At 32.2% G+C, this 72,089-nt stretch overlaps 6 protein-coding genes, 1 long non-coding RNA gene and 1 other non-coding gene across 16 annotated transcripts in view; 7 read left to right on the top strand and 1 right to left on the bottom strand.

The window, feature by feature from the left end:
* LOC129292559 (probable LRR receptor-like serine/threonine-protein kinase At5g59680) overlaps positions 1–496 on the top strand; it is a 4,802-nt gene extending 4,306 nt beyond the window's left edge. For 2 of the 4 annotated variants that reach the window (XR_008588904.1, XM_054930124.1), the window contains exon 9: positions 137–496. The gene's annotated coding sequence lies outside the window, so the exon portion shown is untranslated. Of the gene's footprint in view, positions 1–131 lie in introns of all 4 variants that reach the window. The other 2 variants (XR_008588903.1, XM_054930123.1) reach the window with 1 other exon arrangement.
* A 1,083-nt stretch (positions 497–1,579) lies between these two features.
* On the top strand, positions 1,580–2,356 carry LOC129293661 (calmodulin-like protein 30). Its single transcript, XM_054931741.1, has one exon. It carries the CDS (start codon positions 1,642–1,644, stop codon positions 2,200–2,202), a length of 561 nt encoding a protein of 186 aa, XP_054787716.1. The 5' UTR covers positions 1,580–1,641; the 3' UTR covers positions 2,203–2,356.
* Positions 2,357–18,748: 16,392 nt separating this feature from the next.
* Positions 18,749–22,396, top strand: LOC129292032 (4-hydroxy-3-methylbut-2-enyl diphosphate reductase, chloroplastic). Its single transcript, XM_054929527.1, has 10 exons — positions 18,749–19,126; positions 19,518–19,714; positions 20,155–20,334; positions 20,453–20,584; positions 20,760–20,834; positions 20,923–21,028; positions 21,112–21,206; positions 21,501–21,686; positions 21,772–21,858; positions 22,139–22,396. The coding sequence occupies exons 1-10, from the start codon at positions 18,853–18,855 to the stop codon at positions 22,202–22,204; spliced, it is 1,398 nt and encodes a 465-aa protein (XP_054785502.1). The 5' UTR covers positions 18,749–18,852; the 3' UTR covers positions 22,205–22,396.
* Positions 22,397–26,263: 3,867 nt separating this feature from the next.
* On the top strand, positions 26,264–26,335 carry TRNAQ-CUG (transfer RNA glutamine (anticodon CUG)). Its single transcript has one exon. It is a non-coding gene; the product is annotated as a tRNA-Gln (tRNA).
* A 105-nt stretch (positions 26,336–26,440) lies between these two features.
* On the top strand, positions 26,441–29,224 carry LOC129293368 (pentatricopeptide repeat-containing protein At4g21065-like). Its single transcript, XM_054931290.1, has one exon. It carries the CDS (start codon positions 26,667–26,669, stop codon positions 29,049–29,051), a length of 2,385 nt encoding a protein of 794 aa, XP_054787265.1. The 5' UTR covers positions 26,441–26,666; the 3' UTR covers positions 29,052–29,224.
* A 2,185-nt stretch (positions 29,225–31,409) lies between these two features.
* LOC129293425 (UPF0496 protein At4g34320-like) lies at positions 31,410–33,858 on the bottom strand. Of its 5 annotated transcripts, XM_054931387.1 has the most exons (3): positions 33,209–33,733; positions 32,822–32,927; positions 31,410–32,744 (listed from the first exon to the last, which is right to left on the bottom strand). In XM_054931387.1, exon 3 carries the CDS (start codon positions 32,723–32,725, stop codon positions 31,601–31,603), a length of 1,125 nt encoding a protein of 374 aa, XP_054787362.1. In that variant the 5' UTR covers positions 32,726–32,744; positions 32,822–32,927; positions 33,209–33,733; the 3' UTR covers positions 31,410–31,600. The 5 variants fall into 5 exon arrangements, with proteins under 5 accessions (XP_054787362.1, XP_054787361.1, XP_054787358.1 ...); XM_054931386.1 differs by lacking the exons at positions 32,822–32,927; positions 33,209–33,733 and adding an exon at positions 33,781–33,858; XM_054931383.1 differs by lacking the exon at positions 32,822–32,927 and having other exon boundaries at positions 33,209–33,732.
* Positions 33,859–36,858: 3,000 nt separating this feature from the next.
* Positions 36,859–40,585, top strand: LOC129293622 (uncharacterized). Its single transcript, XM_054931683.1, has 7 exons — positions 36,859–37,015; positions 37,100–37,196; positions 38,161–38,299; positions 39,293–39,375; positions 39,514–39,648; positions 39,732–39,836; positions 40,210–40,585. Exons 1-7 carry the CDS (start codon positions 36,939–36,941, stop codon positions 40,336–40,338), a joined length of 765 nt encoding a protein of 254 aa, XP_054787658.1. The 5' UTR covers positions 36,859–36,938; the 3' UTR covers positions 40,339–40,585.
* A 3,874-nt stretch (positions 40,586–44,459) lies between these two features.
* On the top strand, positions 44,460–54,594 carry LOC129292061 (uncharacterized). 2 transcript variants are annotated; one of them, XR_008588854.1, is made up of 5 exons: positions 44,460–44,606; positions 44,744–44,925; positions 45,961–46,039; positions 46,131–46,245; positions 53,593–54,594. It is a non-coding gene; the product is annotated as an uncharacterized LOC129292061 (long non-coding RNA). The 2 variants fall into 2 exon arrangements; XR_008588853.1 differs by lacking the exon at positions 53,593–54,594 and having other exon boundaries at positions 46,131–46,764.
* Positions 54,595–72,089: the final 17,495 nt, after the last annotated feature.

Below are 72,089 nucleotides of genomic sequence, written 5' to 3'. Positions count from 1 at the left end.
GAACACAACCATTAACCATCACTTCTTCCTCCTTCTATCCTCTTTGTTATTGTTTTTTTTTTTGGTGAATTTTTTTACTCTTTTTCTCCCAAACTTTGCCTTCTAATAATAATGCCATTTGTATTTGTTAGGAAAGCTTCTGGAAATCACCAGTCAGAATCAGCTTTAATGTCATTTGCAAAATGATGATGGAGGAGTACTGGCAAATTTCCTTGGCAATTTAGTATGTGATTAGGGAGTCTTTTAGGCCTTCAATACATACAAATCGTTTCTGGTTTGGCATTAATTGCTGTGCAGGCTCCGTAACGTAAATCAAAAACTAGGTTCACTAAACACTGTATCAGCAAAAAGAGCATATTACGCCCGGTGATTCATTCTGCTTAATTTACCTGACTGTGAAAATGAGTAAGAGTTGCTTTGTTTATTACTTTATTTTGCCATACAGTTGTAAGTGCTACTGCATGTGGTAGTGGGTATATGAAAATTTAATTATTCTTCTTGGTCTCATTGTGTCTATCACTCGTTTTCATGAAAATTATGATTGAGCTTGAGCATATCAATATTTACGCAGACAAAATGTTAGTAAGACAAAGTATACATAATAATTGCTTGTATATAAAAATCAATAAATCAACTTAAAAACAAACTACTGTATGCATCAATAAAATGTTAGTAACAACTAATAATTACAATCTTTGTTATTACTTCTTAAATATTAACAAAAATGTCTTGGCCGAAAAGAAGCACTGGTAAGCACAACTTAATAATTGAATGCCTGACAAATCATTTTCCTCCAACTTAAAACTTGAAAGTGCTTATCAGTAAGGATAGGCAAAAACAGATGAGTGTATATATTACTTCTTAGCGAATACAAGGAATACACGGATTAGATTTCTCCCAACAGAGATTTGGATACAATAAAAGGTAAACTCCTCCCAACTCACACGTATATTTACCCTCTTTTATATACCTGAGTGTTAATTATTATTGCATTTAAGTGTCCGTACCGTGCCATTTGTAGTGTACGCATACGGTCGACATACGATGGCTATACGTATGAGATACGATGGCATTTACCACATATCTCTGCATATTACTCGCAGAAGATATGGCAAGACATTGACTTAGTGGAGGACGACGTGGACAACGGATAACCACTATTACTAAAAACTTCGCCTTTATTCTCTTTCTCTCCTCCGCCTAGGGAATTTATCCTTCATTAATTCAACGTGAAGACTCATTTTTGTTTTCTGCCACTGAGTGATAAAAAAAATACTTGTGTATATTAGAATGCAAATGGAACATCCCTTCCTCCCCTGAGAGGCAAATACGTGAATTTAATACACTCTTTACTCTTAGCTTTTTAAAAAAAGAATGTATTCTTTTCCCTATCACCTTCCCCATCCTGCTTTTTCTCTTCCAGCATCTTCAGTTTCGTGGTCATCTGTTTGTTATCAGGGAATAACTGATCCCCTAGGATTCCTCAGATTCCTGATCACCTTAGAAAGAACAATATCAAAAATCACTGCTTATTAGTGTCGGGCATTTCATTGTTATATAAGAGGCAGCATGCTATGAGCCTAATAATTATATCAACCATATAGCAGCAGTACGTATACTTAGCAGAAGAAGAAGATCATCATGTCGACCTCGGGCTTCCTTGATTTCCAATACAACCTCTCCAAGAGGAAGTACCTGAGAAAGCCATCTCGGCTGTTCTCCATGAAAGATCGAGTCAACTCGGGGTTGCAGAAGCCCTTGTTCCAGCCGAACGTGGAGGAGATGAAGAAAGTGTTCGACAAGTTTGACAGCAACAAGGACGGGAAGATCTCTCAGCAGGAGTACAAGGCGACGCTGAGAGCGCTGGGGATGGGGAATATGATCCACGAAGTGCCGTCGATCTTTGCGGTGGCGGATCTGGACGGCGACGGATTCATCAACTTCAAGGAGTTCATGGAGGCACAGAAGAAGGGAGGAGGGGTAAGGACCATGGACATACAGAGCGCATTTAGGACGTTTGACAGGAATGGAGATGGGAAGATAAGCGCAGAAGAGATTCAGGAGATGTTGAGGAGGCTGGGAGAGGGTTGCAGTATGGAGGAGTGCAGAAGAATGGTGAGAGCAGTGGATAGAGATGGAGATGGCATGGTTGATATGGACGAGTTCACAGCTATGATGACTCAGTCTCTCAGAAGCGCTTGAAGATCTCCTCCGTACCCTCAGCGAGGGAGAGGAGAGAAGAGTGAGTTCTATTAAAAAAAAAAAAAATTAGATCCTAATTCGAGATGTAAATGTTATGTTGCGTATCTATGTCTCCCGACTTTTTATATGCTTAATAATAATAATAATTTTACAATTTTATGAATAAAAAAATGTGTTAAGTAAATAAAACTTAGGTCCATATGTTTAAATATATTAGAACCAAGTGTCCAATCAAAGCTTAGCATATGTGATTTTTTGTCACACCCCAAACATTTAAAATGTGAGCGGCTGTAATATAAAAAAAGTAATATTTTATAAGCCTAAATCCATATAATATCTAATATATTAATTATAATTTTATCATGCAATCATCATTTATATTAAGCAATTGCTAATATAAGCAAAATATTTGAATTTACTGTAGAATTTCGATAGTCTCTCATATAAGTTAGACTTCCTGAAATCTTTACAATATGTCAAAAAGAATACTCAAATAGTATTTAGAGCTCTACTCTGACAGCACAAATGCACATGTAAACCAAAATACTTAAAATAAGGATCTTGCATATAGAATTTGTGGGGCAATTCTAATTCAAAAACAAAATACTTTAATATTTACATTTATTCACAAGGTAATCAGAGTAACAAAATGCTTCTTGTCTCAAAAAATTTCACAAGGTTTATTAAAAAGCATGTTCACTTCTACTATTTGAATATCAAAATTCTTTTAATAAATAATGTTCCCAAGTATTAATAATAATAAAAACAGTAATTATAAGAGCGTGCACATATAGATTAGAAATAAATAGATAGATATCATTGCCAATGGTAATAGTCAATTAACAATATAGTTTATCATCAGTCTTTTAACTTTGATAACAATAATAGTAAAGAGATGAAAAATCATAAATACAATATAAAATAAAAATATATTAGTATTATTTAAAATTTGATAGAGCACAATGGCGTCTTGCAATTCATGTAGCCGACCCCACCTAGTGGGATAAAGGCTTGTTGTTGTTATTGTTGTTGTTGTATTATTTAAAATTTATAAAAATACAATTTATCTTTTTGAAGTGAAAACATAACTTAAAAGCATATTCTTTATTAGGATTTCAATAGAATAAATATCAGGTATGAACACACAATTCACGTGGTTAAATAACATTCCAACACAACAAAAAACCACGAAAAGCAAGCATAAACATAAAGCCGATGAATAATAGCATGGATTATATCCACAAAACTACATCATCACTTCCACATATGTTGACCAACACACGAGACTAACATCTCTAATGTACCTTGCTAGCTATGTGTGCTATGGTGTCAAGGGCTAACAAAACTATTATTAGCAATCACCATTCTATATTTAGTCCTATAAAACATTTCTAGCATGCATAGAGTCTAAAAGTCTTTATAGTTCAAATTATCTTTTAATTTGTAAGGCATAAATGACACTTTCATCAATAATTTTTCCGATCCACGCTAATGCATATGTAATACTTTTAGAAAAAGTAAAATATAATGAGAATAACTGCATAAATAAATTCAAATAATAAATAAGATATTTATATATCACCAAATTCTTAAAATTCTTTTCTTACAACTTCAATCACGCTTCTCTTATTCTGGAATTCTTATTAAATATAATAAAATTTTAATAAACTTTCTACAAGTTGAATAAACTTGTCCATGCATCCTCATTTATGCCTCCAAAATCTCTATTTTCTTAGCCAAACTAATTGTGTTATTAGAATATGATCTTCTTATACATATAAATATATATTACAAACACCAACACTGAACAACTATATTTCTCAAATTATCCTTTGCCAAGAATCAATGTAAATAACATATATATATATATATATATATATCATGATTTTCGTATACAGCAACAAAGCTTAAGCTTTCAATTTAAAATTAGTTAAGTAAGCAGTCCTTCCCTTACATGTACAGCAACTCACACAGCGCACATACTAACAGCACGAGGAAAAAGATAAAGAAATCAAACTCAGTCAATCAGCACTGGTGGAACAGGGGAAGGGAGAAGGAGTCGATCGCTGGTTCAGAGGAGGGAAAGAACTAATGATTCATACCTCTAGCAGTCGCAGTGAACAATCAGCGGCCTTCATAGACCCTCACTGGCAAGGAAAAAAGAGAAGAAAAGATCAAAAAGAAAAGACAGATTAATGTGATCCTGTGTGACAACTTACTTAGTATCCAAGATGACATCCTAGGTGACATCTAAGATGGTATCCTACAAGGCAATTAAGTCCTAGATGATAGTATATGTGGCAACAAAGTTCTAAGTAACATGCCAGGTAACCAAGTTATCCTGAGCCAATTCATTCAAGTAGAGGAAAATTTGAGTAAAGATATTTATATTTAAGATGCTATAATAAATAGTGAAAACCCAAATCAATAAACTAAATGCCCAATGTATAAGCATGTACTTGGATGAGGCAAATTAGGACATAATCTTGTAGACATTTCTTTATTTGGTACATGTGATTCGAGAATGAATCCTCTTCAGGAGGGAGGGAATGATGGGGAATCAAGAGACAAGTCAAAATTCAATATTTAATACTTTTGATTTATTATAAGGTATTGAAGAACCAATGACTAGATCCAAAATTAAGAGGATGAAAGAAGTCCTAAATTTATTAATTAATGATGTTCTAAATGATCGAGAAGTCTTAAAGGTAAACAGAGTTTTAGAAGACTAAATAAAGACTCTTAACATATTGAGCCTAATCTAATATGTTTAGGCCCATAAATTCAATTAGTTTGGTTACTATTAATTTTTTCAATTTAAAAAAATTAGTTTATTTTATTTTAAATTTAAGTTTAGAAAAATTAATTCATTTTGTTTTAATTCAAATAAGTATAAAATATATTCATTAGGATATGATATATCTGTTTGGAATCTTAAATTAATTAGGATTGTTATTTAAGTTTTTAAAAGTCTATTTAAACAGTTCAACCTTTTATATTTTTAAAAAGATTTGAATGAACTTATGAATTGAATTTTTTTTAATTGTGAAGTTATTTTGATTAGAGTTATTTTCCATGAGATAATATTTCACATATTGGTTGGTTCTCCTATATCACAAAGGCAGAGAAGAATCCGACAGCAATGAGCAGTGGAGGACGAAGAACGGAAAACTGTTGGAGATCAGTGAAGGCTCTCGAAGCTCTCCGCCCTCAACTGATCGAAATGAAGAACAAAAAGGGAGGGAGAGAAGGAATATCACCAGCTCCGTGCATTTATTTTATTTTATTTTATTTATTTGTTATCTTTTTTCTTTCCCAAGGGCATAAAGCTACGATCACAAGGTTAAAAGAACATAAAAATGCACCTAATATACCCAGAGGGTTAACACCAAATGATAACTTACACTAAGTCACTAATCCACATTGTTAAATCCCCCAAAATTAATAAATTCATTTACTCTAATTTAATTAATATACTGCGTCGTTATATTTTATTATTAAAAATAGTCTGATAGGATTTTGGAATCTTTTCCGTGTGAATTTTCGTTACTAAGAAGATCCATGTGGTAGAATTTGTTTTATAACCTCATTTTACTCAATCTTTGACTCTTGAGTCAATTTTTTTCTTCTATTTATTAAGCATAATCTTTAAGTGTTTTTTTAATCTCTTTTATATGAAACTGAAAGTCCAGCCTTATAACCTTTTGATTTAATCTCTCTCATATGAGATTAGGTCTCCCTTCTTCTTCTTCTTCTTTTTTAAATGTACCCTTTAGATTTAAAATCGAATATTAAAATAACGTGCGGAGAGAGGGGATTTAATTACAAGGGTCATTGCCCTTTCAAAATTTTAAATCTCTTAATTTTATATAAATGTTATATAGATCTCTCTAAGATTTATTAAAAATGTAATATATATATACACTTTTTAATCTTGGGTCTCGGATAATTAAATCTTGACTCCATTACTTATGAATGCAAAGATTATATATCATGTTTAAGATGAGTTCCATGCTATATAACATCACATTCTTTATAAACTTCAACAGTCTCAGAAGAAATAACAATATCGCGCATCCCAATAGATCCAGTTGGAACTTGGAACCATTAATAATAAGAATGCAGATCAACTAATCACATACAGCAATGACTTTACTTGGGCAAAAACTACATAATTTTAATTCATTTGCTAATTTGTGGTCAAGTCTGTATGAGATTTTCAGATTTTACTCAATCCACTGTGTTATATATATATATATATATATATTTATATTAAATGAAGGGATAACTTCAGTTAAGTATCAGAAAAGTGACTTAATTACTAGTGAATCTAAAAAAAATATAAAATTTTAATTCAGTCTCAGAAGATGGAAGTGGAATAATTGTGATGATAAAAAGACTAAAATATCATTCACTTGTTAATTTTATCTGACATGTAGAATTATCAATTGTTAATTTTCTTATTTCACTTATTAATTTACTAATATAAGTTGTACATTAGTTTGTCAGACAAGTAACAATATCAATTGTTAATTTGCTTGCAATTTAACAACTAATATTGCTACTTATAATTGAACAATTGATATCAATTTTGTATAATTATGCTTGAGAAAAATAGATAGCAAATGTAATGCTCACTCAATGTGAGGAGCCTGTACAATGCTTATCATTATATATGCAACATACAGCAAAGTTAGTTACAACAATATAAACATGCGAGCCCTAGAAAAGAATTAGATACAATTACAATTACAAAGAATGCTATGTACACTATCATCATTAAATTTATTAGTCTTTAAGCCGTTTACTCTTCTTAGACTACTTCTTGAACTCCATAGTTGTGGGCTACTGTAATATAGGCTAAGTGGACTGAGGCGTATGTCTAACATTCCCCCTCAAACGAGAAGGTACCAACGGAAGCTCAAGTTTGTTACGTAAAGAAAGAAACTTGGATGAGGAAAGTGGCTTAGTTAACAGATCAATTAATTAATCCTCAAAAGGAACAACATGAATGGCAAGTGTCTTAGCAAGCCCCAAATCATAAACAAAATGAGCATCGATCTCAACGTGCTTGGTACGGGCATGAAAAATAGGATTTAAGGCTAAAGTAGAAGTACTAATATTATTACACTAAATTATAAACGGAGGTTATGAAATTAAGCCAAGTTCATTAAGTAAAGGTCTGAGCTAGAGTAGCTCGGAGGCTATATGAGCAAGTGAACGATACTCAGACTTAGTATTGGAACAAGCAACAACAGATTTCTTCTCAGAAGACTAAGAAACCAGGGAATTATTGAAGAACACAAAGTATCCACCAGTAGATCTATGATCATTAAGAAAACTTGCCTAATCGGCATTCAAATAAGCCACAAGATCAAGACAGCTTGTCCTTTTAATGTGTAGGCCAACATCAATGATTCCTTTAAGATATTAAAGAAGCCTCTTTATAGCATTCTAGTGAAAGAGTTGGAGCAGAAAGAAACTGACTGAGCATGCTAACCACAAATGACACATCATGCCAAGTATTTGCCAAGCATTGAAAAGAACCCACAATTTGATGATAGTCGGAGGCCATGGGTAAAGGTTCACTATCATAGTGAGAAATTGTGTTACTTGGAATCATTGGAGTCTTGCATGAAGAAGAGTTTCTCATGCTCCATTTACCAAGAATGTTGGAAATATACTTCCCTTAATTTAAGTAAAAACCAAGAGCATCATGAGTGATTTCGATCCCTAAAAAGTAATGTATGGGTCCCATATCCGTAAGCGAGAACATCTTATTAAGCTTAGAGGTGAATAAACTCATACCTTATATATTGTTTCCAATAACAAGGATGTCGTCAGCATAGATTAAAATGAGCAAAATCTAATCATGGTTTTGAAAAATGAATGAAGAAGTGTCACTTTTACTATTGTGAAACTACCATGATAGAATAGTAGACTGAAGTTGATCAAACCAAGCTTATGGTGCTTGTTTTAAATCATAGAGTTCCTTTCTTAATATGTAAACATGATGAGGCTTGTGAGAATCAATGAAGCCTTCTGGTTGAATCATGTAAATTGTCTCAATCAATACACCATTAAGGAAGGCATTGTTAATATCAAATTGCCATACACTCCAGTTCTTAAAAAGCAGCTAAAGTAAGTATCACTCAAATGGTAGACGGTTTAATCATTAGACTATATGTTTCACTATAGTCAATTCAAGGTTGCTCCAAATATCCTTTCGCAACAAGTCGTGCTTTATGCCAATCAATAATGTCATATGGCTTGAATTTGATCTTAAATACCTATCGACATCCCATGAGATTGTAATTTGGATGAAAGGGAACTAAATCCTAAGTACGATTGTGGATAGGAGCTAAATACTCATTTGACACAACCTTTTTTCTAATAAGTAAGTTGTAGTGCTTCACAAATAGAGGAAGGTTCTGTATATAAACGTTATGGGTCATATTGAGTGACAACCACATATGGCTGTTTTGGTTTGAAAATGCCACTCTTGCCATATGTTACCATAGGATGAGTATTAGTCACTAGAAAAGGCTAAGTGTCATTATTAAATTATACTCGACTAGTGCTAGAAAAAGGAGAAAGTGTATCTAATATAGTGTTAGAAGAAACTATGTGTGCTAGTGTTGGCATATAAAGCCCATTGTTAAATGAATTGGACTCAAGTAGAGACAAACATGAACTAGGATTATTCAAAGAGCATGAACTGTCAATATTGCCCATGTCACCAATCACATGTACCATCTTCTCTTTCAGTATGCTTAGAATAAAGCATAGGAGATTATAGACAAAAAGAATCATCATCATCATTATTGGTATACTATATAGCTATGTAGGGACACTTACAAAAGGAAAATCATCTTCATTAAACACAATGTATCGTGAGATAAGGATTTGACTTGAAGGACTCAAGCATTTTTACCCCTTATGTGAAGGACTGGGACCAAGAGAAGTACATTTTTCTAAGTGAAATTCCATCTTGTGTTTATTATATAGTCGAAGACAAGGAAAGCATGCACACCCAAAAAATTTAAATCCTCCATAATTTGGTTTAGAACCAGAAAGTACTTCAAAAGGTGATTTCTGCTTTAACACTGGTGTAGGAAGATGATTGATTATATAAATGAAATTTATGAAGGCCTCTCACCAGTAACAAAGAGGCATTGTAGCTTGTGCTAGCATTGTTAAACCCATTTCAATTATATGGAAATGCTTGTGTTCAACCATTCTATTTTGTTTAGAAGTATATGGGCAAGGATGTTGAAATAAAATGCCAGAGTCAGCTAGAGTTAAAGTGAAGCTATGAAATTTCCACCCTAATCACTCTAAAGAATTTTAATTTTTTGATTTAATTGATTTTCCACTAACTTTTGATACTGGAGGAAAGCTGATAATGCTTCCCCTTTAGACCGAAGTGGATATAACCACATAAAATGACTAAAATCATCCACTACGCTAATATAGTATTTAAACTTAGATTTAGAAGAAATAGGAGTAGGACCCTATAAATCTATGCAAACTAATTCTAAAGGAAGTTTAGTAGTTGACACAGATGAAAAAAAGGGTAATGTGTGCATTTTACCAAGTTGACATGTATCACAAAAATCAAGAGCAACAGTGCTATCAAAGTTGATATTACAATTTTTTAAAACTTCCTTAACATTTTTAAAAGAAGAATGGCCTAATCTCTCATGCCACGTTTCTAAAGCTGCTAATAAGGTAACAGGTTTATTATAATGAGCTGAGTTATAAAGTTGATAGACTTATGGTTTGCCATTGATCTTGTACAAACTATCATACCATGTACCTCTAAGTAGACCCTTGTCCATTTTCAACTCCTTCATAACACAATAAGTACCAAGAATTGAATTAGTATATCATTATACAGGACTAATTTAGAAACACTAAGTGTAACATTCTGAGTTTTAATTCCCTGATTAATTAAACCTGATTAGGGTAATTAAGTAAGTTGAAGTGGTGTGTGGCCATAGAGCTCTAATAATTATGTTTGATGCTATTTTCATCCCTAGTTATGGATCCGATATTAAGGTGGGCCACCTGGGCATCAAAAGGAGAAGAAAAGGAAGAGTTGAAGTTGCCATGCCACATGCTGCAGTGCGTAGATTGTTTGCCACGGGGCATAACCATTTATGAGCAAGGGAAGACCTCTCTATGCCATGTGCCGCAGTGTATTGTGCGTTCACCACGGCACATGGCCATTTTTTACACTTTATTAGACACAAAATGAGACAGAAAAAGAAAGAAAAGAAAAGAGAGAAAGAAGAGGTGCGCCAAAACTCTGCTAGGGTTTGCTTGGGGACTACTTTGAAAGTATTTTGAAGGTTACAAACACCCAAGGTAAGTATCATACTCATTAATCTTCCCTTTTCTTCCATATTTATGATTTTATGATTAGGGTTTAATAATGAAAGTGAAATTTCAGTCTATATAGGTTATGGATTCAAATTTGTTGACTCAAATGGAGTTAATGGGGGTAGATTAGATTATTTAAATCTATGTATGATGAGTTTTAGTATTTTTGATTGTTGGGTACCATTAATGTCCGAAAATATCATTTATTGTGGGTGGTTGGAAGTTTGTGATGTCATTAATGGCTCATTAATACTATTGGGGGTTAAAAGTAATTATTAAACCTAATAGTTAGGCTTCACCTCTTATAAAGTGAAGGTTAGGCAATTTAAAAGTAGAGATTGAGGGTTTAATTGTTTAAATTTGTTATGTTGATAGAATTCAACTTGGTTAATTGTAATTTTGGCTCTTAATCAGCTATTGGATAGAAATTCAAACTTGGAAGCCAATTGATTGAGAGGTAAACTTTTGACCTCTCATTGATTTGAGGTAACTGGGAAAAAACTCTACTTTGGATAATTGTATGTTAATTAATGGTTAATTGGTTGTTGAATATGAGATTATAAATGTTACATGCATGGAATTGATTGTTAAAGTAGAAACTATATGTTAGTTTCATTGAATGCATGAAAAAGCATTTCTTGGCTTGAAAATGCTTATACTTTTAAAAGATGAATGTGATGATGTGTAGAGGTATTTGTGTGTTAGCAATGAAATGTATCTAAAAAAAATGATGAGAATACATACTTGGGTAGCACAAGGTCATGAGCCCAACATGGTTGTTGTAATAGTGAGTAAATGAAAGTGAAAAAGTAAACTCAAGTGAGTAATGATTATGGCATGATCAGTGGCGAGAGTTCGCCTAAGGATTTAGGAGTAGAGAAAATCCATATGATAATTAGGCTAGCCTCCGGTGCACAAGGGCTATAGCCTTATCCCACTATTTGTTGAGGGACTGTCCCATAATTTGTCGAGAAACTAAAACCTAGCTATCTCTACCGATTCAATGAGAATAATAGCCTAAGGTATGAGACACCTCAAGGATTCAAGAATGGGGGAAGCTGTAGTCTGAGAGTGAGTCCTATGATCTTTGGCCGGGTCACACCTTACGATTGATGAGCCTAGGTAGTCTAATCACATGGATAAAGCTCTAATCAGTGTTATAGCCCACAGTTTCAATTTGAGAAAATAAGGAGGATAAAAGGTTGGTTGATCATTGTCTAAATAAATATATGATGTGTCACACGTGCTAAGTGGTGGCAGATTACAAGAGTATGAGTCATGTCACATATCTAAGAATATGGTGATAATGTACCTAGTTATGTGAGTAAAGAAGCTATAGAGTGATAAATGATAAATTGTGATATATGTAGACTTGTTTTACATATTTGATCTCCTTGTGCATGTATTTGTTTTATAATTGATATATAATTGCGTATGATAGGGTTAACCTTGCTTACTGAGTAGCTAGACTCATCATTTTTATTTAATACTTTTTAGGCTCGAGCTCTGGTATTGAAAGGGATAAGACTAAAGAGGCGGGAAATTAGCATATTCCTACTGTATGCCTCTAGTTTAACTTTAATTGTGTAATAGTATATGGCTTGCCAATTCTAGGATGCATATTACCTCACTTGCACTATTTTGGGTGTTGAAAATGTTAGAATTGTATTTTGAACCCTTACCCTTTGTGTATGTTGACATATATATTTATATGGCCAAAATACCAATGTAAGTGTAGAAATGAAGATTTGAGCATGTTTGAATGATTTGAGTTAAATTTAATGCTAATTTACCTCCCCTTTGTTTTTAGTAAATTAGGGTTGAGGAGTGAATTTTAGTTATAATGATATTTCGATGCTTGTCATGTGTTGTACTGGTAGTCCTAAGTCCATTAGACATGGTTCAGGTGTTAAGAAAAGCTTTTGGTACTTATTGAGGGTTTTGGACACCTACTTTATGTAAAAGTGTTAAAAAGTAGTTAAAATATGTTTGGTTGTCCAATTTCCTAGTATGACTTATTTTGAAAGTAAAACTCATGCCATTAATTAGTATAGGAAAAGAGCCTTTCATGGACACCTAGATCACGTCATTCGAACGTCAGATCGAGAATCAGGGCGAGTCAGAAGTTCCCCTGATTCTGCTGTCAAATGACAACAGAACTAGTGGAATTTTGTGTAACACGTTGCAGCACATGGCGCCTAATCCGCGGCATGTGCCACAGAGAGCAACACGCCGCAGTGCACAATGTGTCCACCATAGTGTATTACTCTGTATTTCAGTACATAATTTGTTTTCAATTATTTTCGACGTCTTTCACTCCTCTAAGGTATCCCATGCTTTCGAAACTTATTTTTACTCTAATATGAAAGATTTTGATTGATTTTAACTTATTTCTATTTAGAAAACTTGGAATCCCCTACTTTTGAATTAAAACTTGGTAATAACTTTTTGAGCTAATCCTCTGATTACCATGAGTTTCTTTTATTAATTGTGCTTAGTGGAGTGAGAACGTTATACAAAGCAGATTTTTATTTATAGTAAGAACCACAAGAATATCCTTTAATAGCAAATGATCAGGAGAACCACTATTAAAGTAACTAAAAGTATCACCTAAGATAGGTAAATTAGCACCATCTCTAATAGTTAAGTTACCTGCCATTACTTGAGTACCAAAAACTGAGTTGCCATTCAAGTGAGTGACATGATTTGAGGCCCCATTATCTAAGTACCAGGTTGGGTCCAGTATAATTTTTGGTGTCGCATAAAAAGTAAAAGCAGGAGGAGCAGCCCTCTCATTATAGACATAGGTTATATCAAATCGGTAGAAACAATCTTTAACAATATGACCTAGTCGATGATAAAGTTGGCATTTCACTTTGTTGTTGTTATTACTTTTGTAACATCCTCGACCTCGATTACCACCATGACCTCATCTAAAGGAATGCCAGGAACCACGAGAACCTATTTGCTGTGCATTACTCAAACAAGAGTGATCGGCTTAAAAACTTAAATTAACAAATGTTGAACTTCCAGTACTAGTATTATGAAGATGTTCGAGATGCTTCTCAAATGTCACGAGAGATGAATGCAAATCGACCTATGACAGATCAGGTTTATCAGTAAGATGAACAACAATAGGAGTATAATTAGCATCTAGACTAGCTAATGTCTGCATAATAATATCAGGCATAGGTAAAGGATGCCTTGCTAACACCATATGATCAGCTAGGAGCTTATTTTGCTGAGATATTCATCCATACGAAGAGACCCTTTTCGAGTACTTTAAAATTCATACTTTATCAGAGTAATACATGCATGAGTATTTAAGCGTGCCAGATCAGTGACAGCTTTCCAAATTTGTGTAGTAGTACGAAAATGCAAAACCTAGGTTAAAATATCAGTTCTTATAAACCCGAGCATCTAGCCATATATAAGATAGTCAGTAGCTTGCCAATCCTTAAAGGCAAGATTCATAGCAACATCATTACCATCGACAATAAACTTTAGAGGAGGATTCTTCATTCCTGTAACAAACCTCTCTAATTTGTGTCCTCTAAGAATTGAGAGGACAAAATGACTCTAAAAAAAATAATTGGATCAGTCTAACTTGATTGTTCCATCCTGATTAAGGCCATTGAGAAGCGGTGTCATCTTTAACTGGACAAAGGCAGTAGAAGGAATAGCGGTATTGATTTTAGGAATGGAAGAGGATGATGAAGAAAAGGAAGATATGGCAGAAGTAGTGAAAAGTGGAATGGTGAAGGAAAAGAGAGCAAGTAAGCTAGTAGTAGAAAGAACAGGAAAGGATGCTATGGATGCTGCTGCTTAGATACCAACTTGAGAAAAATAGATAGCAAATGTAATGCTCACTCAATGTAAGGAGCCTATACAATCCTCATCATTATATACGCAACATACAGCAGAGTTAGTTACAACAATATGGATATGTCAGCCCTAGAAAAGAATTAGAAACAAATACAATTACAAAGAATACTATGCACACTATCGTCACAAAATTTATTAGTCTTATTAGTCTTTGGGCTATTTACTCTTCTTAGACTGCTTCTTGAACTCTATAGCTGTAGGCTGTTGTAATATGGGCTGAGTGAACTGAGACATATGTCTAACAATTATTGACAAGTCAATTTATATAATTTACAACTCATATCGGTAAATTAACAAGAAAGTAAGACAATTAACAATTAATGAGTTTGCATCTTGGACAAAATTAATAAGTGAATGGTATTTTAGTCTTGTCACTATTGAAACTATTTCTACTTCAATTCTCTTGGACTGAATTAAAGTTTCAAATTTTTTTGAAACCCATTAATAATTAAATCATACCTTTGATCTTCAGTTGAAATTCTCCATTAAAAGATACCAAGATACCTTTAAAATGGTCTAATTACTACCTCGACATTGTTCTTTCTACAAGAGATATACATGTGTAACATATAACAGTCCTATCTAATTTAATTTAATAGTATGTCCTAAATTATACACTTCATTAAAAAACTAAAATACCTTTATAATAATTTTTTGAAAAAACATAGCTTTAGATCCTTATATTTTGCTCGTATTTTATTATTGGTTCCTATATTTTTTTGGTATTTTTTGTCCTTGTATTTTTATTTTTTATTGATTTAGGTTTCTCCATGAACAAAGTATGGAGACCTTGAAGGGATCTAAAATAATAAAAAATAAAAGTATAGGCACCAAAAATATTGAAAAAAATACAAGGACCAATAGCAAAATGTAAGTAAGTACAGGGCCATAAATTTATGTTTTCCTTAATTTTTTTGATTATAAAAGTAATATAATTAAGGAAAAGGTAAATTAAATAGTAAAAAGGAAAAATTACTAAAAAAGGATGACCAGTAAATTTATTGTGCTAAAGGACTTAGAATTTGTTTAAGAGCTAAGGTCCTTTAGAAGAATAAAAATTTATAATCAAATTACCAAAATGTCCTCACCATAATCACAGGCTTCTTCCTTGATAACCTTGACATCGCACACAACTCCTCCTCCTCCTCCTTTAACATAGACTGTAACCTAGCACATAGCTCCTCCTCTTCCTTTAGCATTGCTTGTGACCTTATGTATGGTTGTGGTGTTTTGAACTACATCTTATTCTTCTTTGCTTCCCTCTTTTTCTCATATTCTTCTTACAACCCTACTTCTAAATCCCTCCCAATCTTCCCTTTTCTTCTCAATTCATTCTTAAGAGATGTTGCCGATGGTAAAGTTCTTAGAGCTAACAGTGAAGCAAAAACATTGATTCGATTGTCGCTCTTCTTACTCAACTCCACTCACTTCTTATTTTATGGCACTTTAATTTGATTGTCTCTTTCATGTAGACTCTTTTATTATATGTAAGAAACTTTCGTATGTACACATTAAGTGCAAACAAATTAACACTGAAAGATCTTATGTGACATATTGACACAGAAGGGCCTTGTTTAACATATTGACATTAAAAGACCTTGTACTTTAATGCTTAATAAATTGTCATCGAAGGACCTTATGTGACATATTGACAATAAAGGACCTTAAATTTCTCTATTTTTTTAAGGGCATTTAAGCTATTTATCCCTAAAATTATTGACAGCGAAGGACCTAACTTCTCAAGGCCTTTTTAGCAATTAATTTTAGGGGAATCACATTGAGGGTCTTAAAAAAGATTATTACACTTGGGGTTTAAAAAATTTTGATATTGCACTGCAGGCCCAAGGGCCCTTGTTGCACTTTTCTTAAGACCAAAAGTACAATTTTGCCCTTATGAATTTAAAACACAACTTGCGTGACAATGTATAGCACAATGTCCACTATGTATAATATAATGTTCATATATTCTCAATTAAAAGTCTATGAGTATCCAATTTATCAATAGGCTTAATATAATGTATAAGTTAGGCAAATAATGTATAATATAATATCTATTATACACAACAAAATGTTTATATATTATCAACTAAAAGTTCATACGTGTCTAGTTTATTAATAGGCTGGGCTTAATAAAATATACAAGTTAGGCAGATAATATATAACACAATATCCACTATACATAATATAATATTCATATATTCTCAACTGAAAGTCCATACATATTCAGTTTATCAATTTGCTAGGCTTAACAAAAAGTTTCTTAGGTTTATGAATAATAAAAAGTCTGTATATAATATCACAAGGTTCATTTATTAACAACACAATATCCATCTATTTCACATGGTTTTGTGCTTAAGCTAAACATTTAAAAAAATTTTCAAATTTATGAACAACAGAAAGTTCGTATATAACATGAAAGTATCCATTTGTTAATAACATAATGTCCATCTATTTCATATGATCCGTATTGTTAAGTTGAACATTTGTAAAAGTTTCTCAGGTTTATGAACAATAAAAAATTCATATATAATATGACAAAGTCTATTTATTAACAATATAATGTTCCTATATTTTATATAGTTCATCTGGTTAAGTTGTAAATTTTTAAATAACATGATAAGTTTCACATATTAACAACACAAGGTCTTTTTACATAGCACACATAAACATCTACACAAGGTCCTTGTATATTAACAATATGTTAGCAAAATACATCATATTTTGATAATCTATAATTGAATGTCCAATATTAACAAGATAATGTTCATATTTTCACAATGCATAATTCAATCTTTTGATTTTCAAAAAGATCAAAAGTTGAACTTCTGGAAAATGATATTGCAGAGTAAAATGTAGAAGCCATCTTCCTTATAATCTAATTCATTGAGAGCTATAATTAACTAATTCACAACAGAATATTTATAAATAACATCAAAATGTCCATATATTTACAACATAAGGTTTGTCTATATGATATACATAAACATATGCATAAGTTTATTACAAAGTTTGTACAACATAAATTTATAAATAACAATATAAATTTCATAAATAACATCTACACCAGAATATGTATATCTGTTGCAAAAAAATCTGTATAAAAAAAATAAAAAGTTCATAAATAATAACTTGTTTTCATTAAATTAACAACTCTGTCCTACATGAAATTAACAAGTAACCCATTTGAAATTCACAACAAAAGGTCCATAAATAACAATTAAAATCCATTTATTAACAACTAAATGTCCATTTAAATACACAATCCTTAGTAAATGAAATATTTTACAGCAAAATAAAAAGAAGGGAAAGAAGCATGGTCTAGGAAGTGTAAGGAGATGGCGATACGATGTTCTTTAGAGAATCTAGTGTGAGGGTGCTGCAAAAGTATGATCACAATTAAATATATTATATTGGTGATAATTCTAATAGTGTAGAATAAGACACAATCCACTCTTATGCGATGGCTTGCAACGGCAACGAGTTTGCCATTAGCTACCCACAGTGGCAGCTACCCATGATTCATGGCTATATCAGTGACATAATGCAGGACATCATATTTGCCCTCCCATCTATTGCCACAAGCATCATTTTTATTGGGAAATCATTTAAAAAACAATAGAGAGTCAATATGAAATAGGAAGGGAAAGAAGGAAGTTTAAGGAAGAAGGAGAGATGGAAGAAAATGCAAAGTTGAGGAGTAACTTGAATGTGAGGGGTAATTGAGTCATTATAGTATTAAATATAATTGCAAATAAGGCCTTTAAACCTTTAAAAATATATCAAAATTATTTAAGTCTTATTTGCAATTATGTTTACTTTGAGGGCCCTTATTGTGATTGCCCCTTAATTTTATAATGAAGTTTTTTTAACAATTTTCTCACGTAAAAATCCATTTTCATTTTTAAATTATAAAATATTAATTAATTAAATGATATTGAGAATATTTCAAAAAAAAACTATCTTGTTATAAATCTAGCCAATAAAAATAGTGTTAAAAATAGGAAATATGTGTATTTTATTTTTGACAGAAAAGATATCAATTTATTTAATTACGATTAATAATTGTTTGCTTAGGAGTTAGAACTTACAAATATTCCTGTGATTCACTTACATTTAACGAAACGTGTCATGTCATGGCGATGGGCAAGACCAAACATAACGAAACATGATTTGGCCTTTAAAAAAGAAGAAGAAGAAGAAGAAGAAAAATGGAAAAACAAATTAACAAACTATTAAAAAATCAGAAAAAACGAGGAGCACGAGCTCTGTGCTTCGTGGCTACCACAAGAATGGGCGAACAAAGCTTGGTCTTCTGGCTAACACTGCAATTTGTGCTCAGCCCTCATCTTACTCTCTTTCTGACATTTCTAACCATCTACCATGGCGATCTCCCCACACCTTTGCACTCTCTCTACTGCTCGCACGGACCTCGCCTTGCCGTTGCTGGAGAACTTCTCTAGGATGGATTCTTTCCGGTTCGCGAAGCCTCTCTCTGTTAGGTGCTCCGCTGATTCTTCATCTTCTTCTGCTTCCGTGGAGTCCGATTTCGATGCCAAGGTTTTCCGGAGGAATCTAACGAGGAGTAAGAACTATAATCGGAAAGGGTTTGGGCACAAGGAAGCGACGCTTGAACTCATGAATCGCGAATACACCAGTACGTTCACTTCAGAATTATCTGAAAAAGGAAAAATCTTTCATTTGCTTGGCTAATTTTCTCTTTGAATTTTGTAATTATACCCTCTTTATCGTTTCAATTTCATTGGATGTCCCCATAGGGACTTGGAATTTTAGTAATCCAGTTGCTCTGTTGAGATTATTTTCTTCAATTTCATGATGAATTGGAAATTGAGATTAAAATTCGTGGTAATCTGTGGTTAATACCGCACGGGAGTATGCTGTCGCAATAGCTAATTCCTTGTGCTTAATCAACTCTAGATTTAATAAAATATTTCACTCCTAAGTTGGTTCCTTGATACATGCGGCGTTGAATTCTTTGCGATCTCTTGTTCTCTTGTAATTATACATGTGTTGTGTTGGTATTTTAGGTGACATCATTAAGACTTTGAAGGAAAATGGATACGAGTATACATGGGGTAACGTCACAGTGGCGCTGGCTGAAGCTTTTGGCTTCTGCTGGGGAGTTGAACGGGCTGTTCAAATTGCTTACGAGGCTAGAAAACAGTTTCCTACTGAGACAATCTGGCTTACCAACGAAATCATCCACAATCCAACTGTTAATAAGGTCTAACGTATTTTATCATTATCAATATTCTTGAATTTTGTTTGTACCTTGGTTCTTGGTAATTGCCATGTATGGGTAATTAGTAACAGGCATTAATAATCATTTCTTAGCTACTCTATGTCGTAAATGTGGGGAATTCGGCAATGGCAAACGGCAATTGATTTATCTTGAAGCAAGCTTAAAAATAGCTTTTCTAATTGAAGTGTACGATCTTGTTTTGAGGGTCTGTAATATGAAATCGACTTTTGTGGTTGGGATAGTGATACTTCTGTGAACGCACCTGTTCAGTTTAAGAGGTTGCTAAGTTGTCTCATTTTGGTAGATTTTCTATGTCATTGTCTCATTTTCTTTACGTGCTATCCTTTCACATATTAGGCAATTTTCATTCACCAATTCTTGTCCGTTACATGGTTAGTGAACCTGAAGAAATATTAATGCAGCGATTGGAAGAGATGGAAGTGCAGAATATTCCTTTGAAGGAAGGCAATAAACAATTTGATGTTGTCAACAAGGGTGATGTTGTGGTTTTGCCTGCTTTTGGAGCTGCAGTGGAAGAGATGTTGACTTTGAGTGAGAAAAATGTACAAATTGTTGATACAACCTGCCCATGGGTTGTAAAGGTATTCATTTACAGAGGTCGATTTCTGTTGCACTGCGTTCTCTCTGTAAATTGAATTCTTAAGCTTGCGTTTTTTCATCCCATATACTGACAAGATTTCTTCATTAAATTGCTTGAAGGTCTGGAATACTGTTGAAAAGCACAAGAAGGGAGAGTATACATCAGTCATACATGGTAAATATGCTCATGAGGAAACTATAGCAACTGCATCATTTGCTGGAAATTATATCATTGTGAAGAATATGGCTGAGGTTTGTCCTATGTTCCAGCTATTACTGATTTTCTTTGGGTGAAACTGTGAATGTCTTAAGTTGAAGAAAGTTTCGTTCTCTTATGATACTATAAATTATGCATTCTTGTTATTTTTTTATTTTATTTTATTTTATTTATTTTTTGGTTACTTGCATTCTTCTTGACTTGATACAGGCTGAATATGTTTGTGACTATATTCTTGGTGGTGGACTTAATGGATCCAGTTCGACGAAAGATGCGTTTTTAGAGGTAATTTTTTCTGTCGCATATGAATTATGGTGCTTTTGCAATTAATTCTCTGGTCTTCGTTGTGATCATTATTGGCATTTTCTGGTAGAAATTTAAATATGCTGTTTCTGAGGGGTTTGACCCAGACAATGATTTGATTAAAGTGGGCATTGCAAACCAGACAACAATGCTCAAGGGAGAAACTGAAGAGATTGGTTCGTTACTATTGTACAATCTCAATTCATCTCTTTGGAGAAAGAATTATGATTTGATATTTATTTATTTTCTCATTTTGCAGGTAAACTATTGGAGAGGACCATGATGCGTAAATATGGCGTGCAAAATGTCAATGAACACTTCTTAAGTTTCAACACCATTTGTGATGCTACTCAGGTAATTTCTCTCCTGCAGTCATAGATGTTCCTACTTTTTTTAAATTCGTTGCAAATGTGGTAAATTCACCTAGTGGGATAAAGGCTTGTTGTTGCAAATGTGGTAAATTCTTTTCCCCCCTTTATAGTTGGCTTTTTTTTTTTTTTGGGAGGGGGTGATTTTTCTTATTGAAGCTCTATAAAATCTTGAGCTTCCCCTTGCTTTGCTTTCTCCTCATCCTTTCCCTTTTCTAATAAAATACAATTTGTCTCTAGTCTAATCACCAGATAAACTAAAATTTTTATCCATTTTCAGGAGAGACAAGATGCTATGTACAAGCTGGTGGAGAAAAATTTGGATCTTATGCTTGTAGTTGGTGGGTGGAACTCAAGCAATACATCACACCTGCAAGAGATAGCGGAGGAACGTGGGATTCCTTCTTACTGGATTGATAGTGAGCAAAGAATTGGTCCAGGAAACAGAATAGCATACAAATTGATGGTGAGCTTGAACATAGTGATATACACCTAGACAACTTTTATTAGCTCTTTTCTCTGTCGATTGATATCCTTTTTGGGTCTATCAGCATGGTGAGCTGGTGGAGAAAGAAAACTGGCTGCCAGAGGGTCCAATAACAATTGGCATAACCTCTGGTGCATCCACACCTGACAAGGTAATTTCTATTGCCTATGAAATGATAAAACTGTCCGTTTGGTAGACAAAATAAAAAAAAAATAGAGAAAAAAATTATTTTGAATGAGAATGGCTCTCATTTTCCTATTATCGAAATGTGAAATGAAAGAATCAATATTGTGAAGTAATGATTGCAAAATTATGATAGATTTTGTCTGGAGAAACCAAAGCTTGCATTCTCATTCTTTTCATTGGATTCTCTAGTATGGTTATGCGGTGGAAAAGCTAATAAATTGTGCTTGTAATTGGTTCTGAATCAGGTGGTTGAAGATGTGCTCATCAAGGTGTTTGACTTGAAACGTGAAGAAGCTCTGCAGGTCGCGTAAAGTGAGTTTGTGTCATAGATCGTCAATGTTTAAAGCAAACGAGATAACCTAGTCCTATGTTTAGAGCTACACAATGTCAGGAGGTGAATGTTAAACATAGTCTTTTCGAAGTTGTCAACTGTTGTAGACAAGTGCGTGGGGGTTATATTTTTGTAAATCTTGGCCATGTGAAATGAAATTGCTGATGGCCGATGAGAGTGTCCCCCTTTGGAAATGGAAACGTTAGCGAGTAGTTACCTAGCAAAGCATAAAACGAAGCATAAAATGAAGGGGAAAACTTGTTGAAAATACTCATGGAAATTATCCCCTTGAATCTGCTCATAAATATGGTCCAAAAAGAAATCTGCTCAAAAAAAAATTATTATTAGGAGACTTAAAGTGCGTGTATATCGAAGATGTCTATCCAGGTTGTATTATACTCTTTTTGTCTCAAATCATAAAATATTTTTAAATAAAATTTTATATATCAATAAACTTTATTGAATGTACTTAATAATATTTATTTTTTCAACACAAAAATATAAATTTTTAAAAATATTTTTCATTTAACAACTTTAAATTTACATGTAATTAGTATTAAATGCATACATGCATACATATGTGTGCGCATATATATATATATGTGTGTGTAAAAAGGGTAATATTAAAATTATTAAGAGGCTTAGAGTGCATGTATATTAATGTAAGATGTCTATCCACTGTGTTATATTTTTTTTTCTCAAATTAAAATATTTTTAAATAAAATTTTATATATCAATAAACTTTATTGAATATATTTAACACTATTTATTTTTTAAAAAAAATATAAACTTTCAAATGTAATTAGTATTAAATACATACATACATATATATAGATATAGATATAAAGTGTAATATTAAAATAAGTTTATTTAATAAATTTTTAATCATCTTAAAGAGTTATATTTTGGAGTGTCAAAAGTCTTTCAAAAATGTTTTATAATTTGAGATAGAGGAAGTATTATAAAATGACAGCTATTTAAATATTTTATTTTTGATTGTAACTTTAATGAATAAATTTAAAATGACAAAGCCTTATTCATTGTGTTTTTCTTTTTCAATTAAACATATTAGGGTATTAGGTGGAACTTGAGAATCTAATAGAGATGAGAGCTATATGTGGACTTAAGAGATGAAAGGTAAGGTAGAGCATGTGACGAAAGGTAACTAGATCTTAGGTACCAAGCTCATACTTTAGATGGTAAGAGGTCTGAGTTTCTTTAACCATCAACTCTTAGATTCAATTCTTGAGGTGATGGGAATGGAGAAAATATACTTGGGCGGGCTACTTTCATTTGGGACCTTATAATGCTCGAATTCATATTAGTCAAGATTATTGGCTTTGGATACCAAATGATTATACAAAAAATCTAGATCTTAGGTTGTATATGGCAGAGAGCTTAGCGCTGTAACTCGTAAGTCATATTGTCTACAATCATGAATGTTGCGGCCTCCATTATACAAGGCAACCATGACAATTCATGTATTTAGTGATATAACTAGCCATTCCTCTTTATATAAATGCCAAGTTAGGGAAGTTCTACCTTCTAACTATGATAATTCATGCATGCAGAACGGACTTGTGCATATATATATATATATATATATAAATACTTAGGTAGATGGGATGCACTAAATCATTTATTTTTTATCTAATACAAAATATGACATTTAGATAGTTGAAAAGCCTTGAGTCGTGTTAAGCTTCTCAAAAAAACTAGTGTAGTAGTATGAGCACCCTAAATCATTCCATCTTCAAGGAGAAAGTAATTTGCAACTAAATCAAGCCAATGATCATGACAAGTTAAAAGCTCATAGTTGAAGTTGAGAGTTTAAGAAAGAAATTAAATGTTTATATTTGATTTTAATGTAAAGAAAATGTGTAGGAAACAATCAAGTAACAAAGTAGCTTCCCAAAATTATATTCCACCACTTCTACCCTTGTTCTTACTTACCTTGTTTTAAATTCAATTGCCTTCTTCAATTGATGTGTGAAGGTGTCTTAAAGACCATTAAGACTAGGTGATAGTGATTAGAACCTAGTAACCACTTAGAATCCAATGCACAAACCACCTAAATAGATACACCAATTTGTGATTCAATCCTTGAAACTAGTCTTAACTCTTGCTTTGACCATGTTTAATACCTTAAACCAATCAAGATTATGATATTAACTAAAATTTAAGAAGTAAACAATAGCTAATACAAGTCTAAATAGCAAGAGATTGAAATGTAAATATGTATTTATTTATCAAAACCTTGAGGCATAAATACAAACACTTAAAATACACAACTAGTTCAAGAATTAAATATACATCTTCTTCTTTTTGAAGCATAAATTTCAACCATAATAATTAATTGAAGACCTAGAATCAATCGTCGAGAGCATGAATTATAGAATTAAAGAAGGAGAAGAAAAGAATTCAAAGAAATTAAAAGAAAAAGAAAATGTTTAAGAGAACTCAAGATGTGGCTTTATCTTTCTTAAAAAGTTTTGAGAATCTAGCCTTTTATGATAAATTCTCCTTGAATCTAAGCTTTAATCCTCCTTAACATGACTTCCACGATAGTTGCTTGAGATGAAGGAATGTAGCTAGGAAAGTGTGAGAAAATGAGAGAAAATTCGGATGAAGTGGTGTTGAAAATTTCAAAAAAGTGAGAGAGAATAGGTATGAATTGTGATGTGAAAGATGAGTTAATGAGTGTGTGCACAACCCAAAATCCCTATCTTCAGCTTGTGATAGTGTAAAATGAGTAAAATAGGATGGTTTTGAGGTGATTAAAGCCATAAAATATCTAAAACTACTTAACAAACTTGATTAGGAGGTTTGAGAATGAATATGGTCACCATTCAAGCTATGTTAACTTAGATTCACATGTAGCTCTTGTAAGATGCTCCACACTTGATTAGAACTCTCTAAATACTTCTAAAAGATGATCAAAAGGTGATTAAAGGTTGCTTGATCGAAATCATCAATGCTTAGAGTCATTATAAGCTTGTTAAATCAACTCTTGCACATCAATCAATCTAGGGTCCTTTTGCTTTGTAGTTTGTCTTATAATCTCATCTCTTGGCAATTTAATTTTCATCCAAATCCTTGTTTGCGCTTGCAATTATACACATAAGAGTGATCAAACCATATGTGAAAAATTTCAAATCAAAACTTAAAGCTAATTGTAGGTATAATACAATTTCCAAGCTCTTAGATTATAAAACATGATAACCTAGTATTAATATTTTTGTTTTGAAACATCCCATGACTTATGTCTTTTGATGCCTCTTTATAACTTAAAATGAATTTAAATCTCAAACTTATTCCATTGATTTTAGGAAGACAAAAAATACAAAATAAACTAATGTCTCTAAATTGCCCAAAAATTGTCAAAATGACCAAAATACTCTTAGACTATGAATGAACCTTAATGATTCTAAAGGCCTAGAAATGCCTAAATATATAAGAATTAAGTTCTCAATGATGTAACGATGCAACCAAATCAACATAAAATATATACAAATAATGTAATATGTCAATTGTGTTAAATATAAATTGATTTTGATATTAATGATAGTAGAGAGAGAAAAGACATGAAATCAAATATGCATTTTGTTATAAAAATAAAATTAATTTAAAAAAAGTCACACAAGATTTTATTTAGATTACTTAAAACATTTTAATTGAATGGACTATAAATGATATAATATATCTGGCCTATCTAAGTATTTCTCTATATGTACGGATGTAAATTAGGCGAGATTCTTGCTTTCCGGGAAATTCGAAAGTGGGCAAAAAGAAGGGAGTAGAAATTTAACAAAAATATGTATTTAAAGTAAAAAGGTATTTCAACAAAATAAAGACAATTAGATTACATAATTTTAATTTCATTTCAGAAAAAATTATTTAAGTAAAAAATATATAATTTGAATATGCCGAAAAAGATTCAATTTGTTTATATAAAGTGAATATGTTAATAAGACTTTGGATGTTGGAATTTGACCAAAACTTTATACATTAAATTATAACTACTGCAATTTGCAACAACGGTCCCATGGTCTAGTGGTCAGGACATTGGACTCTGAATCCAGTAACCCGAGTTCAAATCTCGGTGGGACCTTTTTCTTTTTTGTTAAAATTATCACCCTTATCTAATCTTTGCTTGCTTATTAGACGGCCACAAAAGCTTGCGTTGCATCCATTTCCCGCTAAACCCAACAGTAATGCTTCTCACTCTTGTTCCTTGCCAATACTCTTGCGTCTGAAAGAGAATAATAGTATTCCAATTCCCTTTTGCATCCAAAAATCAAGCTGATTCAACAAGTACCCTCCAGTCTCCTCCTTCCAACCCTGCATGAAACGTTGCTATACCAAACATGTAGTGTTGATATGTAATTGGACGTGTGAGTGTCTTATAGGTTAAATCTCTCTTGTCAGTTTTCAACCTTGCGATGTTCATCGGCAATTCTCACCTTTCTGCTTCACTCCTCCCTTCCTTGGTTCAAAAATTTCCAAAGCTTTCTCACTCTCCCACTTTGAATTCCACTCAATCCCCATCAAACGTTTCTCTCACCCTCCATGAATTTCACCCCGATTTAGAAGAAACCCAGCAGATCCATGCCCACTTGATCAAAACCTGTTTCAATTCCAGTGATCAAATCCCTTTTACTGCACTTCGTAGTTACTCTAGTTATTTATCGCTTCACAGTTTCCTGCTGACCTCTTACATCAAGAACAGTTGCCCCGTAGAAGCTGTGAAGATCTATGCCCATATGCGTAGAACTGACTCAGAACTGGACAATTTCCTCGTACCGTCAGTACTCAAAGCTTGCTGCCTAATTTCTTCTATCCTGCTAGGGAAAGAGATACACGGTTTTGCGGTGAAAAATGGATTTGATGGGGATACTTTTGTTTGTAATGCCTTAATCCTGATGTACAGCGAGTGTGGAAACCTAAAGCTTGCACGCCTGTTGTTTGATAAAATGGTGAACAGAGATGATGTTTCTTGGAGTACCATGATTTGGAGCTACAGTCGAAGTGGGCTGTGTGACGAAGCGTTGGATCTTCTTAGAGAAATGCACGCCCATGGAGTTAAGCCTAGTGAGGCTGCATTGATAAACATGGTTGCTGTCTTTGCACAATGTGCAGATTCAAAATTGGGTAAAGCCATGCATGCTTATGGAGTGAGGAATCAGAAATGTGAGAAATCTGGAGTTCCTCTTACAACTGCTTTAATAGATATGTATGCTAAATGTAACACTATAGCTTATGCAAGAAGACTCTTTGACGGGTTTTCTGAGGCTGGGATAGTGTCGTGGACTACTATAATTGCAGGATGCTTTCATTGCAATGATTTAAATCAAGGGGTTAGATTTCTTGCCAATATGTTGAAAGAGGGTCTGTTTCCAAATGAGATTACACTGCTCAGTTTTTACAAAGAATGCGGATTCATAGGAGCTCTGGGACTTGGCAAGTGGTTACATGCCTTTACTTTAAGAAATGGATTTAACATTTCCCTGGTTCTGGCTACCGGTCTGATTGATATGTACGGAAAATGTGGTGATTTTGGAAGCGCAAGATCCGTTTTTGATAGCGTTACTAACAAAGATTTAACAATGTGGAGTGCTATGATTTTTGCTTATGCACAATCCAATTGTATAGACCAAGCTTTTGACACCTTTGTCCAGATGACTAGTTGTGGAATAAGACCAAATAAGGTGACCATGGCTAATCTCCTTTCGTTATGTGCAAAAGCTGGAGCCCTTGAAATGGGCAAGTGGGTTCATGCTTACATAGACAAGCAAGACATTAAAGTAGATATGATTCTGGAAACTTCTTTGGTGGACATGTACGCCAAGTGTGGTGACATAGATGCAGCTTACCAGCTGTTCACTAAAGTCACTGACAGAGACATACTGATGTGGAACACTATGATATCAGGTTTTGCGATGCATGGCTATGGCAAGGAAGCATTAGAACTCTTGAGAGAAATGAAAAGACTAGGAGTCATCCCTAATGACGCCACATTTATTGGAGTTCTTCATGCTTGTAGTCATGCTGGACTTGTGCTGGAAGGGAAGAAACTCTTTCAGAAAATGGTCCTTGAATACAATTTAGTTCCAAAGGTCCAGCACTATGGCTGTATGGTAGACCTTCTTGGTCGAGCCGGATTTCTTGATGAGGCTAAGGAACTAATTAGCAGCATTCCCATGAGGCCAAACATGGTTGTGTTAGGATCTCTACTAGCTGCATGTAAAGTCCACAAAAATCTCAAACTTGGGGAATGGGCTGCTGAACAGTTTCTTTCATTAGAACCTGAAAAATGTGGCTATAATGTTCTAATGTCAAACATATATGCAGCAGAAAATAGATGGGATGATGTTGCTGGTATAAGGAGAGCCATGAAGGATGTGGGAATTAGGAAAGAACCGGGGATCACAACCATTGAAGTGAAGGGCTCAGTTCATAACTTTGTAATGGGAGATAAGGCGCACCCAGCAGCTGAGAAAATTTATGAAATGATAGCAGAGATGAGAAAAAAGCTAGAAGATGCTGGATACACACCAGATACATCTTCTGTGCTGCAGAATCTTGATGGGGAAGAGAAAGAAACGGCACTGAATTATCATAGTGAAAGGCTGGCTATGGCATTTGGTCTTGTAAGCACAGCTCCAGGTGTTCCAATTCGATTAGTGAAGAACCTTCGAATTTGTAATGACTGTCACGCTGCAACGAAGTTGTTGTCCAAGATTTATGGGAGGGTGATAGTAGTAAGGGATCGCAATCGTTTTCATCACTTCAAAGAAGGATCTTGTTCTTGTATGGACTATTGGTAGGAACAGTAAAAATGAGACAGGGCGCATCAGAAATTACCTCGTTCGTGGATGTAGCACAATGATCGCCACTCGTCAAAATCTCTGAGATGAGCCTTAATTATTCATTTACGCCTTTGTAATTACGTCACCTATTCTATGGCTGGTTGTGAAATACATCTTATAAATTTTTGAGATGGGATTGCGCAATTGCGTAATATTCTAATTCTAATATTAATTAAATAGTATGTAAAATTGTATTTTTAATTTTTACTTACCTTCAATTATATATATATATATATATATTTACATTTTTTTGTAATCAACATAGAAAAATAATAAAAGCATAGGTACCAGAAGAAAATTAACTCACATGCCTGACAAAAATATTGGCAAAATATAATAATAAGAACTAAATCAAAAACAATTTAAACTATAAGCACGTAATTACATATTTTAAAGTATTAAATAGTAGTTTGACTTTAAACTTTAAATTATGAGATTCTAAACTCATTTTTTTGGTGCGTCTTTATTGTAAATAAAAGTTAATTTTAACGTTAGTTGATTAAAAAATAATTAAAAAATTTACAGAAAATGATCAAAAACATGAAAAAAGATTCAAAAATTACAAAGAATGACTCAAATTACAGAAAGGGATGATAAAAATTTTTAGTCTCTTTCTATAATTTTTGATGTCTTTTTTTGTCATCTTATTAATTAATAATCAAAATTAACTTTTATCAATGATAAATGTTACATTGCATTGCTTTCAAAACTTGAGATGATCCTTTAACCCCTATTTTAAAGCCATAATAATTAAATTAAAATTGAATGAATTTATGGAGATTAGGATATTTAAAAAAATAATATTTTGATTGCATTTTAAGTTTATTTACAATTACAATTTATAATTTCGATTTGATTTCTTAAATTAAATGTATTACATGCCAAATTCACGTTTGACTTCTATAGTTTGTATTTTGTAGCTGATATGCTTTAAATTGCCAACTTTGCCCAACAAATTAGCGGATGAGTTGGACGTTAGACAAATGTCGGGGTCTCTTGAGTTGCAAGTTAAAAGACTTACTTTACTTGAAACAAAATTACTGCAACAAACTGAGATAGTAATAAAGAAACTCTAGGATCAAGATACTAATTAAACACGAAATAAAAGGAGGGGGAAGCTTATAAAAAAGGAGGATTAAAAAAAGGTTAAAGAATATATTTTCCCTGTAAGTTTTTTTGGCTTGGTGTAATTGGAATTATTGACTTTTAATTGATGCAATATTATTCCAAAATTTAAAAAAAATGATGCAATTTTATCCTAAAGTAAGGTTTGACCAACATTAACTGTTAGTTGAAAACTCTGATAAGGGCTAATGAGCAATTTTGCCTTGAAAATTTTTTTGAACAAGTAATTAGTATGCTAAACTTTTTATTAGTGCAATGGTTTTGAGCTATCAATATTTGAATAAAAAAAATTAACAATCCATTATCATTGCTAAAAATGATTTACATTCATAGATTTTGACTAAAGGTCCTTCTTGAGGTTATTTTGACACAATTATTTCTATCCCGCGTACTCTATATACTTTCTTTTGAAATTTAAACTTACCCTTGTAGTATCTAAATAGTTCTTAGCTTGCATAAATTTAAATGCTTAAATGCAGACTTGTTCAAACTTGCTTGTGAGTAACATAGATTAGCTTGAATTTTGACTAGGGGGCATTCAACATAAATCAATCTAAAATCTTTTTCTAATTTTGGGTCATAACAAGTTTTGTTGATCTTTTCTTATGATTTAAAAGTTGATAACTCAAAACTATTGTACCAATTTAAAGTTTAGGATATCAATTACAATTTTAAATAACTTTTTGAGACAAAATTACTTTTTAATATTTAAAATAACAGTTAATGTTGGTCAACCATTATAATAGGGTGACATTACATCATTTTTAAAACTTTCAAAGTAGCATTAAGTCAATCAAAATTAAAGGATATCAGTTGCTTCTAACAAAAAACTTCCTAGACAAATTTGTCCTTTAACCCATAGAAAAGAAAAAGGAAAAAGAAAGTACCTTCGCATCTATCCCAAAAGTTGCACAATCATTTGGACGTAAAAGGAAGATGTGTATAAAAATATGAACGGATCAAATATCACGACCCTCTTGTTAACATTCCATGCCATAATTTAACCTCGAGATGCTCCTTAGAGAACAGCTGGATTTGCCAGCAACTTAATATTCAAATCTCTATCCTCTAAAATCTAAACTGGTAAAGCAAGATAGCAAGTATAAGGAGCCAGAAACGAGCTTTACCTCTAGCGAACAAGAACTAAAAACAGGAGTAGCAATCAAAATCCTTAAATCAGTACACTGTTGGTTGAAAAGCACAAGAAATTCCACCTGACTCAACTGACAGAATGAATAAATTCAGCGTGTGATTTTACTATGTTAAGACACGAACGCCTCGTGTTCGCAGACGGAAGATACATATGCTAAGATCAAGGAATTAAATACAAATGAGAATGCTTCTAATGAGTTATTTCAAAACAAACAGACAGAAGGTAGTCTTCAGTTGTTGGGATGCTTTATGATTCTTTGCAGAACCACAGTCCTTGCCTTCCTAATGTCACGGCTGCAAGTATCAGCTTGGACTCCCAGTTCTTCAACATTCTTCATAAACACTCCCAGCTTCTTCTTGATCTCATCTATTGCTTCCTTCACAGCTTCTACTTCAATGGCAAACTCTGCATTCTGAATTAAAGACTCAATCTCAATCTCCAACCGATCAATTAGAAGCCGGATGTTATCCAGATCCTTTATGGCAACAAAGGTACCAGCCTGCATTGAGCTTATCAATTCCTTCTGACCTTTCAACACATCTTCATATTTCTTCCACAGTGAATCTATCCACTTTCCCATTGACCCAATTGGGACGGAAGCAGCAGCAGCAAGAGCAGCTGCAACATGCGGAGCAGCAATGGCTGCTGCTACAACTGAGCAAATCAAAACAGCAGCAAATGTGGCCACAAATATTGTGCCAGTGACCTTCCTCCAAGTATGTGCAAGTTTAAGTTTCTTATCAAGCTTGTGTTTTCGGGTTTGCAACTTCTCAAGTATAAGTATCTGTTGCCTATAAACAGACTGAAAGATTTGGTAAAACTCTTTAGTGAAAGGATCACCAGCTGCCTTGAAATTCTTCAGCTCCTGCAATGTCCTATCATAACAGTTCCCAGGCAGCTTGGTCTCCTCATCGAACTGTTGAAGGGCCACGAGAATAAGCAACTGGCTGTCCCGAGCTCTCTGGAGGCACTTCTCTAATGCAGTACAGAAATCCAAAGTTTGCAAGCTATTCTCAAAGTACTCCTCAACCAACTCAAAGAGTTCTTGGCTTTTCCATATATCTTTCTTGCAGTTCAATATCACTTTCACAACTTCCTGATTCATCTCCAGAAGACATTCTGTGATTTGTTTAAGAGAATCAAAGGAAAGGGATCGGAGTTCCACACCAACTGCAAGAGTATTTATAACATGATTCGTTCTAACATGCAGGGTAGTGTCAAATGACTGCATATCAGCATCTAGCTCGCAGGCAGCTTCGTAAGAGCTCAATTCAGCTGCGTATTGCATATCAGTACTGGCATCAATAATAGCAGACGACGATTCAGGCATCTTCTTGCTGATATGGCTTCCCATTGCTTCGATAAATTGAAATCTGATTAAAGAAAGAGAAGAATCAGAATCAATTCAAATTTCAAAACCCCTTTATTAGAAAAAGACCACGAATTTCACCAAATTTTCTCTCGTCCGATTAGTAAAGCAAAAGGCCAATTTCCAAGTACAGCTCTCGAGAATAATAAATCTGACTTAAACCAGCAAGCACGAGGATAAGAATACCCTATTTGAACATACCAATTAATGTTATTGCGACAATCAAATCATCAGAGACAGGCACAAGAATATCGATAATGAAAATGAACCAACTGAAGCAAACAGATCCAGGGACCGATCCTTTAAAAGCTCGAACCTCTCGAAAGTGATTAACGAAGTGAATATAGATTATACTTCGGGATGATGACAAAGAAAATCGTTGAAGCTGACCGATGGGCTTTCGGTTTCTGAAATAGGGAAATAAATATAAAAGCAAGATGAAGAGCTTGAGGTGCAAGATAAACTTACACAGAATCTTCGAGGTTAGCAGATGTAGAACAGATAGGGGCCAGGAAATGTGGCGGGGTTTAGATTTGAGAATCGCTTGCACGCTTCAGAAAACAAAATGACGGTTTTGGGAATGAGAAGGAAAACGCGGGAAGGAATGTACCTTCTTCTCTCTCTAGAATTATCTCACTTTTAACGGTGTTTCAACGCGCAAAGCAACGATTTTCCCAAAAGGAAGAAGCGAACACGATGAGCTCAAAGAAGCACAAGCTTCTTCCGCTCAGGACCGGAAATTACGCAGGAAAACGCAGAAAACAACCAGCTAAAGATTCTGATATAAAAGTAACCAAAATTTGTGTGTATTATAAATAAATATCGGACAAGCCAATTAAAGTACAATCAAGTTATTAATAACAGTATCCAACTTTAATCTACGAGTCAAATGGAAAATTCCAAATCGGCCATTGCGTACAGAAAACAGGAAAATCCATGCTTGGATTGAGCGGCAAGGATTGAGGTATAAGTTTCTGAGGGATCTAATTAAAATGTGACAACATGATCGACAGTGTCGATTGCTGAATCAAAATATCTACCTTGAAGTTAGTTAGAAAGTGCTCAGAAGTATATGTGGTGCGAGAAAGAGATCAAAACATGGAGTGGCGTCGACTTTGGCGAATTGGCGCACATTTATGAATATGATCCATCTCCAGCTAGTTACTTAATGCGCAAGTAGTTAGAAAATAGAAAAATCACCCTAAAGGCCACTGGTAGAAACGTATTTACACTTACAGCCCCAACTTGGAGAAATCATCTTGAACAACCTCTAAAGAAAACAAAATGATCCTTAGTTGATTTTTGGGTTAATATGCAATTAGGATTATAAATTATCAATTCAAAAGCGATTTAAATCATATACTTGTAATGGGTATATTTTTCAATCCTAAGCAATTAAATTTAAAACATCATTACCCTATCGTTAATTTAGTCTGACGTTACGGTTAGTTAAAAAAAGAAAAAGTTTTTTTAACCAAATTTTTCTTGAGTGTCATGCTAGTAGTACAGGTCAATATTTTCAAATAGGTAAATTGGTAATCATAATAGACTTGACAAAAGCGCCCATCATTTTTCTTTCAAGTTTTTGTTACTCTCTCTCCATGTGTTTGATCTTTGATGTCTCACTCTCTCCTTCCTTTGATGAATCTCATCCGAACAAGCTCCAAAGACCTTGAAAATCTCATCCATGCTTTCTTATGAATCTCAATTTCTGCAAGATGCTAACCAAAATGACAAGTTGACAACACCAACATGCAATACTCAAACTCTCATAACACATGAAACAGTCTCGCAAAGACTTTGTCGAATGAGCTCTTTGACATTAAATCCCAAATGAGTTTCTTTTAAACACCTTATCTTGAAGGAAGTAGGGATGATGATTTTGGAGCTCGCCATGAGCCTTCTCTGTCTGGCTAACAACAATGTTGACAACATTCGCATGGCGGCACATAAAGTTATCTTGAGGCTAACGACCGATCAAGCAGTAGTATAGGTCTCAACATTGGGTAGATGAGTAGCGTCTTAGACCACAGATGCCAAGAGGGAGGGGGAACGTTGAAGAGAGAGAGTGTGTGAGTGAGTGAGAGAGGGGGGATTATCATGGCTTGTTTGACTTTATTCTAAACACCCATCCACTTGTCTATTTTTCCCACTTTTGCTTATTGAATTTCAAGCCACCCCCTATGAAGACCTTCACGTTGTCCTCCCCTTCTAATGCCCCCTATCACCATGCTAAATTCCCTTTCCCTTTACCTCCTCCTTCTAGCTTCATTAGTGAAGATAATGATGTCTCTATGTTAGTGAGGAAGCTCGTTGTTGCATTAGGGAAATCCTTTTGTTGCATTGCCCTTTGTCTCCTTCTCACCTTTCTCTGTCCACATTCAAGCCACAAGAGAGAAACAAAAGGAAGGTGCAAGAGGCTTGTTCAAGTTATTGTTGGGGGGTGGGGAGGAGGGAGGAAAAGGAAGAGAGTGAGACATAATGGGGAGAGAGAGAGGGGGGGACCAAAAGCTTGGAGAAACAAAAAATGATGGACCTTATTTTATCTAAAGTTACTATCATTAATTCCAAATTAACCATAAGAGCAAGGATAATTCAAGTTTAATTATTTAGAGTTTAAAATATACTGATTATGAGTATAGGATTCAAATCATTCTTGAAATTATAGTTTATGGTTCAAATTACATATTAATTTTTAGTTTTTTAAAAAAAGAAAAATACCTCTAAAGAAAACAAAATGACACATAACTCTAAATTATCGATAATACATTTCTAAATTACAAAAGTCTAGTTATGAATTATTGACAACTACTTGTAAATCATAAATATCTACAACTTAAATTTGATATATCAGACGTAACTGCAATTGTGATTATGAAAATTTAATTATAAATCATGTGCAATTTATTTATAAATTGGGGACATTAAAGGTAATTATAGTTGTAATTATGTGTTATTCACTAATAATTATGGAAGGAAACTTAGCAGTAAATCATTTAGAACTCAAATTTATGATATATTTTTTTACCGAACAAATTTATTATATCTGAGGCAATTACTCTTGTAAATTATGAAAACTTAGCAGTAATAAATAATCTAAAATCCAAAGTTGTCATGTTTAATTTATTATTGGCATTTCATGTTTTTGCAACTATATATTTTTTTTTTTACCAATTGCGACTATATTTTTTGTAGTTTATAAATAAGCTTTTTTGCAATTTATAGATGCATTGCCGGTAATTTATAGCTACGTATTGTTTAATTTTCTCCATAGACATTTTTGTCTTGACATTCTGCATGTTCAGCTAAAGGCTAAAGTGTAACTGTGCATGTAACCTATCAAAGCCGGGGTACTTAAGTGCAAATATATTTTTACAGATGCCCTTAGGTGGGATTTTCCCTTACAAATATTCTCCTTGGATAAGATATAACAATAATTTTCAAACAGACAAAACAATTATGAACAAAATGTTATGGAAAATTAATTAATTAATTAGTTATCAGATAACTTGACTTGTGAAATCTAGTCAAAATGCATATGTCACATAACTTTTAAATGGGTCGGTCCCATGTTCACACTAAATAAAAAAAGAAATTAGGTACATCAGCATAATAAGTGCCTCATAAGTCATGGTGATGGATTTTATAATAAATAATGTAATATGGAGCTTAGATGGTTGCTTTATAACAAAAATTCGGGTAGAAAATATATTTTTATACATTTTACAACGAATATTTTTCAACCTTTAAACCTAGACAATTCTTCAATTTTCAGTATATTATATATACACACACACACACACTCTTCACCCTTTAAACCTTGTATATATTTTCGATTTAGCTTTTTTTCTTGTCACATCTTCTATATGGCTTTTTGAATAAACTATTGTTTCTGGACCCCCAATGTTTCCAATGCACACCAAAAAATATAAAAAAAATTGTTTGACTCATATAAAAATAACAGTAAATATATGTAAAAATTAATTATTTTTAAAACATCACTTATACATTGATTAAATACTCTATTTTTATTTTTCTGGTAATTAAAAGTACCTTATTTTTATTTTGCATTAGCAAACAGGCCTCAAGCCATCAACCAGTGGAAAAAGAGCATGCTAAAAACGGAACGATGGAAAAAAAAAAAAAAAAAGACTAATAGGTTTAGTCGCTACGGGTGAACGCTGTGGCGAGCGCCTTCATGGAGGCAAGCGAGAAGACGAGTGTGGCGCAGCCAGAGCCGTCAACTGCTCTGGCGTACCTGGATCCTCACTACTGGTAACAAAGTTCGCTTTCTTCTTAACTTTGATTGACCGATGAATTTAACGGAACTTATGCTCCTTGGTATTATTGTGCGTTTAGGGACGAGAGATTCTCCAAGGAGGAGCAGTATGAGTGGTTCAAGGATTATTCCCACTTTCGACACCACATTCAAGCCCACGTTACTTCCCATTCCTCTGTAATTCCTTTTCTCGAATGAGTTATTATGCCTATTGCTCTGCTCCTTGCTCAATCATTTGTGTTAGATTTAGTTATCTGAGCTCGGATGTTTCTGGCATTTGACGCAACTCTTTTTCTAGTTATAGAAATAAAGAACGCACTAAACAGATAAGAAACTAGATAATAACATAAGAGAGCAGGAGTGCATGTCTAAACATAATGCTTCTTTTTATTAAATAAACAAATAAATAAAGCACCTGTCTTGGAAAAGGAAACTTTTTGACAGCGATCAAACCATTCTTTTACATGAAAATTGGATTTTTAATGACATCTAGTTCGATTAATTTGTTGTGAAACAGGACATGAATAAAGGGAGGGAGGGAGTACGGTAGAAGAAAACTATTTAATAGAATGAAATAGCTAGAGCCAGTAAACGATAAATCATATACTGCCAGTCTGCTAGAAGCTTTTGGTCTGTTTCTCTGATTTGTTCTCTATCATTATCAACATATGATAACTTCTTGATATGCTTTCAGTCAGGTTTTAACCGAAACCGTTCCTTTATTCTGAAGATACCAAATTTAGTTGACCAAAAAGAGAAGCAAGGAGAGAAAAATTATAAATGATTATTTATCAGTGGAATACACATGACAACCAATCATTTCACTCACCTCATCCACTTTTTTCAATCAAGACATTATTGCTGTAAAGCAAAGTGAGATGGGGGAAAAAGTTCAGGTATTCTTCAAAATCTTAATAGAGATGATTATTCAGATCGGACATCTGAGTGAAACCACAAAATCAGGGAGAGAAAGAAATTAGATAGTAATTGAATGTGAACTATGAGAACAAAGCTTTTTCCCCTCTGTTTGTCGTTCAATAACTGGCTTTTATTGAATTTATAAATTAGCCCAGTCCCATTATTTGGGAATAATAATGCTTGTCCCCTTTGCCTTTTTCAATGCAATGTGGCAACCATGCAGGTCCTGGAGCTTGGATGTGGAAATTCACAAATGTGTGAAGAGTTGTATAAGGATGGGGTAACAGACATAACATGCATTGACCTCTCATCTGTTGCAGTAGAGAAGATGCAAAAACGGTTATTTTCCCGGGGATTCAAAGGTTAGTTTGTTATTTGCCCAGAACACAACCTGGAATCCTACTTGCATATGGGCTTCTATCAGAAGTCTTTCTTTTACTTGGGAATTGAGATACTGATGGATCCATAACTTTCAGGCTAGAATATCTCAAGGCCTATGAGAAGAGAATGAAGACTAAGGAGAGTATAAGGGACTGGCTAGAGGGAAGAGAAAGAGAGTTGGGTTCTGTCAGTGGCTCTTGGGATGTGTGTGTGTGTGTGTGTGTGGCCCCCGGGGGGGGGGAGTGTGTGTGTGTGATTGGAGATGTCTATAAAATGGGTATGGAGGCATGTGAGAGGGGAGGGCAGACAGTGACTCTGTGAGGTGATTGTCTGGTCTCTTGAATAGGTTTAGGGTGGGAAAGGTCTTTTCGGTATTGTAATCTACTTTGTATGTGGGAGGGTTCTTTTTTTTTTTCATTTTTTATTGTCTTTTATCTATTGTGTGAGCTTTGAGCTACCGTAATCACACTCCTTCTTTAGGAGATTATTTTCATATGTAATGTAAACCAGTGTTGGATTCCCATCAGACGCATATCCAATTATCCAGGTAATTTAACTTCATGCTTTTGGAGGGGAGGGGAGGAAAATTCATTAATCTTTTTCCTCCCCTTATTTTTGTTTTTAGCCAGACAAGAGGAGCACCTCCTCCCTTTTATTGTTTTTAAGCAAATGAGGCGAGAAGATCAAGATTCCTCCTCTCCCATCCAAATCCCTCCTACCAAACCCTTATCTCGTAGTTCTCTGTTTTCAGAATATTATATTATAATTGAATTATAAATGAAGGAAAGATGAACTGGGATGGAATGTATTTTCCTTCAAGCCGTAAGTTCTGCCCACCAAAAATTTCAACATCAAATATCTTATGTTATTCTCTTTGCTTATTTGTTAATGGAGATCAACGTAATAACTATTGGAATTTAGTTCATTATATCTTAAATTTGAGCATGTTTTACTATGGTCATTTCTTTGGTTAGACATAAAAGTGCTGCAAGCTGACATGCTGGAGCTGCCGTTTGGTGATGAATGTTTTGATGTAGTTATTGAGAAAGGAACTATGGTAAAACTAATTAAGTCAAATTATTTTCCCTTGGCCTTCAATAGAATTCTGATTTCATATTCTAGCTTGATAAATATAATTCCTTTATAATTGAGTCTCTGCTTCATTATTCAATATGCACATGTTATCTTTTTGAAGGATGTATTGTTCGTGGACAGTGGTGACCCATGGAATCCGAAGCCTGAAACTATATCAAAGGTTATGGCCATGCTGAAAGGTGTTCACAGGATATTGAAATCAGATGGCATATTTATCTCGATAACTTTTGGCCAGGTTTCAAGTTTGAATTGCTTTGTCTTGTGTCTTTGTAAACGAGTTTCTCTTGTGATTCTGATCTAAATTTAAACGCTTGACAGCCACATTTTAGGCGTCCTATATTTAATGCTCCAGATTTTAGCTGGTCTGTTGAGTGGATCACCTTTGGTGAAACTTTTCATTATTTTGTCTACGTGTTGAAGAAGGTTAGTCTCTATAAGCTCCCTTGTGTTTCCTTGTAATAGGGACATGTTAAAAGATTACCTTCCATTCTTCTTTTAGTTAAAAAAAAAAGAAAGAAAAGAAGTAAGAAATCCATATGATAATTTATTTTTGCAATCCCAAATTATAAGTCACTCCAATATTCTGATGGCACGTTACATATTTTTTACGTTTGATAACTCGTGAAGTAACTATTAGAATGTGAATCTGAGGGTTTAGCTCGTTTAATTTGATTTTATACTGGTTCTGGTTTGAAGTATGGTTATGCATAACAATTTGGTCAGGGTTATGATTTATATACTTGTACTCAGTATTCTTTATGCATGTTTAACCTACTATAAGCTTGAATTTTTTTAGGGACGGAGATCATCACATGAGGACATGCCTGTCAAGAGGTTTGAAGCGCCCTATCTTAATCTACTTCATGAAGAGTTAGAAGGTGAAGATTACGTTTTTCGAATCAATGTTGATGAGTTGAACTGTTGAGCTGTACGTTCAGAGTACATGTTACCAAATTTCAGTCTTTCTGCTGCAATTTTTTTTTTTTAAAACATTTATTGTTGAAGGAATGGAATTTACCCCCCCTAGTAGGATAAGATTTGTTGTAGGAATGAAATTTTCCAAAACATCTACATTTGATTAGAACTAAAACAGTTCGGTGTGTTGAAAGTGAACATCTATCTTTAGTCGCTATCCCTTGGCATAGCTTGGACGAAATATTTTGCCAAGACTTCGTAAGTTTGTCATTAATATCCTTGAAGCTCGTTGTTTACTTAGCTATATATACTCTGGAACCCATTCTAATTTTCACTTGCAAAACCGGTGAGGGAGTTTCTTTCTCCTCATTTGCATGGAAGGTAACTTCATCACTTCAGCTTAAAAACTTGTGTTCTTGTTAAGAGGTCATGATCTCTTACACTCAAGATCATTCAAATTCATTAAACCCTTAGTGTTGTACTGTGTTGAGGTTTAGTTTTAACTGTGAGAATGAAAAATACTGTAACAAGGTTTGGATATTTTTTAGGAAAAACATAATCTTTGATTTTTATAATTTCATCAGATTTTGCTTTTAGTTCCTGTAATTTTTTTTTAGTATTTTCAATCTCTATCGAGATTAAAACTATTAAAAAAATAAAAACTAGAGGGACTTGAAAAACAAGGGTTACCTTATTTTTTAGAAATTATAGAGATTGAAAACATGAAAAAACAATTGTAAGAATTGAAAACAAATCTTGATAAAATTATGAGAATTAAAGATTGTATTTTGCCTATTTTTTATGCCGTCTTTGCCGCTTGAATATGGTGTCCAATAGATGAAAAGCATAATCAATTCTCTAATTCGGTTTGCGAATGATTCAGATGACTTTTCATGATGAATTATGTTGCATGAGTTTAATATTAGGATTGTAGAACTATAAAGAAAACGATCCTCGAGAGTTGATGCAAGGTATCATGTCACGTAAAGATATTTATTTTTTTTCAAATAATATCTACTGTTGATTTAAAATTATTGTTGAAATATTTTTATATTAAATTTATCAAAATAAAATTATAAAAAATTATAATATTAAATATGGACCGTTTAAAGAATATTTAGATGATCAATTAATTAAAATTATAAAATTTTTAATATTAAATTAAATTTTTTTAATTATATTTGCACCATTGTTAATTGGTAAAAATTATTAAAAAATAAAATTAAATTGAGTATTCAAATTAAATTTGTAATGGTTAGATTAGTGATAAATAAATTTATTGAATATTTCTATATTTTTTATTTTAATAAATATAAAAATAAAAGTAAAAAATTTAAATTTAAACTATCTAAATCTTACAAGGGTGATAAATACTGCAATATTTATCCTCTAATAACATAAAAAATAATTCATATTTAATATTATAATTTTTTATAATTTGTATATATTTTATTTTTATAACTATAATATTAAAATATTTAAAAAAATAATTTTAAATCAACGGCGAGAATCATTTAAAGAAAAATGAATGGCTTATATCACCTTACAAGGTGATGAGCGCACGGTGCACCGAATGCGTTTTTGAAGTTATCCGTGTTTTATTAATTTAATAATGCCTGTTAATTTTATTTTAAATTTATAACGTGGTGTTTTAGATATCAGTATATTTAAAGCTCGTTAATAATTTTTATTTTTCATGAAAATCTCTAAAATAAAAACCGATTTTCATCGGCTGATTAAACATACAAGGCCGATATTAAAACAACTCCTTTGAGCAGGGCCGTGCGTGGCTGTAGGCAATCAAGGCTGGTAGTCTCGGGCTTTATCAAACTTTTATTTATAACTCATATAATTATTATTCTCATTAGTCATTGGTATCATTAGTTTGTTTTATGCCTTTATGTTAAAAATTATTGTCATAATATTCACATACTACTCCAATATATAAGACAGAGTGAGAGCATCTTGTCAATAACAATTCCCATTTCTCTTTGTTGAACTAATTTTGCTATTTGTTGTTTTTTTTTTTTTGTTTTTGGTACAAGTAGGGGCTATATGTCCAAACAAAAGAAAAAGAAAAACACAAAAAGAACAAATCAACACTCTCTCAAAATAAACACCCAAACCTGCTAAATAAGCTAATGGCACCTCCTCAACAACATTATCCCAAACCATCAGCTCCTCTCCAACACCAAAACTAATATTAGCCAAGGTATCAATACATTCATTACCTTCTCTAAGAGAATGAACCATCAATAATTACCAATCTCTCTCAAACCAGCTTCAGATTCTTCTTAACAAGTGACTACCTTCAACAAAATGATCTTTGCTTCTTCCCTCTATCTATTTCAAAACCACAATGGAATCAACCTCAAGCACTACTTTCTTTAAACCAGCAGACCAACATAACTCCAAGCCTTCATATACATTGCAAAACTCAGCTTCCAGAGTAGTACATCTCCCAAGATTCTTGACAAAACCAAAAATCCACTTCCTTGTACAATCACGCACTAACCCACCACATTTACTCAAACCAGGATTTTCCCGACTCGTCCCATCAGTATTTAACTTAAACCAGCCTTCATCAGGTGGTAACTACCTTAAGGAACTTCTCATTTTCCTTGGCTCCACCTCCACAACTCTTCTTTTTTTGAACTAATTTGGCTTTTTGTTAGAATTATTATATTACAAAACTTTAATACAAGATTTTGTGGCTCAAACAGTTTATAATTTCGCTTTAGATCTCAACTTTTTCACACGGCCCTGTTTTTTGAGTGACATGACAAATGTGAAATTAAAAAAAAAAAACTAAAAACGCATGATAGATGTTACAAAGTACTATTTCAATTTTTCTATAGCATCATAATAAGTTAATAACAGTGTCATCCCTTTACAGTAACTAAGTTTTTTTTTTTTTGGTCAAGAGTAACTAAGTTTTATGACGACACAGTAACCTAACCCTTCTATTTTAAATGAAAGTAGAGTTATTTTCTTTTATGCATATAATATAGATAAATGAAAATTAAAATAACAGCAGTTAAATGTAAAAATTAATTGTTATAAAAATGTAGTTCAATAAAATAAGGAAAATTATATTACATAATTTTAATTTCAAAATAAGTTATCAAAATTTTCCAATAAAAATATATAATTTGAATATAACTAAAAATTTATTACTTGATAACAACTTTGAGAGGAAAATACTTATATACTTTAACCTCATAAACCTTAAGGTGATTGTGTCCAGTTAAATGAAGGCATGTGGATTTTTGATACATTATTTATTCTATAACAAATTTTTTTATTAATTTTATCTAAAAAAGTCATTATTAATATTTTTAAACATTAAAAATTCAAAATTCAATTGTTCTGATTTGATTAGATAAAAATATATTTGGCCAAAAAAAATTTTAAATAAAAATATATTAAGTATGTAAGACTAAGTACATAAAATAAAAATTATGAAAACTTGGCAGTAAATAATCTAAATCCAAATTAGTCATGTTTAATTTAGTATTGAGATTTCATGTGTTTGCAAGTATATTGTTTATAGTTTATAGACAAGCTTTTTGCAATTCATAGATGCATTGTTCGTAATTTATAGCAATGCATTGTTTAATTTCCTTCACAGGCATTTTCGCCTAAGCAATTTGTCTGTGCAGCTAAAGGCCAGAGTGTTGGTGTAACATGTAGCTCATCAAAGCTGGGGCTACTCAAGTGCAGATATGCACTTTTTGCAGTGGCCTTGGGTGGGATTTTACCTTACAAATATTCTCCTCGGATAGGATACAATAAAACAAGAGCAATCAGTTGAAAAATAATTTTTGAACAGACAAAATAATAATAAATAAGATGTTATGAAAGTTTAATCAAATCATTTTAATCTAAGGTAAATTCTGCTGTCTCATTGGTTGGTTTATTTTAAGGGTTATAATGAACTATACTTTGGAGAACATCCAGTATCATAAACACAAGTTTAGTACATCCTTCCCCCCAAAACCCAAAAAGCTGGACCAATGTTATCTTTACCGTTAAATGGGAGTTAACCTCCGTTAATTAGTATTGTGGGTCCACAAAATGGGACAGATGACATCTCATTCCGTCAACTCTTGTGTCGTAGTTGAGGCACCTCCATGATTCGTCTCGCAAGAACAACACGTCTTTCACCGCCAACTCCACCAGAAGTGACGGCGATGCCATCAGCCTCTTCTGGAACAACGACGGCTACCGGAATGAATTGATACACAGAGGATGCCGAGATGCAGCAGATAGATACGGGTTCATCCTTGTTTTTCTCTCATTATATTTTCTCCCACCTTTTGATCCCTTCTTCAATCCCATCGATCATTTTGTTCTTGTTACCACCATCATTTGCTCTTAATTGAGAAGGCTCATTTTCGAAATTGTTATAACAGGGAGGGAGAATGATAAGTCAGGAGCTCTCATGATATCGAGAAGTGCTCTTGTAGCATAAGATGGGCGAGGCTCAGCCAGGAACTAGGAGCAGCAGGTGCTCTTTTGGTATCTTATTGATGGTGAAAGAACACGTGGACTCAAGGCTCTCCTGTGTCTCTCTTCCTCCTTCCTGTCGATTCTGGTAAACACAATCTGGTCTATTGGCTTCATTTTCTGTGTTGTATTCCTGATATCCTTCTTCTATAGACTTTTCCAGTTTTCCTTCTCCCATGTAATTTCATTCTTTTACCTTGGAAACTCATGCCTCTTCCTTAATAAATCTTCACTTCCTATATTGCTGCTGCATTCAAATTCAAATTTAGATTTTCAATTTAATGCATTTAACTATTGCTTGGAATAATTCTCGATTCCCTGCATTTTTTTTTTTGCCAAAATTCTCTCTCTTTTCAAAATTGAAACGATTAATTATTTTCCTCTCAATGCAATGCCCTCCTCTCATTAGAGGCATGGGGTATCTCCCTTTCTTTTTCCTCCTTTTCCCCCTCATTCTCTTCATTTTGGCCATTGCATCAGTGTTGCTCTTATTTTAGTAATAGCCAACCATTAAAAAAGATTGCTCTAATCTTTAATGAGACATGACTCTTTCTTATGGAAATGTTTCTCTTAATATTTGGGGGTTCTTGTAGGTGGTTATGTATAATCCTCTTGCATGTTATAACATTACTCATACATCAGATCAAAAGGAAAAAAAATTACCCAAGTGGAATTCCAAGTAGAACACTTGCACAATAATTGCCACATGGGATATTAATCCAAAGTGGCAATCATTCTGCTAAAATTCTGATTCTAAATTTTAGGCCAGTAGGAAAACAAATCTATCTATGGAAGCTGTAATAGAATATGCTGACAAATCACTTGCAATTACTGTTAATGAGACTATCACTCCATTAAAAGATTTGTGTTTAGATTGGAAGGTAATATATAGAAAGAGGGAAAAAATTTAGGATTTGAGCATGAGGTTAAAAATTTAAATTGGAAAAGGAGTGTAACTCCTTCATTGGCACCAGAACAATGGGGACTTAATGCATTAGTTTTTTCCATTGGCAATGAGATTCAACTTTATGAAACGGTTAGGTTGTAAACTTGTAATTATGTTTGAATTTTGTCCCTAAATTTTTTTCAAATTTTATCCAACTGGTTCTGGTTGGTAATGAAGGTGGGATAGGATCACAACTATCTTCATCATATAATCCTCCTGCACAAAATCTTGATTCCTGGACTGGTCACCCTTCAAGGTAATATAGGCATTGGTTGTTATTGTATTTGTTCAAATCTATATCATTTGTTGGTTGTTCTTCACGCTGATCCCTTCCATAATTAATTCAGTGAATTGAGAAAATATATTGCCCTAAAGGTAGCAGTAGTGATTGACGATGGATATGAAGTATGGCCTCCACTACCTGTAGAGGGAAGCCTTTTATGATGATCTAATGCTATGTGGGTATGTCTGATTTTAATTGTCCTTTGCTCTTATTGGTGACTGAACCCTCTTTTTTTAAGCAAGATGTATATTTGATTTATAATTTTTATTATAAATCACTACTATTAACTGCCTATAATTATTAATATCAGTTTTGTTTTTTAATTTTAAAATTATTTTTAAATTAATAGGATGAAACAAATTTTCATTTTGTTTTGTTTTTAAAAATAATTCTAAAAATTGTATTACAAAATAAATTTAAAAAAAAAAGAAAGAAAAACTAAACAGACTCTAAATCTTTAATTCTCAAGAAACTTATTTCCATCGCATATGAATTCAAATCCATAGCTATCTTTTTTTTTTGTATTGAATTTCATTGACATTATTGCTATTATTTTTGCCCTTTAGGGCACAAATTTTGGTGATGGTGAAATGATAATTAATCTTGAAAAAATTATCTAAGTCTTAATTGCTCCATCTGTCTACAAGACTTGAAGGTTGAAAACAATTCCCCAAATAGTTTTCTGATTTCCCTTTATCACCAAGGTTTTCAAGTTTGGTCTATACATTTGTCCTTTGTTTTGTGAGAAGGGAAAATCAAAAGATTAGTTTGGAATTGTATGTGACTCAATTCCTTAAATGATGTTAGTTTACTTCTAAATGATGTGTTTGTTGTCAGTCATTCTATAAGTAAACTTTGTTAGTTATTATTTATCATTGCATTGTTATTGTTAGAATTAGGTCTGAAACATTTCCAATTGCAATTGGCATAAACTACAAAAAATACAATGCACATATACTATATTATGTACTAGAAGCTTGGTTTTAAAATATTAGTGGACTATTCTCCTGTAAGCACAATGTGTATAGATGAAATTTATAATCAAATTTATTACATATTCATCATTCTTTTGTATCAATAATAAGCCGGGCAATGCACGAGATCACTCTAGAGTTAATCAGTTAGAATTAATTTGATTATGATACTTATTTCGTTGCTTTTCCCTAATTTATCAGTTTCAACATTAATTTGATTTATTCTGCCTTGACATAAGAAATCCCCTCTATTCATTTTTTTTAAATTTTTTTTCCATATGCCATATTCTGACTTCAAATTTATGCAAGAAAAATTCGAAGTTTCATTAGTTGAATTTACTTCTGTTTAGTTATTATCTAATCAAACTTCATTATTTTATTCAAAATTTTTAAACATGTTATTATTCAATTAATTTTACTTGCTTTCTTAATTTACATATTGCCTATTAAAATTTTATTATCCCACTTATCCATCTTTTATTTTGAAATTGAAGTCATTAGAAAGTACAAACTCTCCACCCTTCCCCTCCAACCAAACATGGGGGATTGATTTCATGTTCATAAATTGGTCTAATTGTTTAATTAGAAACAAAGATATCCTTTATATGTTAATTAAAAGCACCCCCTTTTTTTCAAACATTAAAATAATTAGAATTATTCTTGATGAATATTTTTCCTTGAGTCAAGTTCTAATAACTAAAACACTTGATATTCATTAAATTCTTAATTACTCTAGTTGATGGGAAGTCTTCAGACTCGGCTAGAGAGTTAACTTTTACACTAAAAATATTTGATTCATTAGATATATTTTTTCTTCTCCGGTCCATAAAAATCTAATTCATAATATTAAGTAAAAACAATGGCTATTTTTTCAAGTTAAACAAGATTTAAAAAAGGCAATGGCTTTTTATTAACATGTTATTATGGAATATTTATTTCTCTCTTCTACATATAAATTATTTAGGTAAGAATAATAAAATGAACACTTTATGGCATAATGATGATGATGATGAAATTTCATTATCTACATTTTTTATTGATCTATCTTGAAGGGCATAATAAATTATTAGAGTTCATACTATATGTTGATTGTCTCATTTAATTTGAAAACTTATTTTTTTAGCATTAAGTTAATTTTACTTTCCATCTTCGTTTTCTTTTTGGAAATTAAGAGCATATGATTGCATTCGTTTTTTTTCTTTCCAACTTTCATATGATCTATCCAGGTATCTCCATTGTTTCGCCTTTATAATACATAGACCAAAACACCCTAATCTGCCCTCTATTTTATCTTAATTATATATATATTTCTTTCTTATTTTTGAAATATATATAAATCTTGGGAAAACTAATCTTTTAATTCTTAACATTTTATCTCATTTAAAACTTAATTATTTAATTATGACTTCGAGGTAATTTAATTCTTAAATTTTTAATTTATATATAATTCAGTTCTTAAATTTTTAATTATTTATAATTTTATAGAAATCATTCATGACTCGGCATGGGTCCACACTAAATTAACCTAAATGGCAAAAATGATGAATGAAGCTGTTAAAAAAAACGCTGTATGACTCGCTCAATCGTCATTTCGCCTCTCCAATTACTCTTCTTTTCTCGATCCCGCCTAGGGGTGAGCAAAACCGAACCGAAACCGAAAATCGAACCGAATCGAATCGAATTTTGTCTATTTGATTCGGTCTATTTGATTTTTCGGTTCGATTCGGTTTTTTTATTTTAAATATTTCGGTTGATCAGTTCGATTCGGTTAGTAAAATTTAAAATCGAATAGACCGAACCGACCGAATTACATATAATTTATTAATTTATAAATTATATTTAATTTATAAATTATTTTATTTTTATTTTTATTTTTTATTTTAATAAAGAATAAAAAATAATAACATCACTTGAAACCCCAATTCAATCAGTCACTCTCATCAGTAGGTATTGTGACTGGATTATGAGGCTATTATTTGATCATCGGTGTTTATTTATGGTTGTTTATTTGATTATCCATGCCTTTATAATATTTGGACTTTATGTCATATGGGTATAATTATAATGGGCTCATATTAAAAAAACGAATAGAAAAAAAGGCCTAATTTTGTAGTGTTGTTTGTTTTAATATTTAAAAAATAAGCCCAAACCGAAAAACCGAATTAACCGACCGAACCGAATTATCAAATTTCGGTTCGGTCCTTGTTCGGTTCGATTGGCTTATTCGGTTTGATACGGTTTTCATTTTCAGTGTTATTCGATCGATCGGTTCTGCATATTTTGAGACCGAACCGAACCGAACCGACCGATGCTCACCCCTAATCCCGCCATGCCTTCTCCTTCCTCTCTCCCTCTCTCCCCCCGTCCTTCTCTTCTTCTTCCCAGCCACCAATGCCTTCTTCTTCTCTTCATTTTGTTCCACTCTTCCTTTCAAACAAGCCCTTCAAATCTACAACTCTCCCACCAAGCCCACCTCTGATGACGTCACCATGACTCTCGACCACTCCTACCTTCAGGGTTCCATGGCCGTCATCTTCTCCATACTTCAACGCTCCTCCTGTAACGACAACATCGTCTTCCACTTTGTCTCCATGGCCTCCAAACTACCTACCTCATCCTCTATCCTCAACCACACTCCCTCCACTTTCTTCCCTTATCCCCGCTTCCAATACTCATTCGGGAATAGCTCCGTCTCTAGCCTCATCTCCTCCTCTATATGCTTCACATTGGACTGCCTTCTCAACCTTGCCTGCAATTACCTCTCAATCTTTAGTCCTTGTCGATAAGAAGTGGCTGAGAGTCATGGCGGCGTCATCGGAGGTGGGGCAGGTGGAAGAGTAGTAGATTTGAGGGCCTTGTTTGAAGGGAAGAGTGGAACGAAATGGAGAGAATGAGAAGGCATGGGTGGGTGGGAAGAAGAAGAGAAGGAGGAGGGGGGAGAGAGAGGAAGGAAGGAGAAGGCATGGCGGGATAGAGAAAAGAAGAGTAACTGGAGATGCGAGATAGCGTTAATTTTTTAGTAGCTTTATTTACCATTTTTGCCAACTAGATTGTGTTTGGTTCCAAAAGAAGAGGGAGGGAAAGAGGAGGAAGGAGAGAGGAGGGGAGGAAAGGGGGTGAGGAGAAGGGAGAAGGGAATCCCCCTAATTTTGGGGATGGGAAGGTTTTGAAAATCAAACAGGCTCTTAAGATAATTTAGTGTGGACTCATGGTGAATCATTAATGATAAAGATTAAATTATAAATAATCACATGTCAAAAAATATAAATAATCAAAAGTTTAATGACTAAATTATATACAAGTTAAAAATTTAATAATTAAGTTATAATGAGTTATAATTAAATGATTGAGTTTTAAGCGAGTTAAAATTTATTTTTAAAATGCCCCTCTATTTTAAAATTTTTACAAAACAAGAAAATACCCTTCTATTTTTAAAATTTGAATATAGTTTTTAAAATTTTATTCGTACCTTATTTTTATTTTTCAGGTAAAAAAGAGTTCCTTATTTTCATTTTAGCATTAATAAACAGGCCTCAACAACTAGAAAAGGAGCCCAAAATGGAATGACAAAAAATGACTAATATAACAATTTGTTTTTTTTTTTTGGATTGGGCATTGGTGTAATCTAGTTCGAAGCACAGTCGAACACAAAATATGAGCAATTGTAACAATTCATCATGTTGTGAGAGATTAGTTCCTTTCATTAGACCCAATCTCTATTGGTGACTATTATAATAGGTTTGCTTTTTCTTTAGAGAGATCAACCTGAAAAGCTCAAATTAGGACTATACATGGCTTGATCAACCCAACCTTGCTAGAGCTAGCCAGGTGATCAAGTGGACTTCAGACTAGGTATTGGCTTGGGGTCAATCCCAACAAAAAAATTTACATATTTTATTTTTTCAAATTTTTTTGAAACTAAACTATTTTATAATGTTATTTTACTTAATACTTTTATGTATTATATTTTTTATGTTTATTATGAGTATTTTTTGTGATTTTAATTTTTAAATATTTGAAATTAATTTTTTTACTTTATATCATGTAAAATTAATGAATAATTATTAATTATATACAATTTAAAAAATTATTACTTTAAACTCTAATATTAGTTCTATAAAAAATCCATTTAGAATAAGTATAATTAAATTTTTGTTAATAAATTTATTTTCATATTTTTAAATTATATCCAGCAAGGAAAATGCACATCAGGCCGATTAGCGCAACCTAGATCATGCTTGTACAAATGTCCAAAATCAGGTTAGAGACTCACAATAACCACCTAGCCTCATCAAACTCAACTACACTCCTCCACACCTTCCCTGTATCTGGGTTTTAGATTTAATTTTATATTTTATATTTTTTAAAATACAAAAATTATATAAATTAGAAAAAAATTAATAAATTTATTTACGTATGTGACAGTTCAAATTTAATAGAACAATACAAATTCAATATTAAAACTTTTATAAATGGATAATCCAATGCAGATTTAATATTAAATTTTTTTTAAAGTTTTTAATATTAAATTTTGAACTATTCATATTAAATTTAGATCGTCCAAACTGATAAAGAAATTTATTAAAAAAATTTTACAACTTGTATAAATTTTTTATTTTAATAAAAATAAAAAAATTCTAATCTATATTGATGAAAAAAGGTGCTGAAGACTCCTTGTGTATAAAAAAAATTATAAAGATAAGAAAAGAAAAAAATTGAAGAGTCTTGTTAACCAAACCGGTCAGGTTCCACTCTTCTCACTTACACATCACCGTAGTACAGAGAGCAACAATGGCATCATGTCATGCTCGAGCAAGAATGCTGGATGCATGCTTCCCCGCTAGATTCCAAAGACCTTTTAAATTGATGGATCCCAAACTTGTTGCTCATCTAGTGAGTGATGGCAGAGATGTGTGCAGCGCCTTAAAAAGTGCCACTGGAGGAAGCTATTATCCTAGCTGACCATGTAATGTATCTAATTTTATTTTTGAACTTTCTTTCCGAGAGTTAACCTAATGATTAATGCAGCTGTGCTTTCAACAAATACATATGGTAAGAGAAATATCAATTCGATCGTCGCTCGGGGGACATTGAATATGAATACTTTTAAAAAAACATATATATTATTTTTATTTAACACTTTTAATCTGATTTCCTAACTTAATATTATGGAAAAACAATGTATATTATTGAGTTTTTTAAATTTTAAAAATATTATTTTTTAACATAATATTATCTTTCACAATAGGAATATTTTATTTGGACAAAATTTAATATTTAAATTTATTTGTTATTTTCATTTTTTAATTTATTTTACTTTTTTTAACACAAGACTAAAGCCTAGTCTTCTTATATTGGGTTGGCTCGATCTTGATTTCAATACATAAGGATTAGGTGTTGGGTTGATAGCTAACCCGATCTTTTATGCACTCTTACTCATGATTGCATCTATCAATTTTATAAGTTAAAGTTTCTAAATTTTTTTTGTTAAAAAACAATTTTTGAGAATGGAAACCAAACATACCTTAAATTAAGTGTTTGTTATCAATCATTATATGAGTAAACTTTGTTAGTTATTATTCATCATCACATTGTTATCGTTAGAATTAGGTCTGAAACAAGAACACTGTCAAATCCATGATAACGATGGAAAAATCTCTCAAATCCTCTGACTCTTTGGCTCTATCACTGTCAGCAGAGGAGACTAATTTTATAGCACGGAGCAAAAAAAAAAGTTAAGGAAAGCTGATGAACTCTTTACAGGGACATAATCTAGAATGCCCTAAATTGAGGAGTGGATGGAGGATCCAGTTAAGAAAGGACCCTATAATGATAAGCTTATTGGGAATGACAATATTAGGGAAGATAATCAGAATGGATAGGATTTAAGGGAGGAGGACGAGGTTGACTTTGGAAGCACCAACACAGGTTTTGCTTGTGTAAGAGATCCAGGAAAAGGGATAGCAGTGGACTTAACAAATCCTCTTTGCCCAAACTTCTCGCTGGATGAGGAGGAAAAGGAGATGATTTATAAACCTTTCAAGCCAGCACTGGTTGTGAAACTAATGAGGAAGGCGCCATCTCTATTCTTCATGAGAAATAAACTAAGTCAATTGTGGGCTAGAAAAGGATGGGTCAAAATAAGTGACATGCAAAATGATTATTTTCTTGTCTAATTCAAGAATAAAGACGACTATAGGGAAGTAATCACGCGAGGACCGTAGGTTATAAATGACTGCTACCTTACAATTGCAGCCTGGAGAGCCGATTTTAATCCTTACACTGAAAAATAAGTCATATTGCATTGTGGGCTCGATTACCCGATCTCCCAGGACCATACTATGACAAAAATATTCTATACATACTGGGGAATACAATGGGCAAAACATTAAAGGTAGATCCACCTACAGCCATGTGAGAAAGAGGGAAGTTTGCTAGATTATGTGTTGAAGTTGATCTTTCCAAGCCTCTTGTTCCTACTTATAATATTGAAGGAGTTAAAAAAACAAATGAATATGAGAGCATTCATTTGCTTTGTCTTTGTTGTGGCAGGTATGGGCATGTTAAGGAGACCTGCACATTGAAGGGATCCAATGCCGAAGCTAAGCAGAGGACTACAGAAGGAAGAGCCCGGCAAGATAATACAGAAGAGACGGCAGAGATGACGACCACGGAGGAGGGTGAACCAAAATGGAAGGTTGTCAATCACCTGAGAAGGCAGCGAAAAAATCACCCAGAAGTTAATACAAATTTACATAAATCAAGATGTCAAATTTTGGGCGAGATGCAGGGGTAGGAAATCATGCGCGATATGGAGACTTCAAAGGAAATGAGCTCTGTAATTATTGGAAAAGAGAGGAGTAATAAAAAGGTGGGTGGGCCTAATTCTAATGGGCTCAGGTTAAAGCAAGGGCTCAAACATTACCAACGGCTTGCAAAAACTGCTTCAGTAGAACAAACAAGGAAGATGCGCCCAGTTCCAATAGAAATTCTAATTCGAGCCCAAAAGAAAATCCTGGACAAATCAAAGCTTCATTGGGACATGATCACAACTCCACGTATACGAGTTCAACGACAGTTCACAGGAACAAAATTTCTGGGCAATCAGAATAGGGGAAAAGGAATGAAAGAATAATGGAAATCAACACTAGTCGTCTCAAACTCTTGAATCCATATTTGAACACGAAGCATGGACCTGATATACAAGATGACTCAGCGATGCAAGAAAGGGAAGAATTTGTGGATGCCATTGGCTCTGAAAACGAATGAGAGGTACGGCTTACATGGAAGAAGTCAAGGTGACTGGATAGTTTTTAGAAGAGGCCGAGGAGATTGCTCAGGCTAGGGAAGCTTAGGCTCCCTTGGATTTTTGACCAAGTTTGTTCTCCTTTTTAATTCTATTTTTTTACGAAGCTAATGATATGGAATGCCAGATGAGCAAATGGAAAGGATTTTGCTCTCTATTAAGGAATTAAAAAGACAATTTAGGGTGGATATTATTTGTATTCTTGAGCCAAGGAACAGTGGATTGAGTGATAAACAAACTATTCTTAATTTGGGGTTTAAATTTGCTGAAATTATTGAGGCTGAGGGTTATGGTGGCAGTATTTGGCTGTTGTGGAGCAATCCTAATTTTAAAAATATTACCCTGAGCAAGCAATCTCAATATCTGCATGTTTTATTTGATGATTTTTGTAATCCTTGGGAGTGTTTCTTTGTTTATGCTAATCCCCATGAATACAAGAGAAGAGACCTTTGGCCAATGCTGTAGAGGGACGTGCTTAATTGTCAACACCCTTGCCTTCTAAGAGGAGATTTTAATACCATATAGTGATTCTCCATTCTGTGATATAACATTCCCTTAAATTGTGTTATTAACCAAAGATATTAATAGTTATCTGTAAAGCTTATTGTCTTTAAAGCTTTTGTGCTTTGTTGTAGCAGTCAAGTTTTGTTACAAATTACGATAGCGTGTATTTACTAAATCTTTATTTTTCTCCTTAATATCAATTAGTAGTATAACATATTTTATTGTTTGATTACTATAATACTATTAATGTAACTTTTAACTTTGAGTTCGATTAAAAGAGGTAGAAAAAGGTTTAAAAGAACACTATTGAAAGTTATTGAACGCGATCTCTTAATTAATAATATTTTCAAAAATTTGATAAATGATAGAGCACAATGACATCTTGCAATCCATGTAGCCGGCCCCACCTAGTGGGATAAAGATTTGTTGTTGTTGTTTTGTTTACTATAATACTATTAATACTTAATCTATGAGACTATGATTAACATTTATTACTTTTAACAATCTTAGCAAATACACATTTATTTGGGCATTGATTTAAAAAAAAATTACAATGTTGCACAGGGGAGGTAAGGCCATCGCAAAGTAAGAACTTCAAAACTAAGTATAATTAAAAATATAGAGTGTCGGATTTTTTTTGTATTGCTCTTCTTTTGAGTAATTAGAGAAATGCAGCACATTATACTGCAATACAATTCATGCCCCTTGTATTGCCTCCATTACTCATTATCCTTTTTTTTTTCATATAAATGCAATCTAAAATTGATAATGTGGACAGTTGACAAAAAGTCATTGCACGCACGTTGCAAATTTTTGCGGAAAACGTCTCCTAAAGATTAATGCAACTTAAGTTTTAGCCTACATCCATCTAATAATGAAAGTAAATTCTTAATATTTAAAATAAAGAATTGAAATTAAAATTATTTATATTCCGCTACTATTTTTATTATTTATTTAACAAATGTAGAGTCATCATCTCTTTACTAATAAAGTTTCATGTGAGACTTAATAAAGTTTTACATTGACTGTTAAAATCCTAACACAAAACCTAATACAATACTTTTTTTTATTCAGGCTTGGGATCGAGTATAAAATATAGGCAAAGTTAATTGACTTAATGTTAAATACTTTATTCTCTTCACTATTTAAAAATAGCATATCAAACAAATACGGATGTAATCACTCCCAAATAAAAGAATTCATCATTATATTGAAATTAGTAAAATTAATATTAGTATTTGGAGTAATTTTATTGATTGCATTAATTTTAAATTTTCCTTCATTGTAATATAATGAAAGATGAAACTTCAAATCACCGACCATAGAAAACTTATTTTAATTAATGATTTTGTTATATCTATTTATTTAATTATAATGTAAGTCCATTCTCCTGTGCGTTATATGAGAGAGTATAAACGCTAAAACTTGTATTAATAAAGAAAAACATATTAAACAAAAACAGACATATTCATCTCTAAAAGAAAGGATTTATCTTTACATTCAAATTAGTAAAGTAAAAATTGGTATTTCCATGTTAAAAACAACTAAATTTGTATGATGCTTAATTTCAGAACAATTTCACTGAATGCAATATCTTTTTATTTTTTTATTGTAATATAATTTATGGATAAAACTTCAAATCACAAATAAAAAGAACTTATTCATGAATTTTGTTGTTTTACCTTTCTATTATTTTATATATTAATTTCATACAAATAAAACTAACGAAATGAGTACTTTCATAAATATTTGTGGGCGATTTTTTTTGGGAAAAAATGAATATTTTTACAAATATTTAGGTGATATAATTTTTTGAAGTTAACGCTTCCCGTAATGCTAGTTCATAATATTAAGTAAAAACAATGGCTATTTTTTTTAGTTAAACAAGATTTAAAAAAACAATGGCTATTTATGAACATGTTATTATGGAATATTTATTTCTCTCTTCTACATTTAAATTATTTGGGTAAGAATAATAAAATGAACACTTTATAGCATCATGATGATGATGAAATTTCATTATCTACATTCTTTATTGATCTATCTTGAAGGGCATAATAAATTACTAGAGTTTTTTTTTTGGATAAAAATTATTAGAGTTCATACTATATGTTGATTGTCTCATTTAATTTGAAAACTTATTTTTTTAACATTAAGTTAATTTTACTTTCGATCTTTGCTTTCTTTCAGGAAATTAAGAGCATATGATCGCATTCGTTATTTTTCTTTCCAACTTTCATATGATCTATCTCGGTATCTCCTTTGTTTCACTTTTATAATACATAGAGAAAAATACCCTAATTCCCCTCTATTTTATCTTAATATATATATATATATATATATATATACACTTCTTATTTTTGAACCCCACAGACCAAAAAAAAAACAACAAGATGCCCCTCTTTTTGTAAAATTTATACGTGTAACTCAAGGATTTGAATCTAGTTTTTAAAATATTACGTACAAGTTGATATAAGTACCTTATTGTTATTTTTCAAGTAAAAAAAAGTTCCTTATTTTCATTTTTGGCATTAACGAATAGGCCTCAACAACTAAAAAAGGACCCCAAAGGGAATGACAAAAAAAAAACTAATATAACAGTTTTTTTTTTTTGGCTTGAACATTAGTGTAATCTAGTTTGAAGCACAGTCAGACACTAAATATAGGCAGCTCTACCAAATTATCACGCTCTGAGAAACTAATTTTTTTTGCTAGACCCAATCTCTATTGATGACTACTATAATAGGTTTGTTTTTCCTTTAAAGAGAACAACCTGAAAAGCTCAGACTAGGGTTGTCATGGCTTGATTAGCCCAACCTTGTTCGAGCTAACCGAGTCCTTCAAGCTAGGTATTGGGTTGGGGTCAATCCCAACCCAAGAAAATTTACATATTTTTTTAAATTTTTTTAAAACTAAATTATTTTATAATATTATTTTACTTAATATTTTTATGTATTACTCCTTTTATTAAAAAATATAAAACATTTTTAACTAAATCTCACCCGTCAATAAAGTAGTTACCTACTTTTAAACTAACCCTATCTTTTTATATTTACCCCTATTAAATACCCTATAATAAATATAAAATTATTATCAATGGGAGCACTTAAAAAAATAATTACATCTCGAAAAACTAAAAATACTTTATATTTTTAAATGTCTAACTCCTCAAAAAATACTTTATATTTTTTAACGGAGGGAATATATTTTTTATGTTCATTATGAGTATTTTTTGTGATTTCAATTTTTAAATACTTGAAATTGATTTGTTTAACTTTATATCATGTAAAATTAATGAATAATTGTTAATTATATAAATTTAAAAAATTATTACTTTAAACTCTAACATTAGTTTTATAAAAAAATCCACTTAAAAATGTAAAATTAAATTTTTTGTTAATAAATTTATTTTTATATTTTAAAATTATATCCAATAACTCAGCCTAACCTGGACCATGCTTGTATAAAAGTCCAAAATTAGGGTTAGAGACTCACAATAACCAGCAAGTCTCATTAGATTCAACTTCACTCTTCCACGCCTCACCTCTATCCAGGGGTTCAAATTTAATTTTTCTATTTTATATTTATTAAAATAAAAAATTATATAAATTTAAAAAAATTAATAAATCTATTTACTTGCATGGACAATCTAGATTTATTAGAACATACACATTCAATATTAAAACCTTTATAAATGGACAATTCAATGTAGATTTAATATTAATTTTTTTTAATTTTTTGTTTTGAATATTGATCCATTGGTATTAAAATTTTTTACAACTTATATAAATTTTTTATTTTAATAAAAATAAAAAAAATTAAATCTATACTGATGAAAAAAGATGTTAAAGGCTCCTTGCGTATAAAAAAAATAATAATAATAAAGAAAAGAAAAAAATTGAAGAGTCCTGTTAAGCAAACTGTTCACGCTCCACTTATCTTACATTGCACCTCACCGTAGCACAGAGAGTAGCAATGGCATCACGTCGTGCTCGAGCAAGAATGCTAGACGAATGCATCCCCGTTGGATTCAAAAGACCTCTTAAGGTCTCGATAGATTTGAGACTTGTTGCTCGTCTAGTAAGCGATGTGTCACGAGGCTATTACTCTCTCCCCAAAAGCTAGCTCATTAGGATACGCAACGAACCACTTATATAGCCAGAACTCTCTCCAAGTCCCTCCAATGTAAGATCTGATAACTCCTTCAACTAATATGTGACACCCTCATCATGGGTAGCCCATTGACTGGGTAAGCTCAAGTCTGACTCTGATACCACTTTATCACGAGGCTATTACTCTCTCCTCAAAAAACTAGCTCATTAGGGTGTGCAGCGTACTTGCTTATATAGCTAGGACCCTCCCTAAATTCCTCTGATGTGGGACCTGACAACTTTCCTGACTAATCCTTGACACCCCCGTCACGGGTGGCCCACCAGAGGGACTTACCGACTAGGCAAACTCAAGTCTAGCTCTGATATCACATTATGATAAGGCTATTACTCTCTCTTTAAAAAGCTAACTCATTAGGGTGTGCAACACACCAACTTATATAGTCAGGACCTTCCCCAGGTCCCTTTAATGTAGGACCTAATAGATGGCAGAGATAAGTGCAATACCTTGAGAAGTGCCATTAAAGGAAGCTGTTACCCTAAGCTTACCATATAATGTATCTAATTTTCTCTTTGAACTTTCTTTTCATGAGTTAACCTAATGATTAATGCAGCTGCGCCTTCAATAAATATGTTAAGAGAAATATCGATTCGATCATCACTCAGGAGATGCTGAGTAGCACAGAAGAATACCTATTAGTATCTCTGGTTATATAATCTAGCTCCAGGCATTAATGAAAAGTTATTGAAATATTTGAATGGATGATTTGTCTTGGCCAAATTTCTTAAATATGAATTACAAGGTAGGTTCGAACTTTTCCGTATGATATCTTTATAAACTTGTAAAAATCTTTTATGTTCATTGTTAAACTTAGACAACAATAAAATAATCCTATATTATCATTCATATCAGCTTCTATACAAGCTATTAGCTTTTGTTGAATCTCAGTTGAACCTTTATCATATATGGTTACTAAAGTTTTGGCTTCTAATCCTTTTCTTGTTAATCCTTTTATGCCTATAACTATTAACCCTAGATGAAAAAAATGTGTATTTTTTCTAAGCTAACTTTTGTCCAGTTTCTCTTGCTAAAATGTTTAGGATTCTACTTGTGTGTCATTTGGTACTTTTGTAACAACTTCTCTTTCAAACTGAAAAGGTCCTATTTAGACGAATCACTTGTTATTATTATATAACTGGCGTGATCCCTTGTGGTTAGAAATAATGATGTTTGTCTATAAATAACAAATTTAAAATCTATATGATTACTACGAATAATAGACCTCCATACTGAAATCAATATAGACATGTTCCTATGAGTGATGTTGTAGTGGATAGAAATTTAAATATCAAGTTGATAGCTTATAGTGAAAGATATGGTTCAGAATAAAAATACAATAAGGCTATCAGAAAAACTCATTGAGCAGGGACAAATTCAAAAATTGTTTTATGGGGGGCTATAACTAAAATTTTATTTAAAAGTGGGGGAGCTAAAGGTAATTTTGGGCATTTTTTTATAAAAATTAACTCACCATTTATGAGGGAAATTTTGAAATGTGGGGAGGCCATGGCCCTTGCTGGCCTCTCCTTAGATGCGTCACTGCCACTGAGGAAAGAAATATGGCTTCACTCGATTGCCAAAAATCATTTCTTGGTATTTCCTCCAATGTTGTTATGAAGAACTGGTGTCTGAAAGGGTTGATCAGAATGAAAAGGATATGATGGTGAGATCTCTCATGGGTAGACAATGTTTTTTTTTTTTGTTATTTGAAAAAATTGGCGTGAAAGAAAATTGTTGTTGTAGATGATGTTTTATATCTTGTGACACGTTAATTATGGTCGACAAAGTAAAGTTCATCATTGTGATGGTATCTTTCATTTGTATATAAAATAGTGGAACAATTTATCTCTGGTTGTGGAAATTTTTTTTTTCTAACCTAAGCTTTTCAACAAGTTGAATGTTGCCATTTATTGGTTGCATTTGCTCACATAATGTTAGAAGCATGAATGCTTGTGTGCCTTAGCTTATATGTCATGAAAAGCATTGATTCATTCTGTAGATTAATGTCGACATGTGAGATTTGATCCACATTTGACATTTGGATGGCTAGGCATGGTGTCATTTGATCAAGATTGAGTGGGTGAATAGTCTGAATCACTTGTTATTATATAATGCTTCAAGTTTTAATACTTTCAAAAAAAAAATTCAACATCTATTATCTCTTCTAATCTTATATCATGTTCTTTTTTTCTTTTGAATATCTTATAAGACCATGACTTTTTATTAATCTGAGGAGTTCAAAGATTCTCCCTCTTCCCTTATAGTTTGACTTCTTCCTAAGAATGGCATTTAATTGATTATTTGTGTTTGGTGTGTTCAGCTACCTTCATGATTGTGGAATGTCGATGGTTGAGTACTTCCAGGATATTCTGATGAAGAAAAAAATATCTTGTCGCCTCAGATGATGAAAACTTACATGTGGCATTAGCAAATTTCCATATACCTATAATCCATCATCCCATCCCATAGATGGTGATACATTAATTTTTAAGTCTCCCTATCAGACAGAAGATTATTACCAGAGAGGTGAAGAACAAGGGAGCACAGGAAAGGAGAAAAAGATGCTGGTAAGCAACATCTTTTTCCTTTTATACATTTTTTTGTCAAATAAAATACATTTTTTTAAGTAACTTCTCTTATATGTAGGATGAAGAGTAGTCCCAGAGAGTTGAAGAACAAGGTGCCATAGGAAAAAGGAGAAAGATGTGGAGTGGAGAACAAAGAGCAAAGGAAAGAAGAAAAAGATGTTGGTAAGCATCCTCTTTTTCCTTTTTTACATTTTTGTGTCAAATAAAATACATTTTTTAAAGAATTCTTTTTGTATTATATGCAGGAAGAGGATGAGTTAGCTGGATCCATCAAGAAAGGAGGAAAAAAGAAACACAAGTAAATGAGCTGGGTTTGATGCCCAAGAGATAGCTATTATGCTTTGCGTATGGACCCTAGGTTATAACAACCCAACAAAAGTTTAGATTTCTTATAATGGATGATGCAAGTTTAAAAACCCTCGAAATGTTTCTTTTTCTTTTTTTTTTATGAAAGAATGTTAAACAATATATATACACAAATCTGCTCACATATATCACCATTTGATGAGAAATCATTTGAACGAATGCAAGAAGATGATTTTTTTTTTGAAAAGAGAAGGATTGAACAATTAAAGAGATGTGCTTGTAGATATGGCATTACAGAGTATAGACTTGCGTGATCTCTTTCATTGCCTTCAATGATCTCTTTCACTGCCTTTACGATGGCCTCCTTCATAATGATCTAGAATCAATGTCTGTGGGGTCCACCCTCTGATGATCAACCCTTTCCCTTCTACTCTCTCCTCATATCATGTGGCTTGGATCTAGGAAAGGGAAGAGGAATATGTGGAGTTGGTGTTCCAGGTTTTTACTAGCCATATTCTGGTTTTTGGGTTAGCACATTTTGACATTTGAGACTTCAAGATTCTTGGAAATTTTAAAGATGATGATTAGAAGAAATAATACTATAAGAGAGACCTCAAACCAGGATGTTTACTTAAAAGAATTAAATCTTGTTAGTGCAACACAGGCATTAATCTTGTAAAAGATTTTTTTTTATAATTACAAGCGGCAAGCTTGAGGCTTGACAATTACAGTATAAAAACAAAGAGCCTTGGTCATTATGGACCTATCTTCACACAACATAGCCTATAAGTCATTAGGAATTATGTGGAAAAAATTTATCTCAGGACCAAACCCATGGCTATCTCCAAAAGGTGATCAGCCCAATGAAGAACTTCCCTTAGCATGGTGTATCTCCACTTCGAAGGCACTATAAATGAGGTATAGTGTAGCATTAATTTCTGCTCTCCAAAAATGATCAACTACATAATTACGTAAGATCATGTTAATGGCATCTAAGGAACTAGAGTAAAGATGAAACATATATGGAAGCCTAGTTGTTGACACACTTCTAATCCCATCTTAATGGCCAAAAGTTCTGCAAGCACAACTAGTCTTGCCCAACTTGGTATATATAGATGTGTATATGTGTGTCATTATAACTTTTTGTTAGTATTAATTGATTTTGTGAGTTTTTTTTATGAATCATACCTGATATATTTTTATTAATATCAATTGATTTTATAAGTTTTTTTTATGGATCATACTTAATATATTACTTTGTTGTTACTATGAATACTTTTAAGAAATCAATAGATTATTTTTATTCAACATTTTAATTTGATTTCCTAACTTAATATTATGGAAGAACAGTGTATATTATTGAGGCTTTTAAAATTATAAAAAATATTATTTTTTGAGCATAGTGTTATTTTTCACATGAATATTTTAGATAGACAAAATTTAATATTTAAAATTTATTTGTTATTTTACTTTTGAATTTGTTTTACTTTGTTAACTTTGTGGAATAGTAGGCTTACAGTTGGACTATTCCATCTCGTGGATTGGATTGGGCCTCAACTATTTTTCTCTTAAGCTTAATACACCAATTTTAGTCTAAACAATTATCCCTTGTGCAATAATTTAATAATGAAAAAATATAACTTTCAGTCCCTACACTCTACATACGATTTGTTATTGATCTCTACACTTTATTTTTAATATTATAAATTCCTACATTTTTTCCCTCTGCACTTTAAGTCCCTACACTTTTAAAGGAGTGCTGACATGGTATTAACAATGTTAATTATGTTGATGTGGATAATAACACCTTTAATTATATGATAACATGTCAATTAGTGGCTGATTTATATTTTTTTTCTCCAGAAAAAAAGAAAGAAAAGCTTATGTATATTTTTTAATAATTATTCTATGTATAAAAGTAGGGTTTTAGATTACAAAAAAAATGTTATGTGTCTATTTTTAGGTTTACTGCAATTATGTGCTTCAGGATGCTTTTCATGTGATTATATACTTTAAAGTCAGGTTTGGATTAGAGTCGGGATGATTTATTATTTTTTAATATATATAAAATATATTATTTAAGTTTAAAGTTGGGATAATTTTTTTATTTTTTGAATATTAAAAAAATACTCTCTCGAGTCTTATTTATATGACATATTCTAGAAGAAATTTTAGTCCAAAATATAAGACATTTTAAAATAATTAAATTATTTTTTTAATTTTATCCTTTCTTGATTAATGTGGAAGTGTTTAATGTAACTGTATCATTATTTAAAGTTAGGGGTAAAAATGAAAGTACATATTATTTTTTTATGATATCAAGAAAAAAAACTAACTTTTTTTAAGATGTGTGGAATGGTTAAAAATATATTATAATAAGGACTAGAAGGAGTACACATCATCTTTTCTTTCTTTTTTTCCTCACAAAAAAAAAATACACATCAGCCACTAATTGACACATTATCATATAATTAACGATAGTATTGTCCATATTAGCATAATTAACATCATTAATGCCACGTCATCACCCCTTTGAAGGTGTAGAGACCTAAAGTGCTAACAGAAAAAATTGTAGGGACTTAGAATACTAAAAATAAAAGTGTGAGGGCCAATAACAAATGGGGGTGCAAAGTGTAGGGATTGAAAGTTATATTTTCTTTTTAATAAAATAATTTTTAATGTTGATTTGTATGCTTTATTTATGAAGATAATTTTATTTACTTATTTGCATCAAAATTTTGAGAAATAATTTTGTTGAAAATAGTTTGGTAGGATTTATGAGAATCGAATATATGCTAAAGTCTATCTTTCAAAATAATTTATCTTATATTATTTATTTTTAGAAACTTTTTTATTCTTATTTATGAAAATAAAACATTCAAAAATATGTGCTCATGAAAATTTATTATTGTGTTGGATAAGTTAATTAACTTATAAACCTGCGAGAGTTATGAAAGTCTCGTGTAACGAATAGAATATAAAACATTTTTATTGATGCACAATGATAATTTATTACATTACATAATGTAATATGCTCCTCCTTTGAAACCCATACTTAAATCCAAGTTCTAAGTAATTAGGAAATGGGACATTAATAATCATCAAAATACAAAATTCTCATGAGTTAACAAAATAGGGACCCTAAGTTTATAAAACTAAAATCATTTTCAAATCTTGCAATCAGACAAATCAAAGTTTGCAATTACGTAAAAGCAAGGGATCATTGCATAAGTGAGAGCATTTATTTAAGAATTTAAAACAAAAGAAATTTTGAAAAATTTTAAGGCATGCGCTGTAGCTCATGAAACATGTGCCTCAGTGTGTTCACCTCTGTGACACACACTGTGGCTCATGACATCATGCGCCATGGTGTAATTGCATGAATTTTGATAGTGAATTCTGCTGTTAATTTGACAGCATTAGGGCCAACTTTTAACGTATCCTAAATTTTCATTTGACTTCCGAATGACGTGAACTAGGTGTCTACAGAAAGCTCTTTCCAAATTCTAAATAATGACATTAGTCTCAGACTCAAATTTTTTTTAAAATAAAAATTAAACACCCTTTTTAAAACTTACACCTTTACAACAGATTTCAAATTTCAAGTGTCCTAACCAAATTCAAGGACCAATGGCCACCGACACCAAATGACCACATACAAATCATCAAGACTAACTTGTGCAATGCACCAAAATACAAGAAATAATTTTAGATCAAATTTTCACTACTCACCCTTTAAACTTAAAAACATAGAGGAGTTTACCATCATTTTCATTAAGTTCTCCCAGATCATCACATAATATTCTCTACCCTCACTTGTATTAGTATTTTGGCCCTACCACCATGACACATAATAATCAACTCTCTCCCTCAGGCCCAAAATACCATTACAATTTACATTTCACTTAGAGCAAGTAAGTAATAAAAGGAAAATCCTAGTTGGCAATTGAAATTATCATACACATAAGTTTACCTAAAATAAGGAGGTCTATTATAAAGGGATCATGATTCTAAGCCTCTGGCTATTTTTCTCTGTCCACACCTCTTGAGCTATTCCCTGTAATAGTGAAGATGATAGGATGAGTACAACTATTCAGTAACTAAGATCCGACTAACCCATACTAATACATGTCAATTAGTTTAAATGTAAGTGGCAGTTAATATTAATACTTTAACCCATGTAAAATAATTGAAATTAAAAATTCACAATTTAGCTCACATGATAGCATTTATTTGGGAAACAGTGCTTCTAGTACTTTTTATATAAGAGAGTTAGTCACACAAATCATTGACAAACATAATGACAGAAATTAACATTCAACTCAAGATGTCATCATTGAACTCAATATAGACATCAAGTGCCTTTATTTACTATATGTATGATCACACCTCTCTTATATTCTCCTTATTCCTCTAACACAAAATCATGAGCTATAACTCAATGGGGTAGTTTATATTCCTTGACTTCCCTAGCCTAAACACTTGTGAGGAGATTACTCGGCTAAGGCACACCCAACTTACTTATGGAACACAGTTTTTCTCATTTCTCACACTATAGGGTGTCATACACCTTAGACTAGCTTCCTCATTAAACTGGTGGATAGCTAGCTAGGTTCGAGTTCCTCGCTGAACTAGTGAAACAGTCCTTCATTGAACAAGTGGGACAATATGGATAGAATCAATTTAGGCAAACCATCACATAGATGGGGCCTTACCATATAGATTTTATCATCTATTCTGCTTCATAGGCGAACTCACGCCTCTCAAGATCATGCGATAACTCACACATATATAGTTCATAGGACTTCATATATCAATTTTTATTGAACTTCATCATTACATAATCATTAAACTCCTCAATCACATTTCATGGAACTTTAAAACAAATAAGTCGTTGAACTATATTTTCATGATCATTGTACTTCACACTTTTAAAATCATTGAATTTCACTATTTTAAAACATTATTGAACTCTCTTAAATAAAGATTCATGTTACTTCTCAATTTGCAAAATTATTGAACTCCCAATAAACATTAATATGAAAATCCACCACTATTGTTCTCAAGAAAATTTTGCATCACAAGACATAAAACTCATAAATTTAATCTAGTAGATTTCATAACAAATTAAGTCACACTTGCATTTCTTTTTATTTTATACATTTCAATGTTAAATTATAAATAAATAAACTAATAAACACACAGAGATATAAGATAAAATTCTCCCGATTACCTCAAACCTTTGAGAGATCAAAGGTTTCACCCCTCAACTACCTACTCCTAAAGTTTTCAAGAAGCTTGAATGGTGCCAAAGGTAGTTACACTACAAGCATTTACTATTCAAAACATCAATATCCATTTTGAGCTATTTTCTACTAACATTTCATCATTTCTTAATACTCAAGATTTATTCTAGACTCATGTAAAATTACCCATAAGATTTCTTAGCTTCTTTAACTCTCATTAATAACATTGAGCTCTTAGATGGGCATTAATAAAGCTACATTATTCCTAACCACCTAATTTATGGGAATTTCAGACATTTAATATTCTCTAACCACCAATTATTATAGAATCATAAGTATCAAGTTTACTTCGCTCAATCTACTCCCATTAACTTTATTTAGATTAATGGGTTTGGATCCATAACTTTCATGGACTGAAAATCATCATTAATAATCAAACCCTAACCTCTATCATCAAAAAAATGGAAAAAGAGAGGAGGATTTAAATAAGGAAGCTTACCTTGGGTGTTTATGAGCTCCAATTTACTCTTAACAATCCATTTCTTTAAGCCTTAGCTTAGCTCTTTCATTACTCTTTCGGTTCCTTTTCTTTTCTCTTCTCTTCTACTTCTGGTTCGCAACTTAATACTGTAAAATTTTGACCATGCGTCACAGCGGATGCACAATGCGCTAAGGCACATGGCAGAGAGAGCCTCTCCCAGGCGTATTGTTATGCATGAGCCGTGGTGAACTAACCATAAGATGCGGTGCATGGCATAGAATCTCTTCCTTCAGAAATTCTTCCTTTTCTATTCTCGAGTGACCCAATTCTTCTTTGAACCCGCATTTCAAACTGAAATCAAGACCAAACACGTCTATTAGGCTTTTCTGGACACATACCTCACAAATACACTTTATTAGTTCATTTAAACTTAATTAATCTTGATTTAAAATTAAGGAGGTTACACATAATAAGTTAATTAACTTATAAATTTAGGAGGATTTTAAAAATCTCACACAGTAAAAATAATTTCGTATGATTAGGATATCATTTGCTTATAACAAAGATCCAATAGATGTTAACCTTTGATTTAGACCTTAAAACTTCTTTCTTATAATTTCTTGTGAATATTTACATATGTTATGTATCTCCAAATTCAATTATGGTACCAAGATTATCATCTATCATATGTTTTCATAACAAGATGACACCATGAGGCTAGGTAAGCTCTAGTCATGGGATCACATGTAATTGGTGGAGGATTCAAAATGCGACTGCATGCATGAAATGAATGTCTAGTCTCATAATGGAAAGAACCACCATCATTATGTGGTGAAAAAATATCCAAAAGCTTTAATGCTTGAGCTTCAAAACTTTTATGATGATTTGTGAAACCTTCCTTCATGTACCAGCATGTTTAAAACTTAAGGAAAGATAAACTTACTTCCATGTAGGAGTGTTTAAGTTAGACTTGTCCCGATTGGCCCGAACTCAACTCAATGATTTTTGATCATATCTAGACAGGTTTTTCCCATCCTGAAAAAGATTGGGGATAGGACTTTTGCAGGACAGGATAGAAATAAGCATGGGACAAAATGAGACTCGAGTCCACCTTCGGGACATCCCATCCTATCTCGATTATAGTAGGTGTATTATCTTTTTTTTTAAATTCTACATCTCATTATTTTGCTTGCAGCCTCTCCCTTAGTCTTTGAATTTCACTTTCCCACTATCCCAAATCCTACTTTCCACTTTCCCAATTTTATCGCACTTCCCTCCCAGTCATCTAAATCCAACCTTCATTCTTCATAGTCACACATAGTTCTACCACAAAAGATGATGTAAATCTTATGACCACCACAGCATTGGGCGTCAGTCATTCTCCTCTAGTCTATCTCATCTCTACTTAAGCTCCTCTCCTCTCTGCCTTATCCCTCCATCACATGTCGATTCCTTCTCATCTCTATCTCAATTCTACCTTAGATCTCTACTTGCGTCCTTCTTATTCTTCTTTTTCTTCTTTCAACGCTGTTGTACCTATCTGGTGGAAAGGAAAGGTGATTTCATCACAAGTTCACACTTCTTGAGTTCGTCTATGTCATCATAGTTTATAAATATGCTACCAAAAAGGAAGGGTACGTATAACATATACAAGCTTCTTTAATTCAAGCCATATATGTGGGAGTAGTTGTGCATTTTTAATTTTTCATCGATCTCTTACTTTAATTTGTTCAAAAGAAGGTACTATTGTGGCTTTTAGTGGAAGCTGTCTTTTTCACTGCTATTGTTCTCATAATTTGCTCTTGGATCATACCTTTTACAATTTGCCTTGTATTTGTGGTATTTGATTTATGTTGAAAGATCATTTATGATTGAATTACAAAATTTAATTAGGCTAACTATGATTCAGGACATCTGATCTCATCCCAACTCCTTTCAATATGGGACGGGACTTTCGAGACGATATGAGACATGGGCCAAAATTTAAGTCTCAATCATTTTTTGATATAGGACACCGGATAGGGATGTCCCGATCTCGTCTTATCCTATGAACACCCTTACTTTCATAAATGGGCTGACATTTATGATGAAGGGGCACTTGCCCGTACTAGCAAAAAGTTAATATTACCTATAGGGTCCATATATATATATATATATATATTACATATAAACACTTAAAAATTTAATTTGCCTCCTTTAAAAAATTTCATTTTGCCCCCAACCCAAAACAAAATGTATGTTTGAACCCATTTATTTTTTAAAAACATGAAACATGTATATCTAAAAATATAGTTTTCTACCATGCTCCTTCTATTGTAAATTATTACAAAAAAAATTGAAATAAGATTATGCATATAAATAAAGTTCAATAATGACACTTTATAAAATTAATTTTTTAAAAGCAAAAATACAAAGTTTCAAAAATGCCATAAATTTTACAGATTAATCATTACACTACAATCACTTCAACTATCTCTCTACTTAGACACTAATGTTGAAAAAATATTATCAATGAAATCTTATTTGAATCAAATTGTACGCCTTGCGTTAAAAAATATAAGGTAATTTTTGATAGGTTAAATATTAAAAATGTATGATATTTTTAGTCTTTCAAGATATAATTATTGCCTTTTTTCAAAAGTATCCCTAATGAATAAATCACTTTATATTTATTTTAGAACACAACACCCAATTAAATAGGAGAATATATGAAAAGATAGTGTTAGTTTGAGGATAAGTAACTATTTTATTGAGGGTTAAATTCAATTAAAAATGTCTTAAATTTTTTAATAAAAAGAGTATTGTATTTTGTGACAACTAAATACCTTTAAAATGGTCTTATAATTTAGGAAGGAGGGGATATGATTATAAGAACATACTAGTTCTCTGGTAACTAATCTTATTAAATTTTATTTTTATATTGATTTATTAGATATTTAGAATCATAATTTGATAAAATTGTAATATTTATATTTGGCTAACATTTACCCTCACTAACTAAATTTTCGAAGTCGGTCATTGAGTTACTTTTGTATATCTACATCAATTTCTCTCTTTTACTTTCCTTAACTTGCAACTGCCCCTCTTGCTTCCCCTCATGCATACCTCTACATCAAAAGTTTCTTTAGAATCTCAATTATATCGTGATCTTAAATAATCTATATCATTATTTTCATATTTTTGTTATCTTCGTAAACTGATTATCATTTAAAGATTAGATATTAATGAAGATTGTTATCTATTGTTATATTTTGCTTATATTATTTTGAAATTATCAATTTCAAATCTTTATGTTGTTATATTAGATATTGATTGCAATGTGATCTGACTCCATTATATTTGTGTCATTATAATTGTTTTCACATTAATTTTTTTAACTTGTTATTTGTTTATTTATTTTATTTTGTTGTTGTGATTTGTGATTTATATCCCTATTGTCTATTATCTTTTTTATTCATTTTTATTGTTTCCATAGTTTTTATTATGCTTATTTATTATTCTTTATAATTATTATTTTCATTTGCTTGTTGGGTTTTGAACAATTTTATTGCTTATTATTTATTTATATGTGTGTGTGTGTGTCATGTTATTTGCTAGGGTCTTTACAATTATTATTTTTTATTATTTTTTATAGATGCTATCTTATTTATTTACGGGGGCGGGATAAAATATGATATTCATAGTTACCTTCAGTTTTTAAAACCTCAAATCCATCTCCAATGAATGCTCCTATCAAAACTCTAGCATAACATTTAATTTTTTTTCTCAAAACTCTTTTGCCTTCCTTCCTCTCCTTTATGCTTCGGGACTGAAATTTAATGCCAAAAAAGTGTTGTGTGTCATGGTACAATACATAGAATGCAAAATTCTCACTTAAACCCAATCTATTAGATGTAAGTTGACCTAATGCTTATTTTGGATCTCAACTAACCGTATTACATAATTCTAGGCCCAAATCAATCCTAATTAAGTGCGTAGTATAATTAATTAACCTCAATCACAATTAATTATTCAATTAAAACCTCACATTAATAATAAATCTAATTTAACTCCTCAATTTAAAAATTAGAATTTTACATTGGCCATGATGAATGTGATGTTTTTCTAAAATTTCCTTTTTTCATGTTTTTATTTACATAGTAGTCTTTTTTTAACTTATTTACCCTTAATAAACTTTTTTGGGTACCAAATTACCCTTGTATAGATTATTCAAATATTATTGTGAATTATCACAATATTTTGGAGCTTTAAACTTATATTTATTGTAGGGTCCTGTTTTTGGTACATTTTCACAGTTAAAAAACTTCTATTTATCATGATTGGTTTTACTCATTAAATTTAGTTCTTTTTACCGTAGTGAATTCTTTTCTATTACAATAATGTTTTATAAATGTGGTTTAATTCTTTCTACTATAATATAACTTTTTCTATCATTATAGTGATTTAAA

The sequence above is a fragment of the Prosopis cineraria genome, unplaced genomic scaffold (genome assembly GCF_029017545.1).
Source record: "Prosopis cineraria cultivar Desert tree isolate PC_DT_omini unplaced genomic scaffold, ASM2901754v1 PC14, whole genome shotgun sequence".
Classification (NCBI taxonomy): Eukaryota; Viridiplantae; Streptophyta; class Magnoliopsida; order Fabales; family Fabaceae; genus Prosopis; species Prosopis cineraria.
The sequence above is the reverse complement of the archived record's forward strand: the minus strand, read 5'-3'. Positions and strand labels throughout refer to the sequence as shown.

Excerpts from the sequence above, each read along its gene's own strand:
- LOC129293661 (XM_054931741.1), top strand. The coding sequence starts at position 1,642 with ATGTCGACCTCGGGCTTCCTTGATTTCCAATACAACCTCTCCAAGAGG.
- LOC129292032 (XM_054929527.1), top strand. The coding sequence starts at position 18,853 with ATGGCGATCTCCCCACACCTTTGCACTCTCTCTACTGCTCGCACGGAC. Across the intron at positions 20,585-20,759 it reads TTGTGAAGAATATGGCTGAG|GCTGAATATGTTTGTGACTA; the intron begins GTTTGTCCTATG and ends GACTTGATACAG. Across the intron at positions 21,207-21,500 it reads CCATTTGTGATGCTACTCAG|GAGAGACAAGATGCTATGTA; the intron begins GTAATTTCTCTC and ends ATCCATTTTCAG.
- LOC129293368 (XM_054931290.1), top strand. The coding sequence starts at position 26,667 with ATGTTCATCGGCAATTCTCACCTTTCTGCTTCACTCCTCCCTTCCTTG.
- LOC129293425 (XM_054931386.1), bottom strand. The coding sequence starts at position 32,725 with ATGGGAAGCCATATCAGCAAGAAGATGCCTGAATCGTCGTCTGCTATT.
- LOC129293622 (XM_054931683.1), top strand. The coding sequence starts at position 36,939 with ATGGAGGCAAGCGAGAAGACGAGTGTGGCGCAGCCAGAGCCGTCAACT. Across the intron at positions 37,197-38,160 it reads ACGTTACTTCCCATTCCTCT|GTCCTGGAGCTTGGATGTGG; the intron begins GTAATTCCTTTT and ends GCAACCATGCAG. Across the intron at positions 38,300-39,292 it reads ATTTTCCCGGGGATTCAAAG|ACATAAAAGTGCTGCAAGCT; the intron begins GTTAGTTTGTTA and ends TTCTTTGGTTAG.